Below are 59,920 nucleotides of genomic sequence, written 5' to 3'. Positions count from 1 at the left end.
AAGCCCTGGCAGAAACTCAAAGCAGGAACCAGGAGGCAGGAGCTGAAGCAGGACTCAGAGCAGCATTCTGCTTACTGGATTGGCCCTCACAGATTACTTAGATCACTTTCTTGTACCACTCAGACCAGGAGCCCAGGAGCAGCACCACCAGAATGGGCTATGTCTTTCTCTATCAACCAGCAATTACAACAATGCATATGGGCATTTCTGTCAGTTGAGGTTTCTCTTCCCACTTGACGCTAGCCGTGTCAAGTTGATGAAAAAAAAAACTAACCAGGGCAGATGGCTATTTTCTGCTACTTCACTGGGCTGCTATGCAACTATCACTCTTGATCGCTTGTTATAAGTCTCCAAAGTAACCATTGCCAACTTCAAAAAAGGAAAAGGAAGAAATTTCCCACCATAACTAAGGCTGACTGCAGCAGCAATCTGTAGAAATAAGCGTAAATGTCTAGGAGGCAATTTGATAGACGTGTCATATTCATTTAACCATGGCAATAGCTTTCAACCCTTGGAGCCAGGAGCATCTCTGGCAAAAAGGTCTTTGTTCTGACTTACAAGGCCAAACATGAGTTCTCTCCTGTGCAGCAGGACTTAAATCTCACTAAAAAGCAGTTAGCCACACCCATCACAGCTGGCCACATTCATCACAGTTGGCCACATCTATCACAGATGGCCACGCTCATCACAGTTAGCCACACCCATCACAGTTGGCCACATTCATCACAGTTGGCCACATCTATCACAGCTGGCCATGCTCATCACAATTAACCACACCCATCACAGTTGACCATACCCATCACAGTTGGCCATACCCATCAGAGTTGGCCACACCTATCACAGTTGGCCACACCCATCACAGTTGGCCACACCCATCACAGTTGGCCACACCCATCACAGTTAGCCACACCCATCACAGTTGGCCACACCCATCACAGTTGGCCATACCCATCACAGTTGGCCACACCCCTATCACAGTTGGCCATACCCATCACAGTTGGCCACACCCACCACAGTTGGCCACACCTATCACAGTTAGCCATACCCATCACAGTTGGCCACATTTATCACAGTTGACCACACCTATCACAGCTGGCCACACTCATCACAGTTAGCCATACCCATCACAGTTGGCCACACTCATCACAGTTGGCCACACCTATCACAGCTGGCCACACTCATCACAGTTGGCCACACCCATCACAGTTAGCCACACCCATCACAGTTGACCATACCCATCACAGTTGGCCATACCCATCACAGTTGGCCATACCCATCACAGTTGGCCATATCCAGTTGGCCATCACAGTTGGCCACACAGTTGGCCACACCCATCACAGTTGGCCACACCTATCACAGTTGCCACACCCATCACAGTTGGCCATACCCATCACAGTTGGCCGCGCCTATCTCAGTGAGCCATACCCATCACAGTTGGCCACACCCACCACAGTTGGCCACACCCATCATAGTTGGCCACACCCATCACAGTTGGCCACACCTATCACAGTTAGCCATACTCATCATAGTTAGCCACACTCATCACAGTTGGCCACACCTATCACAGTTGACCACGCTTATCACAGTTGACCACACCCACCACAGTTGGCCACACCCATCACAGTTGGCCACACCCATCACAGCTGGCTACACCCATCACAATTGGCCACACCCATCACAGCTGGCCACACTTATCACAGTTAGCCACACTCATCACAGTTAGCCACACTCATCACAGTTGGCCACATAGCACCACAGCCACATCTTATCTGGCATTTTGATGATGTAGCACACAGGGTCAAATAACAGCAGGACTGTCAACAATTCTCCCCTGGTATAGGATAACACCTTGCAGTACTGAAAAAAGACATGGGGCAGGGAGTAAGTTTCCAGACCAACCCCAGACACATTTCTCTCTGTCCACAGCCAATGTATATGATGTCTTCAGCAACAAGAACTCGCCATCTACTTCTGGCATACCACCAACAGCAGTGGCAATAACATTTACGGTTTAAGGGGCCTCAGGGGCTTCATAGCCAACAACTTATAGGGTGGTAATCCACCTCTGGTATGAAGATTCTATTCAGTAACCCTATGGCTTCTGGCTATGCCTCTTCCACCCACACAGTGTCTTCACATAAGCTCTTTAATTGCTGTTTTTTTACTGTTCTTCCAGATGCCTTTCCAAATCTGTAAGATACTCAAGGTTTAGCATTATATAATAAAACTTTTTATAGAGGATAGACAGCCTCTCTGAAGGCCTACCACCATCTGCTCCAAGCAAGCGCCAATTGGTCTTGAGAGTCAGCAGCCAAGGGCACAGTTAAAATAAAAAGTTAGTAAGCTCCAGTGCCATGTGAAAGACGCCCGCACTGATACCAGTCAATGAGGAGTAGGGCTGGGTACAGCAGTACCATAGCTGTCTTAGTCTGTGTTCTATGGCTGTGAAGAGACACCACGACCAAGGCAACTCTTATAAAAGAAGCATGTAATTGGGGCGTGCTTACAGTTTCAGAGGTTCAGTCCATTATCATCATGGTGGGAAAGCAGAAAGACATGATACTGGACAAGCAGCTGAGAGTTCTACATCTGGATCCACAGGCAACAGGAAGAGAGAGACGGGGCATGGCTTGGGCTTTTGAAACCCCAAAGACTGACCCCAGTCCAACAAGTCCACACCTGCTCCAATAGGGCCACACCTCCTAACCCTTCCCTGATGACTACCCATTCAATACATAAGCCTATGGGGAGCCATTCTTATTCAAACCACCACAATAATTGACCATAGCTTTCTCCACGTAGTTCCATCTCCTCACCCTGAAGCCCTGCGGTTGGGCTACTTTTCATCCACCTGCATCCAGTGAGCTGAGCATGGCTGGCTTACACTGCTTGGCCCAGCCCAGAGCCAGGGTACACAAGGCCATGTTCTCTCTATCACTGGTGCTGGCTCCCCACACTGCCAGGTCCTCGATGCTACTTCTCCACCAACCACATTTGGTTCCTGAACAGACTGAACAAAACTTCACCCCGGTATACTTTCTTGCAGTGGAGAAACAAACACAGTGTGACCAGGGGAGTAAGTGTAAATCCCTAGGACAAGATTAATACTTTTATACATAGTGTTCTTCTACTAGCTACCTCCCATGAAAATTCATTTTTAATTAATTAATTAATTAAATTTTATAAATGTTTTGTCTGCATGCATGTCTGCACCACATACCTACATCATACCCAAAGAAGCCAGAAGATGGCATTGGCTGCCTTGGGAGTGGTGCTAAAGAGGTTGTGAGCTGCCATGTGGGTGCTGGGGTTGAATACAGGCCTCTAGAAGAACAGCCAGTACGCTTACCTGTTGAGCCATCTCTCCAGGCTCAGTTGATACCACACACACACACACACACACACACACACACACCTTTGGTGAAGTTTTGCTCAATGTGTAACGTCTGCCACACCCCCATACCCAGAGGCTCCCCTGGGTAGTATTTAACTTTCTGTCATTCCCATCCCCCTTCCCAGGCTGAAAAAACATTATCACATTTTTCTTTCAAGTAAGCTGGGCAGCTCCATTGTCTGTTTTCCCCCTTTTGCTCCTATTCTCTGGGTGACTTTGCCTTATAAATTCAACTTATATGTGTTTGAATTGTTCAGATCTGTCCACATCTCTTCTGCATTGTAGAGAGATAGAATTCCACTGTGGAGCTCAGCAAAGTGGCTGAAGCCCGCAGTCCTAAGATTCCTGCTGATTTAACTTTTCTCTGGCTCTGTGAACTAGAGTCAAATACCATGTCCTCTGTACCAAGTCCTTGGTGATGCCTGCCTTCCATTTGGTGCCTTCCAGACTGTGATATTTATAGAGATCTCCACTAACACTAACCCCATGTGTCTCTAGTGGCTAATAAGAACCAGTCCATCAAAGACTAATCTCAGATAACTCAGCCACTGCCTAGAGGAGGATGGGTATTGTATTACTCAGTTTCCCTGCCTCCACAGCGCTCAGACTGATCTCATTCACCCCAAACAGCTCAGACGTATCATCGTCTCTGATCACCATAGCTTCCCACACTAGGCCACTATGAAGGTCCTCGTCCGAATGTTGAACAGTAAGCAGTCTCCTCCTCTGAGCTAAAGATCGGACCTACAAGGTAGCTTCTTCCATCACTTCAATTTCGCTCCCCCACCCACACCCCGACTGTCTGATGCTTCCCGTGAATTTCAAATTTGGGGATTCCAGGAAGGGCTATTTAGCATAAACCTAAATTGGATCATCTTTTCCTTGCACCCTACCATCTGTAAGATACAGCAAGGCACCACCACCACCTCATAACCCCTCTCCTTCTCTTTTCTTCCAAGTAAGTAGTTATTGAGAATGATAGCATCCTTATCTCATTTGTTCTCAATTCCTCTATGTCTATATGTCTCTGTCTGTCTATGTCTATATCTCCATATCACCACTATAGATATAGATATAGATATAGACATAGATATAGATATAGATATAGATATAGATATAGATAAAGATATAGATATAGATTATACATGTGTGTGTATCTGTATGTGCTGGAGATAAAGTTATGTGCTGAAGTGTGTGTGTGTGTGTGTGTGTGTGTGTGTGTGTGTGTGTGTGTGTGTGTGTGTGTGTGAATATTTCTATTTGAAGGAAATAGCTACACAATACCTTGGGATGAGTCGATCCTAAGGAGGCAATTACTTCGTGTACCAAGAAGTGAACAGAGACCTGGAAATCTGACCGACTGCTAAGTGAGGAAAACAGTGAATGAGTCTGGGGAAGCCAGAGAGGTTTAGTGTGATTCTCACACAGGCCTGTCCCATTGTCCACCCATCCCTGATATCCCTGCCTGATATCAGCCATGGGATAAAGACAACACAGATGAACCAAGGACATTATGTTAAGTGAAAGAAGCATCTGATTTCATTCTGCTTGTGTGAGATATAATCAAACTACTGGGCTTCCAGAAGCTGGATGGAGTGAGCAATGAAGTTACTGCCTTAACACGGAGTTTTAGTTTGTTGTTGGCGGTGGTGGTGAAGGTGGTGGTAGTGATGGTGGTGGTGGTAGTGGTGATGGTGGAGGTGGTGGTGATGGTGATGGAGGTGGTAGGGGTAAAAGGGTGGAGTTGGCAGGGGAGTGATGGTGGTCATGGTAGAGGTGTGGTGGCAGCGATGGTGTTAGTGGTAGAAGTGGTGGAGATGATGGTGGATCGAGGTGGGAGTAGAAGTGGTGGAGCAGGATGGGGGAGTGGTAGCATCTGTGGTTTTTCAAGACACAGTTTCCCTGTGTATTTTGGCTGTCCTAGAACTCACTCTGTAAACCAGGCTGTCCTCAAACTCAGAGATCTGCCTGCCTGTGCCTCCCAAGTGCTGGGATTAAAGGCATGCACTACCTCGATTGACTCAGAGTTTTAGTTTTATAAGACAAATCCGTTCTGTGCATGGATGGCCGTGAGGTGATAGCACAGCACGAATGTGCCTAGCACTGCTGTGTGAGACACCTGACAAATGGCTAAGACGGTCATGTCATGTGCATGACTACACTTCAGAAAAGCCATGCCTGTAATCCTAGCTGCTCAGGACATTGAAGAGAAAGAAGAGAGGGTTCAAGGCTAGCCTGGGCTACAGAGTAAGTTTGCTGAGGCCAGACTGAAGCATAGTGAGGCTCTGTCTGAAAACAAAAAGTTGGAGAAAGGCAAGCTGGAGATAAAGTTACCTGTCAGAGCACTTGCTTAGCATGCATGAGTCCCAGGTTCGATCTCTGGCACTTTCAAAGTTGTAAGTGACTGTATCGGTGGCCCAAGAGTGTGATAGCTAATAGTGTAAGCTCTGAAATCAGAATGCTCATGTTACTGGTCTAACCTCAGGTCAGGTTCTTTTTTTTTTTTTTTTTTTTTTTTTGGTTTCTTTTTTTTTTTGAGCTGGGGACCGACCCAGGGCCTTTGCCTCCTGAGGTAAGCGCTCTACCACTGAGCTAAATCCCAGCCCCCTCAGGTCAGGTTCTTAACCTGTTTTAATGTTTTCCTTGTCTATATCCACAGCACGAAGCTAAGACTATTAAGTAAATAAAGAATGTCTTGTAGAGACATGTGAATGTTAAATGAATTAGTACAATCGGAATAGTGTCTATCACATGGAAATATACTTTCCAAGAACAATTGTCTCAGGGTTTCTATTGCTATGAAGAAAGACCACGACCGTGGCAGCCCTTATGAAGAAAAATATTTAACTAGGGTTAGTTTACAGTTCAGAGGCTACATTCATTATCATCACAGTGGGAAGCATGGTGGGACACAGGTAGACATGGTGATGGAGAAGGAGCTGAGAGTTCTACATATGAATCAGCAGGCAGCAGCAAGAGAGACATGGTGGGCCTGGCTTGAGCATCTAAAACCAAAACACCCACCCCCAGTGACACACTTCCTACATAAGGCCACACCTCCCTATGAGCTTACGGGGAACATTTTCATTCAAACCACCACAGTTATTACTGAAAAAGTGTTTCATACAATATAATTGATTATGTTCTTCTTTCCTCAACCTTCTTCCAGATCCCCTGACCTCTCTAGACACCCTGTCCCAACTTTTCTCTCTCTCTCTCTCTCTCTCTCTCTCTCTGTGTGTGTGTGTGTGTGTGTCTGTCTGTCTGTCTGTCTGTCTCTGTCTCTGTCTTTCTCTCCACACACAAATCAAAATAAGCAAAAAAAACAAAAAACAAAAAAACAAAAATGTCAAAACAAAAATAAAAAGGTAACCCCTAGAAAACAGTGGAGGTTGTTTTGTGTTGGTCAACTATTCCTGGGCATGAGGCCTGCCCTAGATTAAGGTTTATATACCCAGTGACACTCCATTGTAAAAACCTGATGTCCTCTTTGCCAATGAATATCAATTGCAAATAGCTCCTTGGTTAGGAGTGGGACCCCTGTCTACTTCCTGGGACTCCATCTAGCCCGATGATGTGCAGATCTTGTATGTGTTGCCACAGTCTCTGTGAATTCACATATGCATCGGTCCTGCTGTGTCTGGAGGACACTGCTTCCTTGGAATCACCCATCACCTCTGACTCTTCTGTGATACTTCTGTGATCAGGGCACTGATCTGAGTCCCAGCGTAGTGTGGTCACTGAGGTCACCAGAGTACAACGTGTTTCTGTGGAACAGTCATTGACACAAAGGTACAGAGTTGGGCTAGGAAAAAAGGTTGAAAGGGATGATGGGAAAGAACTAGGGGATTCTGGGTCTGCACCAAGAGGCCAGCTCCCTAGGAAATGGAGGTGAGGTCATGAGTCGATTCCCAAAAGCCCAGCTGAACTGTAGGATAACAACAGAAGGTAAGTCAGAAGGGACAGCTGGGGTCAGACTAGTCTAACGTTCTTAAGCTATTCAAATAGGTTAAATATTGACTCAAGTTATGACCCATAAAAGGTGTGCACTCTACTCTAAGTGGCCAAAGGTTAACTATCTGAAGAATGGAAATAAGGTCTTTTAACTCCAAAACAATAAAGGAAGGAATAGATTTAAAAAAAAAAAATCTAGCAATCTCAAAACAAGGAGGAAAAACATAGAAGAAAGAGAGGGTCTGTTGTTAAGTTAAAAAAGCAGTTAGAAAAATTATCAATAACCGTAATAAATATTAAATTCACCAGCTGATAAGGGGAGGGTCAGCTTGGAAGGAAGGGTGTATAATTAATCTAGAATGTCCCCTGTAGGATGATGTCATACAGGTGAAGGCAGGTACAAGATAGAACGAAGCCTGTCATTGGACAAGAAGGAAGGATGGGCGGGAAAAAAGTTTTAGAAAGAGGAGAACGGGCTGGAGAGATGGCTCAGCGGTTAAGAGCACTGACTGCTCTTCCAGAGGTCCTGAGTTCAAACCCCAGCAACCACATGGTGGCTCACAACCATCTGTAATGAGATCAGATGCCCTCTTCTGGTGTGTCTGAGGACACCTACAGTGTACTTATATATAATAAATAAACAAATCTTAAAAAAAAAAAAAGAAAGAAAGAAAGAGGAGAACACTGGAGAGACAGAGAGAGAGAGAGGGAGAGAGAGAGAGAGGACCAGGAGAACATGGCGGCGGATGTTAAGATTCCTCTCCACACGTTTACAGGTTGTTATGAATATTCTTAAGGAATGGATGTGTACAGGGCTTTGTGTGTCTAGATGAGCAAGTTATATATTATCAATTGGATCAGAGGTTACTGTGTTGTGTGTTCTTTCGTGTGGCGATTTAAGTTCAAGAGAGTGTGTGGTGGCTGGAGACACTGGGCCACCATGGAATTGGGATGTGTATGTCTGGCATGGTGGCAACCTGCCTTGGGAACTAGATGGGTGGAGAGATTGTTGCCAGGCTCAGGGAGAATCCATTGGCAGTGTGATGTGGGATGGAGCAGAGCGGGTGAGAGGCTTTGCTGACTGAGATGAAGATATCTACCAGATGTCTTGGGGCACTGCAGTGCTGGACCTAGTGCAGGGTAAAAGACAATATTTTTTATAATTTTACAGAAACAGTCCCCCACATGTTCCTGTGTTGCAGACTTGGGTCCTGGTCCCGTGGTGCTTTGGGGAGGTCCTGGGATGCCTAGGACGTGGAGTCTAGGAGAAGGAAGTTAGGTCACTGAGGCAGGTCCATGAGGTGGACATGGAACCCTCCACCTTTGAGAATGTAGTCCCCATTGGATCCCAATTAATCCCCCGCAGGAAGGAGTTTGTATGAAGGAACAAGTCCAGTCTTCGAATCTCATCATGTGACCTCTCCCTTTGCACATAGCTGCTCCACTTCCTGATTCTTGACACTTTGTGAGGAAACCAGTTGTCCCTGGATCAAGCACTGGCATTTTGCTGTTGACTAATCAGAAGTAAACTGTACCTCTTTCTTTTATAAAATATCCAACCTTGAGTGTTTTTTTTATTTTAACACTAAATGGGACCCATATGGTAGAAGGAGAGAACTGACTCTCACAAATTGTCCTCTGACTTCCACACATAAATACAATTGTATGTGTACATGCGACACATGCGCGTGTATGCGCACACGCACACACATACACACACACACACACACTTTTAATTTTTTAATAAAAATAATGAGAATGTGGGTAGAAGGTACTATTACAGATACAATAACTGTATTAGTAAGTTTTCTGTCACTATGTTACAATGCCTGAGATAACTTACCAAGAGAAAAGAAGGTTTGGGCTCACAATTTTGAAAATCCCAGTATATGATCAGTTGTTTGCTTTGGTCCTATGGTAAGGCAGCATGTAAGGGTAGAAACACATAGCAGAGAAAGAAGCAGAGGGTGCCAAGGTACCTTAATCCCCTTAATCTCTAATTCCTTAATGACCCAAAAGATCTCAGACTAGCATCATCTGGTTGCACTTCTGTAGAAGGTCATGTTAATGAGAGAAGCCATATGTATCAGGGGAGGCTGATATTTGGAAGAAGAATAACGAGGCTAAGAAAGAATGAGTCAGCAGGATAGCATCAGAAAAAGAAAATAGCAGCACTGGGGCCCGAGCTATGGCGCTCAGCTAGACTGGAAAGGTATGAGCCAAAGAATGATGTCATTGGCTCCCTGATAGACATTCAAAAGTAATCTGCACACAATGGTATTCACCATTTTAGTGCACACTTCTGCCAGTGTTGACAAACATGTCCAGGCTGCACACCAGCCACCACAGTGGCTTCACCCCCTTGGAAAGTCAATGACAATCCTTCCCCTACCCATGGCCCATGGCAATCACTACCACATCATCCATCTGTCCCTGTTGAGGTTAGAGAGATGGAGCTGTGTAACAGATGATGCTTAACCTTCATTGTCAGCCACGAGACCATGAGAACAAGTCTCTGGGGCTGTCTCTGACTGGTTATCTGCATTAGGTCCCCGGAGGAGGGAAGCGCATCATTCCATGGGTTGGGGTCCAGGACTAAAAGAAAGGAGAAAGGAAAGCTGGACAGAAGCATCATCACACTCTGCGGCTGACTGTGGATGCAGTGTGGCCAGCTCCTGCCTCCATGCCTTCCCTGACCCAGTCGACTGTGTCCCCTAGAACTGTAAGCCAAGATGCCCTTCCTTTCTTCAGTTGCTTTTGTTGGGTGTATGGTCCCACCAATGAGTAAGTGACTGATACAGCACCTTTGTAAGACTTTAGTTTTTAGGCAAGTTTTAGATTCACTGATAAATTGAGCAGAGGGTAAAGTGATTTCCCATACATTCCCTACACACACACAGAGCCTCCCTAGCAATCCCCATCCCTCACCAGAGAGAGACTGTGGTCACAGCCGATAAAGCAGAAACCCTTTTAAAGTCTGAATTCCTTCTCTTAGCTTTATGTTTCTGAGATCTTCCCTTGTTGGTCCCTGGAACTGTTAATCATTGAGGGGTAGTGAGTGTAGGCATCTGTGACAGTGTGTTTACCCAGTGCTGACTTGCCCCTCTGCCCCATCACCCAGAGGTCCGTGTTCTGGAAACTTTGTCCCTGTTGTTGTAGTGTTGGGATGTAAAAGAACTTCTGTTGGGCCTCATGGGAGGTAATTAGGCCATGAAGGCTCCATCCTCATGAATAGATTAATGCTATTGCTTGGGAGTGCCTCAAGAGTGGGTTGTTCTAGCTGCTCCCCAGAAGCATCTCCTTACACAGTGTGGGTCTCTTCAGCACCTACTTTCAGACCAGTGTAATGCCATCTGTCAGGAGGCCCTGGCTATAACTCACTACTAGTGTCATGCTCTTCAACCTGCAGAACTGTGAGCTAAATAAACTCTTTTCTTTATATAGCATTTAGCGTCTGGTGTTTTGTTATAGGAACACAAGACAATATATCACATCTCCTTACCAGTCTAAAGACAATTATGTTATCTCTTGCTTTGGACGATAACAAACTAAAATGTCTAAAAATATCTCAGAATGAGTTTTTTATAAAAATACACACTTTCATGGCTTTCTTCCAACAAGAATAGAGTGATGGGAAGGAATGGGTCTACTTCACCCGCTGAAGCTATGGAAACTCTGGGGGAAAACACCTCCAACATCTTTAACACACAAGAGATGAGTCAACCCAAGTCAGTGGAGTTTGAGAGCAGGGAAACAGAGGAAGGGAGCTTTATAATTGAATAAAAGAACCGCTGTCTTAATTACTTTTCCATTGCTGTGACAAAATACCATGACTAAGGCAATTTATAGAAAAAAGGCATTTAATGGGGGCTTACAGTTTCTAAGGGTGAGTCTGAGGCCATCATGGAGGGAGCATGGCAGTAGGCAGGCAGGCATATCACTGGAGCAGTAGCTGGATCCAAAAACCAGATGACTGGGAATGGCTTGGGCTTTGGAAACTTCAAAGCCCATTCGAGTGACACACCGCCTCTAATGAGGCCACACTTCCTAACCCTGCCCAAACAGCTCCATCAGCCAGAGACCAAGTGTTCAAACATAGGAGCCTATGGAAGCCACTCTCATTTAAACTGCTACGGAGATAGAGCGAGAACATCATGGAAGCCAAAGCAGAAACAATTCAGTGGAAAGAGAGCTCCACAGATCTATAAAAGATCACCTCCAGTCCTCGACTACCTGTAAAAGCACGCCTGAAGGTGAGAAAACCAACCTGAGAAGCCAGCTCAGCCTTCTGTGCCTTGACTCCCTCACTTCCCTCATCTGCAACGTAGGGATAGATATCTAATGGATGGATAGATAGGTAGATAGATAGATAGATAGATAGATAGATACATACATACATACATACATACATACATACATACATACATAGATACATAGATACATAGATAGATACATAGATACATAGATAGATACATAGATACATAGATAGATACATAGATAGATAGATAGATAGATAGATAGATAGATACATAGATAGATAGATAGATAGATAGATAGATAGATAGATAGATAGATAGATACATAGATAGATACATAGATAGATACATAGATAGATAGATAGATAGATAGATAGATAGATAGATAGATACATAGATACATAGATACATAGATAGATACATAGATAGATACATAGATAGATACATAGATAGATACATAGATAGATACATAGATAGATACATAGATAGATGGATAGATATAAATATCCTATAGATATTTATTTCATAAGAATCCCATAAGGTTTACATGAGTCATCATATCTGAAACAAGTTCAGATTGGAGAGGATTAAGAGGCGCTGTCTCTGGAGATGTCATGGGACCAGGAGGAGTTTGTCTCTGTTGTCCACAACTAGAACAGCAAGATTTGGGCATTCCTAGGAACAAGGGAGAATGTGGAAAAGCTGTTTCCTGAGCCATTACTGTAGGATTAGTAAAGCCAAAGAAAGCTAAAGCCATATGGATTTTTTATATAGAGCTGAGGGGATTTGTTAAGGGGGGGAGGGGTGTCTAAGGAATGAGGGAAAAATGCCATGTCATGATAGAGTTGGATATTTTATCCTAGATGAATGGGTGAGCGGGGAACACCGGGGTGGACACCTCAGAATGAGGTTAAGACCATGAGTTTGGTTTTGGACAACTCTCATAACTGCATCAGCCAATGTGTTACTTAACATGGATCATTCCTCCCCCAGCTCTGCCTCAGACAGCTGGCAGCCCCCCCAACCAGGGGCAAGAGGTGCAAGGTCAGCCACTGCCTCGCTATTGCTTGCCTCCCTCCTGGCTGGCTTGGCCTCAATGGGACCTTATCTTCAGGCTCCTCAGGGACAGTAACAGAGCTATCGCCTGGCTCTGAAATTCGTTATTTATATGGCAATAGTTTGAAGTTTTTGAAATGCTTCATACGCATGCCCTTATACATGATCTCACAGGACCCTCATGAAACAGACATAACTCCTCCCTCTTTGCAGCCAAGGACCTGGGGCACAGAGAGCTCCGATGGCTCATCAGGGACATTTCCCTGAAGGTTGATTGTATAACTAAAGGAGGACTCAGAACGTCGGGGACGTCAATCCATGGTTAACTGCTCTCTTCCTCTTAGCCCCTTGGAAAGGAAGAAACATCATGGCAGCATGGCATGGTGGTCAAGCTGCTCACCTTATGACCAGGAAGAGAGGGAAGAGAAAAAGTATGCCCTTCAAGGACACATCCCCAGTGGTCTGCCTCCCCTAGGACCCACCTTCTGGTTTCCTCCCAATAATTCCATCAAACCCATTAAAGGATTGATACACTGAGGAAATCAGACCCTCGCAATCCAGACACTTCACAAGAGCCCAGCTCTGAACACTGCACTTGGCATATGAATTTAAGGCGATATTTTATATTTAAGCCATAACAATGATTATGATGGTCTAACTTTTAGGTGGGGGTGAGGATTGAATCTGCCCTTGCACATACTAGACAAGTGCTCTCATGATGGTTAATCTTCTCTGTGTGTACATACGTGTGTGTGTGTGTGTGTGTGTGTGTGTGTGTGTGTGTGTGTGTGTGTGTGTGTACACATGTGGAGACCAAAGAAAAGAATCAAGTGTTGATCCAGCTTCTGGTTGGTTGGTTGGTTGGTTGGTTGGTTGGTTGGTTGGTTGGTTTGTGGGTTTTTTTTCCTAAGCAGGGTCTCTCATTGATTGCCAGGTAGGCAAGACTGGCTGGCCAGTGAGTCCTGGGAATCCTCCTGTCTCTGATTCCTCAGTGCAGAGATTATTAGAGTACTCCACCACACCTTTTTCGTTGATGAATATTCTGGGGTTCTAACTTGGGTCCTATGCTTCTAAGATCCATGTGTTAGCAACATCCCTTCTTCAGGTTCTCCACCCCCAAGTTTAGCATTTGTATTCTTCATATGGGTGCTTTCCAGTGGCCCCAGAGTTTCTAGGGTCATCAGCACACGTAGCATAAGGGCCAAGTTTCCAAAGAATTAAAACAACACGAATGTCTTTGGCTACGTTAGAACCCCCACCACATTTGATATGCACTAGCTCACCTGAGCAGGTAACGTTTTCAACACAAGTGCTAAACTTGCCAGCTGGAGGGCAGGAGATGAAGCTGGAGTTCAACTCCCAGGCAACCCCAAAACAAAAGGCCCGCATCCCAGATTATTACAAAATAATTTTTTTTATTTCATCCAAAGCGAAGCCAAATCCAATCCTACAATGCAAAATGTGTAGTAGAGGCAAGACAACCTAATTGCATTCAACCTGTGCTTAAACACAAGTGCTGGGCGTGTGCCTGTCGGTGCCTCCTGGGGACACTGTGGACCTGAGGCTCCCACAGCCCATCACTGTATTGTTTGACCTATAAAGTTAGATAGGAAGACTGACTATGGGTACTGTTATCCAAGCCAGAGGAATAAACCATGCATAAGATAGTCAAAAGCACTGCACATCCAGTGGGAGATGGGCGAGCAAGGACTCCAACCTGGGACAAAATAAAATGCAGCAAGCTAGAGGATTCCCCCACAAGTCCCTCCATTGGGCATCCTTCCTCCAACCCCCCCCCAAGGGCAGTTGTCTGTCATCCTGACGTGGAATCACCCAGTTGAATCCAGGAGCACAGCTGTTCGTCTCTGTCTCTTACCCTCCTTCATTCTCCAGTTCAGGTTACTGAAGATGCACAGCCCCACCCCCAGCCCCTGCATCCCACATCACCCCCTTGCATGCACAGCCCACCCTCCTCAGTCACAGCTCTGCACCTGCAGACTGACTAGGCGCACCCTACGAGATCCCACACACCACCAGCACTCCGCACAAGGGCACCCTCACCTCCCACCAGCTGGAGGACGCTCTTGCCTCCCTAGCTCCACAGAAACTGGTCGGTCAGACGTGTGGAGTTCTGCCCCCTGTCTGTCATTCTCCTGGGCCCTCTGGCACTGCAGGTTGATTCCAGTGGCCTTCTGCTCAGTTTCTACACTGAGGGATCTGGGCCCTCGAATGCAGAAGTTTATATGGAGGTCAAGGATAAGGGACTTGTGCTTTGTCTTTGGTCTCACGGACGTCAATGCCACACAACTGCATGGGTCCAGGTTTTCCAAAGTCACCTGTAGAAGAGGTTCTGTTGCCCACTGGCACAGGGAACACCCTGAGATTGCTAGTGAAGACTCGCCTGCAAGAGGGTCTGCCTAGAGAAATGGCTTTGCGAATATACATCCCACTGCAATGCATGGCAATGTCTGCTCAGGCATGTCGCTAGCACTTTGTTAAGAGGGCTGAGACTTGTGCTCTTAACCCCTGTGCATTGAACACCAGTATTGTCGCAGGCATTGGGGCGACGACAATATAAAAACACTGCCCCCGTCACCTCAGGCACCTCCATCAAAACACAAGTACCACGGACAAAGATGCTTTAAGCGTCTGAGTCACAATGCCTATGGTTGCAAAAGGAAGAAGAGGGCTGAGGCGTATGCATGTTGCATGTACGCATCCAGAGATGAGGACAGGAGTAGACGTGGAACGTTCTCTCCAGTTATTAACCTTGTTTCCCAATGCATTTCCAAGACAGGCGAAAAACAAACAAAGAAAAAAAAGAAAAAGAAAAGAGAACATCACCAAGCCTCACTGCAGTCCTGTGAGGTAGGTATCATTTCACCCTTTGGGGAGATGGGAGAAGCTGCAAGGGCTGCCTCTAAGCTGACAGTGAACAGGAAGATGGGAAGGGGGAGTCCCTCCCTCTCTCCTGCTGTATGCTGTTGGCTTCCTCTCAGGAAAGCAAGAAGAACCCACAGTACCTCGCCTCTTCCAGTGTTGGGGAAGAAAGCAGTTTTGCATGAAGGCAGCTGGAAGTTTCCTGAATAGCCAGAGGCTCTGGTGCCGTGTTTGTCCTCAGAGCCAGGTTACTCTAAGCAGGGTGTGCGCTCACACCTGCCATCCCAGCACTATGGCAACGGAGACAGGAGATCGGGAGTTCAAGGCCAGTTTTGGCTACACAGGGAGTTGGAGGCCTGCCTGGGCTACATGAGACTATGCTCAAATAAATATATAAAAAGCAGGAGATGGGCAATTTTTGCCCAGCTCACAGTCGGTTCTGGGTAAGGAAGAATGGGAGGAGAGGAGGCAACCCCAAGAGCCCCTCGGCTTGGGCAACAGACACTAGTCATAGCCACAGGTACCTACAGATCTTTAGTTCTTTAGTCTCCCCCAACTTCTACTTTGGGGAGCCTTCAGCTACTCCTGGGCAAAGCCTTTAGCAGTCCTTACAACCTCTGAAAAGAGAAGTAGTCTCCATTTTCTGACAAATGGAGGATATCAGAAATCTGATGAGAAAGAGGGAGTTTGGGTACCCTTATTATCACATCTCATACGTCACAGGAACCCGCACGATCAAATCCATCTGAAGGCCCCACATCAAATGCCATCCTATCTCTATGTCAGCGACGAGAAAGAGGGTGCCCCTTGGGTGTCACCAAGGCTGCCACCAGCCACGGAGCCGTTGTTTACACAACGCCAACTTCATGGTCTCCTCTCTGACCTTGGGTTAGGGAGCTGGGGAGCCCCACCAGTGTCACACCACACTGTGCAATTAACCAGGGAGTGTGAGCCGAAGGAAAGGGCCTCAGAATCGGGACTCAGGGAACTAAGGCACAATCTAGCCCCACACTCAAGGGGTGTGCAAACCGGCTCTGCAAGAAGTAAAGAGAAGAGAAAGCCTCGGGCTGAACGAGGAGTTGCCCCTTCTCATCCGGAAACAAGGGTCCCTGAGGCAAATGTAGACCCAGAGCTGGGGTGGGCAGTCCTGGGAGCAGGGGAAGGCCAGGCATGCTGGAGGGACACAGGAGGAGCAAAGGTATGGGATGGGAAGTCCTAGGAAACCATCGCTCAGGTAACGTGGCAATGCCAGCCGTTTCAAGAGAAGGGAGGACGTGTGGAAAACTGAGCTCTGGAAGTGTCAGGGTGGCATGGTCCTGCCGTGCCAAGTACAAGGGCTGTCAGTCTTGTAGGGCTGGGGTAGACATTCCAAAGGCTGGGAGGTCGAGGCCTTGCTCTCCCACCTCTGAAACTCAAAGAGCAAAGCCAGAAAAGATGCATATAGCACCCTGGAGCTGCAGGAAGGATGGCGGCTGCCCCTCCCCACAAGCCTCCCCAGCAGCTGCAGCCCAGAGAGCAAAGAGCTAGGTAGGCTGGGACACTTGAAGGCCAGGGCAGCCAGCCCTAGCTGGAGGGTCTATAAATTCAGAGCGGGAGGCTGGTCAGGGAGCCAGGACAGTGTGGGCAGGGTGGAGGGGAGAGAAGTCCCCTCTAAAGGAACTTCCAGAAGCCTGATATTCTTCAAAGCCCAGCTTGCCTCTCACGACTGGCCCCACCCCACCCCCGGAAGACTCAATCCCAGAGTCCTAGTGCATTTCCAGCTTCTGAAGGGGTCACCCTCTTCCCATGTCCAAACCCCAGCTTTGGGAGCAGCCCTCGCTGATCACCTCGATTTCCTGGTGAAAGATCAGAAGGAAAACTGAGGAAAAAGCAAGGCTTCACAGAGGTGAAAGTCTAGGAGACCCCATGTATCCAGGAGCTGGAACCAAACCTTCCACACCACTCCAGCCCCTCCCTTCCCTGTCTCCAATCTCCTGTGGGCTTCCTCCCCCAGTCAACCCTTGTCCCCAGGAAGCCCCGGCTGGGGAGGGAATGGCAGCTGGGCAGGACCACATCCTTCGTGCTCAGAAAGAACAGTTTGGGCCAAGCAGCACACATCTCAGACAGGACTCGGCATCAATATCACCATCAGCAAGTGAGGCTCCCTGCCCTGCTTGGCCCCGAGCAGGGCCTCACACTTTTGTGGGTGGCTTCTCTTCTGCCTTGGAGCCAGGCAGCCCGTTCTCTGTGTTGTCATTCCCAGAGGAACTCACGAGACACTCCTTCCTGGAGGGGGTGGAGGGTGAGAGGAACAAGAGAGATGAAGGAGTGGGTGCATGGTTCCCTGTACCCTCTCCCTGGCCTTTTCTGTTCTGTTCTGTTCCAGAGACAGCCCGCCTCGTCACCTGTCTTGCCTAGAACATGACTTTCTAAAGTCTTTTCCCTTCTGATACCTTTCTCTTGCTCTGGCCTTCTAAGATTCTGCACCCGTTGCTTTTAAAGACAGCCTGACACTGTCCCAGAAAATTCTGGGCCCGGGCTCATACGCTCTTTACCTGCCCACCTTCCTCCTCCTTCTAGTGAGGAAATAGACGGAACCCAGGGCCTCACACACGCTAGGCGAGTGCTCTGTCACTCAGTTACATCCCTACGCCTGCAGTTATAACCAAATTTATCATAGGACTTCTGAGGAAGTCATGTCACCCTTTCGGGTTTTAGTTTAGTTTCATTTAGACTTGGCTTTTGAAACAGGGCCTCACAGTGTAGACGAGGCTGGCCTTCAACTCAAGGGAGTCCTTCTAAGCGTGACTCTCGACCACTGGGATTGCAAGCACGAACCGCCATGCTTGACTGTCAGACATTGTTTCTGCCTCTCCCAACTGAATTCTCAGGATTTCTCCTCTCCCTAAAAGAGTCTAGAGTTTCTATACGTGAAATAGAAGTGAAAACAAATAGGCCTCCCAAATCTGATGGTAGGTTTTAGGGCAGGTGGTACAAATGGGAAAAGAAGTTAATGGGATGGGGAAGGGGGGGACAGCCTGATGAGGAAGATCAGGGAGAGAGAGGTTGGGAGACAGCTAGGAGATGGTGCAAGGGCTGTAGGGATATCAAAGGCCAGCGGTGGCATCAGAAGACATTGGAGAAAGAAGAGGCAGAGAGGACACTGCAGGCTGGCAGGGGTTAATGGATGTGGAGTGAGGGCCACCACATGGGAGTGAAGGCGAGTTAACTCACTTCTTCTCTCTGGTCTTCTTCAGGATGAAGGTGATGAGCTTCTTCAGCAACAGGATGCAGACGAGAAGTCCGATGACCCCGCCTACCACAGCCAGGATGATGAGCGTCACTGTGTTGTCCACTTCTTCCACTAGGGGAGGGACAAGACAGGGAGGGAAGAACTGTGCAAAGCCATGGCACAAGGTGCAAAACCAGCAGCCCTGCCTCTGGACCATGACCTTCCCGGGTCAACCGAGACCGAAAAGGCTATGGCGTCTATTCCTTTCGCCCCTCCCAATAGACTCACACGCAAGTTGGGGAATAAATCAGGGTGAGACCCACAGCTCCCAGCTTTGAGCCATAGGCTCACTCCTCAGCTAGCCTCCCTGCTTCCTCTCCCATTGCCTCCAGACAACCTGCTCTGTCACCCTTCCCAGCAAGGTTGTCCCTGGCCATTCTATAAACCCTCCTGCCTCCCCCTGTTGCTTTGACTCCTACATACATCATTGCTCTTTCCTTAATTGTGTTGACCCCTCAGCTAGCGAAGCTCCCATCCTGACCACACTGGTTCCTCAGCACCCTGGGCCACCATGTAAACGGGCGGCTGAAGCACTCTATAAATGGACAAGAGCTACCTGGGGTGCGGGTGGGGGGTTGAACCCTCCTGGCTCCCCCAGGGGCCACCATGTAAATGGATGGTTGAAGCACTCTATAAATGGACAAGAGCCCTCTGGAGCCAAGGGGGGGGGTGTCACTGAGCCAACTCAGAGCCTGGCACCCACAAATACTCTGCCAGCATTGGGTCCCTTTCCCTTTTCCTCCTACAAAGGGCAGGCATGGAGGAGCAGAGAGCAGGAATCTAAACAGAAAAAAAGAGGTGGCATCCTTTGCAGTTCTAACACCAGGCTCAGGCTCTAATAAACACTGCCTGGATAGCCTATGGTTCTGCCCTTGAAATAACCCAAATTCAACCCCTGCCGTTCCATCTCCAGGGGCCCCTTGATGTGGTTATTGGGGTGGGACATGCAGAAGGCATCATGTTCCAGGATCCCCAGTTGCAAGGAGCCCAACCTCACTTCTCACCTACGTATCCCTCTTTACTTCCCTGACCCACCACGTCCATGGAGTCTGGTATGTCCTTATCCAGCACCTTCAATACTGGCCCACCTATAATCAATTCCACAGGTGGGGAAGGGCCACACCTCATTCTATCTCTTTAGAAAGCATCTGCTATTCATTTGGGGCTATCCATCTGCTTGTCTCACTCTAAACTACACACTCCTCAAAAACAACCCAAAACTCTATGTCCCAGTCACAGCATCCTTTACTACAAGACCTGACAGTCGTCCAACACTTGCTAACCCAGTACACAAAACCAGCAAGAGTCCATCCACACGGAGAGAGTCTAATGATGCTGAAGACTCCCAGCCAACCCCCCCTCCCTGCCCTTCACAGCCACCCTGACTGAAGGCAGCCAGACATCCATTTTATGTACTAGGAAATCGAGGCTCAAAGATCCTCAGTGCTATCCCCAAGCCTTTCCGTAGCTGAATTTTCCTAGCTTCCAGATGCAACTCCAGTAACTCTTGCAATCGTAAAGAGAAAATTGTCAGCGTGGCTCATTTTGTAGTTTCAATGCCACGCTGTCAGGCACCCCAAGTTCTTCCTACCCTACCACCCTCACCCCTGTGCCCACCACATACATTTATCAACCACTTGGAGGAAGATCGTAGCAGAGTTGTTTAAGTCCTTCTCCTTGGGGTTCCTCACGAAGCAGGTGTATCTGCCCGTGTCACTGAACTCCAGGTCACTCAAGAGGATGGAGATGTTATTCATTTTCTCCTTAGTGGAGCCCTCTAGGGTGATGCGGTCATCATCCTTCACTCTCACCTTAGGGTCAGACTTATCGTTCTTCACGATCCCGTCGATGAGCTGGGGCAGGGAAAGACCAGAGTAGTCAAGCTTCATAGCACCCTTCGGTGGGCACCACCCAGGACCATGTATGTGCCCAGAAAGAGCCTTCCTCTTCCTCTGCTCTGTCTGACGGTGTCTACAGCTCTGCCTGACCTGAATTCCGCCTGTTTCAAACTAAACCTGTACTCTTTCCTTCAGGACTCCCTTGGAACACACCCCACCAGCTGCTGTTTTCCTAAAAGCCTTTTTGATTTTGCACAGTGCCTCTGCAAATACACACACACACACGCGGCTTCTTTCCCCTGATCGTTAAGCTTGGGATATCCAAGTTGCAGGTTTCTCTCAAGAAAAGACAACAAAGACTAGCCAAGCTTTCCAACAGACCCCAAATTCTGGCATCACCACCAGAATCATCCTCCTGCCTGGACTCGATAGAAGGAGTAACAAAAGGTGGGTTCTTGGGATCATCTTTAGCCCTCAGAAGGGACCGAAGTCTGGGCCTGAATGCATCCATGGGCAAGGGCCGGACAGTGGGGAGGACATGAGCGCCCCACTTACAATCCTGGATGTTTCGCTGTTATTGTAGGACCACCTGAAGTAGAGGTTCTCAAAGCCATAACAGCTGGAGAAGGTGCAGGGTAGCAGGATCGCTGAGCCGTTGATAGCGTAGATGGTGGTGGCCTTTCCCACAGATACCTCCAACGACAGGTACATGGGGAGCAGGAAGAGACCTGTACAAAGGACAAGGCCTCCCTTAATAAAGTCCCCATAAAGCTCAGGAAGAGCACCCTCAGCCAAGAAGAGGAGTTTTGTCAGCTAAAGAGGCCTTTGACATCTTCAGGACGGAAGGTGGTTCTCAATCTACACGGCCTGGACCGTGCATTTCAATATCCACTTGGCCTGAATAGAACTGAATTCTGAGCCTTAGTGGCCCGTGTGGTACTCAAAATGACCACGAGGGGACACCCCAACCCAAGAAAAGAAAGGGCCTAGTGGTTTGTGGTTTTTCTGTTTTGTTTTGTTTTGTTTTTCTTCCCACCCCACCCCCGCCCCACAGGAACTTGCAACTCCACCCAACTCCACCCCTCCACCTGGGTCGGGGGCAGCACCGATAGGAGCCAGGGAAGTACTAGAACTCCCCGTTTCACCTGCACCCAAGGGACTTCCCTAGGTGGGGGCACACCCCTGGTGATGTTTGAGAGTTTCAAGTAGGAGCCAGAGCTTCATCTGGCGGAAAGGCGCGATCGCCGCAGTCCCTGCCAGGGAGCTAGGGGCAGAGGCACCTTAGGGCTGGACTTGTCTGACTAGTGAGTACAGCGTCTCCGACTACCCAAGGGGATCCCGAGGAGAGAAGGATGACTACCCGGCCCTCTAGAATGGAACCGTGGCCGCGACCTCGGGGGAAAAACAGACTGCTAGCATCGAGGACTCAGGAAAGAGCAGAGCGCAGCTCTCTGCAGAGGCCATTTGTATCAAGAGAGGGCTCGCTGCAGGATGCGGGACCTAGGGGTAGCGTACTCTCCGGATTCGGTGAAACGCAGTCTCCTCATCGCCCTGCACCCACTCTCCACACCCTATCCCAGAAATCACAGTGACACCCCCCACGGTCCCCTCAACCCCCTCCACAGGACAGCCCTCTGCCCCGCCCCTCCACAGGACATCCCTCCGCCCCCAACCCCCCATTCTTTACACAGAGCATCCCTCTGCCTCCGGAGGCGTTGCCTTCCGTAAGTCCTCCTCCTAAGCGCTCTTACAGAATCTAGCCCTCCTCTTTCCTGCACATTCCTCAGGGAAACTGCATTGCCTCAAGGTCGTTCCATACTGAAGGAGATGCACACTGAACTCATACCTTTCTTTGCCAGTAGGGGAAATGAGCACTCACTCCCATCTTAATTCTCAGGAAAGTCCTTTGTTGTCTAACTTAATTCCCTCGTGCTGCATCATAAATCCGTTTCTTTTTGTTTTGCCCACAAAGAGGTAATGACCATGTTACTAAGTGACAGACAAGGTTCTCTAAAGAGTAGTGCTGGTGGCCCAGCTGCTGCTCTCAAGGGTCCCTTCACTTTCCTGTGTCTCCTTTGCTTCTGGTCCCTACACACACACACACACACACACACACACACACACACACACACACGGTCAGAAATTGCATTCTATGACTCAGGAACCCTGCCCTATGGTCTACCCAGCCCTCTGGAATGGAACCATGGCCGCGACCTCGGGGGACACGGACTGCTAGCATCGAGGACTCAGAAGAGTGATGACTATAGGCAGATACTGTGCCTGTTGATGAAGAATTTACTGTGTGCCTGGCGCCTTTCAGCTTCCTGCTACCCCATCATATCTAAGATTGTAGACCATGCGAGAGACATGCGAGAGAGGGAGCTGAGCCTAGAGAAGTCAGCAATTCCCTTAAGGTCAAAGAGAAAGACAGAAACCCCTCCTCCCATGCTGAAATAGGTGCATTTGCCCTCTGTGGCTCCGGCTCTTACTAGATTGCCTCAAATTTGCAACTCTGTCTCTCTGTCTCTCTGTCTCTGTCTGTCTCTGTCTGTCTCTGTCTCTCTGTCTCTGTCTCTGTCTCTGTCTCTTTCTCTCTGTCTCTGTCTCTCTGTCTCTGTCTCTGTCTCTCTGTCTCTGTCTCTCTGTCTCTCTGTCTCTATCTCTCTGTCTGTCTCGCTCTGTGTGTGTGTGTGTGTGTGTGTGTGAGTGTGTGTGTGTAACTATTGCAGTGGTTTTCCATGCTGAGGGACATTAGAATCAACTGGGGACAGATCTCAGCAAGTGTGGGTCAGCCCTGGAACTATGTGAGTCTTCAGAACTGGCCTCTCCCTGTAGCTCCCAGGGAACAGTGTGGGTGCAGACCACAATTTAAGAGTGACTTGCTATAGGGCTCCCACACAATCACACCCCCCCCACTCCTAATAGGTGCACTTTTTATCCTTTTATAGACGATAATGTCGAGGCTCAGAGAGGTAAATGGTTTTCCTTCAGTCACACAGCAAATGGCCTCTATGGAGCTCAGTACTTACTGTATGATAACATGGATATATTTAATAGACTATGACCGTTCCATCTGTAACCCATAAAGCTGTTATTCCTCTTATCGCCAATAAACACCTCAAAGAAATAAAGATGTAAAGACCACACCCAAGAAGTAAGTGGGCAGCACTCAGAAATAGATCTGCTTTCCATTCAATCAAGAGCCATTCTGATGGGGGTCAGTGCTCCCTGGAGTTCCTGGTTCTTTTTTATCTCTGCTGTCCTCTACCCCACCCCTGAGGTCTAGGAACAGTCACGTGTCCACTGCCCAGCCTAGAGCCAACCGTAGAGGATGGGAGCCTGAAGCTTTGCTTTCCCTGCCTCCCAACAACCTCCTAAGCCCAGAACCAGGATACGGAGCAGAAGACAGGGATGCACAGAAGAAAGGCAGCTTCTTCTGGGCAGCAGAGCTGGCTCAGTGAGTCACACTGATTGCTACGTCAGTGTGAGGATCCGGGTTCAAATTCCCGGCACCCATGTAAAAGCCAGTGTGTAACATAAGGCATCGGTAACTTCCAGTGCTAGCACGGGGAGATGGGTGACGAAGGCAGGAGGATTCCTGGAAGCTTGTGAGCTGACAAGTCTGGTGGATGAGGCAGGCAAACAACAGAAAGATGCTGTCTCAAAGGACGTGGAAGGCAAGGACCGGGGTGAAGTCTGATCTCTATGTACACATTGCTGCATGCCCTCATCCACACAGGAAAACATAGACACACCTCTACGGTTACAAAGAAAAGAAACAAAGAAGCTCTAAGCTGGATGTGGTGGCTCACACCTGGAATCCCAGAAATCAGTCGTCGGGATAGCTGCAGCAGCCTTGAGACCAGCTTCTGCTGCGGTAAGAGACTCTGTCTCAAACAGAAAAGGAAGGGGGGAGGGAGCAAGCTCCCTGTTGATTCCTCTGAGCTTAGCGTCTGGACCCAGGAACTAAGGTCCTGATGAAGATGGGGGAGGGGGACTCATCTCCAGAGGCCAAATTCCTCATTCCCAACTCCAGCTCAAATCAGTGATTCCAGAGCACAGAAGCGCATCACAGGGGGAGATGACAATTGTTTGCTTTTGAGACAGGATCATACGGGCCAGACTAGAACTTGTCACGCAAGCAAGGGTGACCTTGAACTTCTCACCCTCCAACTCCACCTCCTGGGGTGCTGGGATTACAAGGCTGTGTCTCTGTGCCTGGCTTGAGGAAGTGCCTTTGATGGCTTTAAATAGACAGAAGCGGAGAAGAGCCTGACGGAAAGTTCAGAAGGAAGAACGCTATTTCTTTAAGTTCTGGCTCACCGCTCAGTACGCATTTCTGCTTGATGCGGGTGACTTAGCTCTGTCTAGCACGATGAGGACTCTCGGTGGAGCACTGGCGTGTCCTCAAGAGCCTGGAGGAGATGAAGCAAACCGGCAGCAATGGTTTTCACAGTCATCCCTGCCCAAGTGGAAACCTGGGAGATAGTAGAGGAGCCTGGGTGCTTCTGCAACACACAACCCACCTGGCCAGGCATGGAGAAGGCCTTCTAGCTGTCTGGGAGGATGAGCTCGGGAGGGAGGAACATGGGCCGTGATCACCAACAAACCCCTGCAAGGCTACTTCAGCAGGTTGGCCAAAGCTGGGACCGACTGCTCAGCAGGTCCCAGTCTGCCTACTGACCTTGACAAAGTCAGAGGTGCCACCTCCTGCAAGCGCATCCCCAGAGCAGCGCAGGGATAGCTAGATGCTCTCCCACCTCCCAAGCTTGGTGGGAAGCCAAAACGTGAGGTTCTATAAAACACATGAAGGACTTCAGTGAGAGTACATCCCTGGGGAGAGGATATTGTTTCAAAGAGGTGAGGGGGACAGGGCTGTCCCCATACCAGCATTCGATATAACCAGGGCGCCATTAGTTTCTCTTAAAGACTACTGTGTCGGCCAGCACTGTCTCCCGGCTACTCACGCATTGATTTACTACTCCTTCACCCTCTACCACATCTTGGATTATTTCCATGTGGCTATTTCCCTAAGTAAAGGACTTTCTTGCTCTGCCCAAAAGTTACCTCTTTAGAATGCCAGCATGGGTGTTGGGTCTGTCTGTGAGTTGGTCTCCCTCTGGCACTGTGGGATCCATGAAGTCTCCTCTGTCAGAGTCCTGTGGAGTTCCACCCCCAGCCTCACAGCCTGACTTTTCCTAAGTCCTTTAGCCACTCTCAGCAGCCATCATCAGAAGTCCCTAGCTCCCGCCACCCTGCTGGGACTTTGTCCAGGGAGAAAGACAGACAGGTCAGGATTCACAAGTTGTACCAAAGCTTTTGAAGAGTATTTAGGACTTCCGAGATGACCCGGTAAGGAAAGTGTTTGCTAGCAAACGTTGAGTTCAGTTCCCAGAAGCCTTGTGAAAAAATGGATATGGTGGTGTGGCTTTGTAATTCCAGAACTGAGAAGCCAGAGACCGGAGTACGCCTTGGACTCACTAGTCAGTCAGTCTCATCTACTCATGAGGAAGCTCCGGGTCAAATGACACCCCTTGTCTCACCTGAGGAATAACAACCAGGGTCAACTTCTGGCCTCTACACACATACCTGCACACACATGTACACACACACACACACACACACACACACACACACACACACAGCATTCTGCACATGGCTATACTATTAAATATTCACGCCAGCCGGAATCCGACGGCTACTACCATCCATTTCAAGGTCAATCCCAGGCTGGAAACATTCCATCATCTTTCCCATAGCCAGGGATCGGTCACACCCAGGCAGGGCAGGGGGCCCTAGGAGAGCAGAATGGTGCCTGCTCTAAGTTTAGCTCCAAGGACTTGCGGGGCATGTGGAGCAGAAGCTCGGCTGAGACTCTCTGGCCCCAGGGAGGAAGAAGGATGGCTCAGAGCTAGAGCTCGGAGGAAGAAAGTGGGCCGAGGGCATGGAGAGAAGGACCCCTCCTGGGAGAGAGGCCTCCGGGGCCTGGAGAAACAGGGCTGGGCCAGGCAAGGCTCCTGGGTCCTATGGCAAAGGAAAGATTTCTGCTCCCTCACCCTAGGCAACCTGCCTGCCTGCTTCCTGCCCACCCCCATGAGCTTTGCCAGGATAGAAGCATGCCTCTGGGACAGCACTGGATCAGTGAAACCAGCTTTACAAACAAGTCCAAACAGTGGGTCTGTTCCTCTCTTTAGAGGCCACTGGGGAGTGGTGTTGCCCACCAAATGCATGGAGCCCTCCAAGGAGTAGTCACAGGGCAAGGTGATCCCATTAGGAGGTAGACAGTCAGAAGGGCTTAGAGTCCCAGCCTTGCCTGTTCCCACAAGCCTGCCTTCTGAAGGTCCAAGAATTAATCATCTTTTCCAGGTGCAGACTGGCCCCTACTCTTCCTCCTCTCTTCTCCAGGATCTCCTGGTTTAGCCTTTCTGGTTTCTTCCTCTGAGTGGGACTCAACACCCTCTCCTTAATTGTGCGCTCATTAAGCAAGCCCTTAATAAATACACACCAGGAGAGAGAGGGTTGTGCAACACAGCACCCTCACAAGTGATAATTAAACACAGATCATGGCAATTAAGCAAATCAGGGAGCAAGGAAGGGGTGGGCAGAGCAACATACTATCAGTTACATACCCAGGAAAAAACTGGAACCCACGGAAACCTCGGTTGCAGCACTGTGTGGCCTTGCAAGCCACTTCTCGGGTTGAGGCTACGTTGTTTGTGTTTTCAAAAACAAAACAAGACAAAAACCACTGGGGTCTCAGTCTATGAAACTGAGTTGATGCAGAGAGAGGACTTCAGGGACGCCATGTCGCCAACCGGGAAGCAAAGCTCTGACCACTGCTCACACCCACCCATAGCCATCCACGCCGTGTTCCAGGGCCTCATTCATTCCCAAGCCCTAAACACTAGCCCCGCTGGCCTTCCCTCTCACCAGATGGCCTGGATTCTGTCCCACTTGTCCATCAGCTGGGCATGCACTCTTAGGCAGGTTACCATCCCTCTCTGGGCTACACATTCCTCGCCTTTTGGAACGCTCCTCACTGTGGAGCCTATCCATACTCTGCCCTATTCATACCTATTCATATCCTGCCCTATCCATACCTATTCATACCCTACCCTATTCACACCATAGCTCTGCCCTACTCTCCACTCACCCCACCCCACCCAAAGCCCTGGACCGAAAGCCCTCTTGGTTGTCCACAGAAGCTTGGTTCCATGGGTATTCCAGTAGTGCAAGGCCTAGCGCTTCCTTGGCCAAGCAAGCACGGGGATAAGGCAACCCATGACGTGCAGCGGCTGGTTTGATGACTGGAGTTTCGGTGCTTCTGAGACCCCCCTCACCCCTCCCGTGGCCACAGCAGAACCCTGGGATGATCCAAGTGTGAACTCCAGTAGAATGGCACTGTACCCATTCCACAAAGTAGAGCCTTGAGCTTTCAAGAGTCACCATGAAACCTGTACAACATCTATATGGTATGGGACGAAACGTCAGCGTCTGATAGCTGGCCTCAAGGAGAGATGGGTAAAGCAGAGCTCGGGACCAAAGAGAATACTGTCCCTCAACTCCTGACAGATACCCATAGGACAGATCTGCACATGATTTCCAAGTGTAAGAGCGGCAGTGGCTTCCCTTAAGAGTCCAATGTCCCTTGCTTCCAGAACAAATACCTCCACCGTGTGCCTGACCCAGTGGGGGCTGGGTGGGTTATGCTGTCAAACACCAAACTTGACTTACATAAACAGGAAGAGGTACAGGTGCCAGAGATGGAGTCAGCTTACATTGGAAGTCAGGCTGTGTGGAAGATTGCATTCCGGTCTGGACTAATAAATACCATTGCCTAATCTCTTGGAGTTTGACACTCAAAACCATCATGTGAATATTAATAGACAGCCATAAGGATCTATAGCCTTTGTGTCCTCTGGGCCTGACTCCTCTCTCTCCCTTCCAGCCGTCCCCAAAATGAAGAGTCAATATCAGGTCAAAGAGGTCTTCCCCGAAAGAAACCTTTTACAGGAAGAGGCACAAGGACCTTCTGAAAAGGTGGCTTTTGAATGGTCCTCTGGGTCCTTCTAAGCCCTTGTAGCATTTGAAAGAGCGGCAGGGACACCAGGGAAGAAAGAAGGTGGGAGAGCCTGGCAAAGTGTCCGGAGAGAGACCCTCATCCCTCATTGGTGCATTCCTTGCTACCAGGGAAGCAAGTTAACAGCTCTAGGCAAGAGTAGCAGACACCACTACACCTGCAAACTCCCTGGAACCCCCACACTCAAGGCAGTAGACACACACACACACACACACACACACACACACACACACACACACACACACACACACACACACACCAGCATGCCTTAACTCGGGTCTCGGAGGATTCCCCCGCTGCAGCTCCAACACCTGGCTCCAAAAGGCATCAAAGGGAGCAAGAAACTCATTGCCAGGGTGGATGGGGGTGGGGGTGGGGGAATGCACAGGGTTCCCAGGGAGCATAGTCTCAAAGCTAAGGGTCCAGCAGGAAGACCGACATCCCAATCATTTGGTGCTACCTTGTCTAAGGCACCTCTCTTCGCCTCCTTCAGGATGGGGTGGGGTTAAGAAAGAGGCGAGAGAAAAAGACAAAGCTGGGGCTATCTTACCCAAAAGCCCAATGCCCAGCCATCTCGCCTGAGTATTGCCTCGGTTCCCAGCCCGGGACATGGTCCTGTTCTCTCCGGAGCGCTCCGGGGGCTTGGATAGGATAGTGTGCACAGCCCGGCTCTCAGCCCGAGGTCGGCTGTGGGCCCCGCAACTGCCAGGGGAGCTCCGCGCCGCGGGTCGGGGCTCCGGAAAGTTAGCGGCTAGAGAGCGAGACGAGGGGGAGGAAAAAGAGGGGGAGGCGCGCCCGCCTGCCTCTTGGAGCCCGCTGCAGGAGCCCGGGCTGGAGGGGAGGAGGAGGAGCCGGAGCTGAAGGGAGGACGCCTGGGCGAGCGGCACTGCGATGCGCCTCTGCTCTGGAAGCGCTCCAGCCGCAGGAGGGGCGGCGTCCCCGCTGGTTTCGCACAGTGCCCGTCGCGCCGCGGATCAGGACCGTAGGGTCCAGCCTGGGCAGCCCTCTCCCTCTCCAGGCGAACGGGGATGCTGCGGCTTGGCACTGCAGGGCCAGCCCGCAGCCGCCCGCATCATCCCAAGCCGAGCTGCCAATTAGGAGAAGAGTTCACGGGGGAGTAGAGGTGGAGCTTTTAGGTTTGTTGGAAGGCTGTTTTGTTCGGCTCAGAGAACACGAGTAAGGAAGGGCAGCGGCTGCCTCTCCGGGGACCGCCGGGAGGACATCCGCAGCGAGCGCTGCCGCAGCCGGTGGGCGTGTGCTGGCTTGCCTGCTGCGGACGACCGGTACAGCCCTGAACCCACACCCGTCGCCTCCCGCCGCGCCGCTCATTCGCTCTGCGGATGGCTTTTAGGCCGTGGCAAACCGAGTTTCTCTTGCAAAGTGCTCCTGCACGCCGCCCACCAACCCATTTATGCACAGACTCTTTGCATGTTAGAGAGTTGAGGAACAGACAGTTGGAGACAGCGTGCTTTCCCCACAACGAGGAGCAGCGGGGGTGGGGAGGCAACCCTAAACACCAGGGACGTCTCCCTCAAGACCATTAGTCAACTACCCAAGCTACCTTCCAGGACAAATCCTCCTCGCTATCTGGAGAGCAGTTAAACCTTGAAAATACACCCTCCACTTCACCACCCCCGCCACCCATCTTCTAACCTGGAGCCCCTGGTAGGTTTCATTGGAGATCCTTGAGGTTGTATACAGAATGTTAACTGTCTGCGGGGAGAACCTTGTTTTCTGTTGGTTGTCATGGTAGTTGAACTGCTCTGGTGCCCTGTGTTTGCTGCTGGAGAACTCTAACTAAGCACACAACTTTCTGGAGAAGTTTCTGATGTCTGCTGGATGGTGACCCTATGATACTTAACCTCCTGGGGTCATGCAAAATAGCGTCTTTCTCAACCCTAGGCAACAGGGGGATAGCCCTGGGCTCCTACTTTTAGAGGACCTCATGCTAGCCCATGAGTCCAGGGGGACCACAACACGGAACGCACCTCCTCTGAGTGAGCTCTAAACGGTTCTGGAGACCCAAGAACCTAGTTTCCCTTCGGGATTGCTGAGTTGGGCTCCTCTCCAGTCTTTCCTCTGAAACGAGTGTACCACGGGCCTAAGAAGTGGCACTGTGTGGATAAGTTTGATGAGTGGGTGGGTGGCTCCTGAGAGGAGCCCCTGTTGCTGCAGGACCAGCCGCAGAGGCAAGATGACTGGGAAAAGTCTGAAAAAAAAAATCCCATTTGGACCTGATCTTCTAGGCCATCAAGAAAAAGCAGTCAAAGGCAGAAGATGGGAGACAAACTTTATTTAATGATCCTGATTTGCTGCTGCTGCTGTTCTGAGACAGGATTTTTCTGTGTGGCCCTGTAGGCCGGGCTGGCCTGGAACTCAGAGATCTACAGGCCTCTTCTTCCCAAGTGCTGGGATGAAAGGTGCTGTCCACCATGCCTATCTGATTAGCCCGATTGGTAACCTACATTGAGACTCGTGTGCCCTTTGCACTTGTATCTTGCCCCCCCGGTCTCTCCAACATTAGAACTAGAACTGGATGTAAAGACTCAAAGAGATAAACTTATGTTAACACACTTGACAGAGCTGGGCACACAGGCTGAACACACAACACATCTGGGTTCAAAGAAGCCTGGGGCCCTGGAGGCGAAACCACATCCAGGAGAGGTTTGACCTTTGGGAGGGCCTTCCACTATGCAAGCAAGGCCAGGCATCCACACTGCCTGTGTTATTTTTACAGCAGGGTCATGTTTCTCTGAGCACTAGGCTGAGGTGAGAGGAGGTGAGCCAAAGGGAAAGAAAGTGACCCCTGCCCGGAAAACAAGGAGGGAGGGGGACTAGAACTCCAGAGATATCTTTAGACCCTAGTGGCAGAGGGAGGTGACCAATTCCCCTGAGTGCCCTACCCCCACATCTTCTAATCTCTTGCTGTTCCCTGAATTCTTTAGCTGAGAGAGGACCCATACTGTGCCCTCACACCTCCCAAACACACACAGATAAATATGTGGGCCAGGGATGAAGTATGTATGGGCCAAGGTCACAGACAGAGTCAAGGGTAAATCTAGGATTGGTGCCTCTCTGATGTCTGGTTTCTACGCCTCCCACTCCTAGCTGTTCTCTGAACACTAGCAGGGCCCCCAGCTGGGCAGAACAAGGACTTGGGGAACACTAGGCAGGAGTGGGCTGAGAAGCTCTTACATTCCTAGAGCACAGCCCTCTCAGAAACCTCAGAAAGCCACTGCAGTAACAGAGCTAGGAGGGTCTTCCTGAGGAGGCCAAGGGGCAGGGTGGGGAAGGTCCCACTCCTCCTCCCCACTCTTAGGAAACTCTAAAAAAGTCCCACCAGATAGACTCTTCTTTCCTCTCAGAGACCTCTAGTCAGGGGAGAGCAAACGAAATGAACATTTCCTTCCAGGGACACGGGTATCTGGAGGGACAGGCCAGTAGTGTCCCTGGCAATACCGATTCCTGGGAATGGGTGACACACACAGGTCTGGGTGGTTTGGCTCAGAACTCCCTTGAAGTTTGCAGGGCCATTGAGACAGGGTGCACCAGAGCCGATGGGCTGTCAATCATCCATTCCTCAGGCTGGCAGAGGCAGCCCAGGCTTAAGCAGAAAGAGCTGCTTCCTTGGGAATTCAGGTAGGTTAGCTCCTAAACTCTATCTGGCCAGACTCAGCAGAAAGCCCACTTCCCTAAGCCTCCTAAGGGGCTAGAACAGTTAGGGATGTGAGGGGGCCTCCTATTTTTGGAACAGGGAAACATCCAGAGGCGTCACCTAAAGGAGTCAGGATCACAGTAATGAAGGCCTCTCAGGGGTTCTGACACCAGAAGACACTCACTAGCTCCATAGGATCACCTTCTACAGGTGACTCTGCCAGCAGATGGAAGACCTCCCCTATCAGTTCCCAGCCGGTGGGCCAGGACCCTGTGTGAGAGAAAAGGGGGCCAAGAGTAGGATGAGGTCCCAGAGCTTTTTTGAGAGGCATTCTTCCTAAGGTGCAGGAACCTGGCAGGGTATCTCCTCTCTGTCTTGCTCCCCCATTGTCCTTGTCTTCTGCCTTCCTCTCCCAGGCCTCCTCCCCCAGAAGCCCTCACACTCTTCCCAGGACACTGCAGGTACTGCAGGCACTTAAGCATAGTGCCACTGACTGTGGGTTCTGCAGGGAGCTGGTCCTACACTCTCTCACCTTATGGCTTCCTTCAGACCTTGGATCCCTACCAGGAGCTGCATCTGCATCCTGCCTATCCTGGGGCCCCCCCTCCGCTTGTAAGCAGGGTCCCCATCTCAGACAGAGCAACTACAAGCACAGGATTCTCTGCATTTTAAAGTTAAAAGCTCACAAGTTCTTCTGCCATTCGGGTGGAGGCTTAAGCTGATGCTGTCCGGGCCAATGTTTGGGATCCTCTTTCTGTAGTATCTGAATGTGCTCACATCTTCTCCTTGGCTCAGTTTGGCTGCCTCACTCAGCCACCGTCTTAGCATCCACAGAAGTTTGGCAGGTGCTGAGAGAGTTAACAAGACAGCATGCACCAAACCAACCCGCAGGCAGGCACGTGGCTGAACAGTCCAGCAAAGGATGCTGCGTGGCCATCTCAGTGCAACCGGGGCTCCCAGGACACTAGTGAGTTGGTATAAAGCTAAACTCTCTCTAACCCTTCCTCTTGAGGAGAGCTCTCTTTCTTCTTACCTGCCTTCACTTCCTAGGAGCTCAGAGTATAGGCAGGTAAGCAGTCCCTCCCTCCAACCCCTCCCCCTTTTTCCTTTCTTCAGGTTCTATCCAAACATCCTTTCAAGCAAGGGGGGATGGGGAGCCCCAGACAGATGAGCTCATTGGAAGGAGGAGGGTAGAGGGAGGAGGGAGCCAAACCATCCCGAGCGGAGACATGCTGGCCGGACAGTCCCAAGCTGGAGAGAGGTGTGTGGCCACTCCTAGAAGCAGCTCAGAGATGGGTGAGTCCTGGGCCTCTTTCTTGGGGACCACACTGGGGTGGGGACTGAAGCCCCTAGGCAGAATCTTAGCTACCCTAACCAGCAACCCAGACCTATGTTGAACTGCTTCCTGGGTCACCAAGTACCCTGCCCTCTTATCAGTGGAAGATCAGGGGTCACGAGGCATGGGAGCTGGATGCTTTAGGAAGTTTTGTAATACATTGCAGTTGTTGTCCATTATGAGACTGTCATATCAGCTAAGTGGCCACATGTGCTCCTAGAAACCGGGACTCTATCCTGCCCCTCAAATGGGCATCTGATACAAAGATACAAAGTTGTGTCGAGTACCAGGGAAGATACTAAATATCCTAATCCTGTTCTCTCCACAACATTTTAGTTGGGGCTGGGGGGTTGGGGAGAGAACAGCTAGGAGAGGAAGCATGCAAGAGGAGGAGAGTGGATAGAGTGAAGAGGAGGAAAAAGGAAGAGGGGAAGTGGAAAGGAAACATTGAGTGGGGGTGGGGGGACCTTCCCTGGGGTGGAGTGCAGCTTCAGGAAATAAGAGTGTGACTTGAGGAATCAGGGATTGGGAGAGTTCTGGCCATGTGGATAAGGACTCACGGGCACAGTGGTGACAGGAGAAGCTAGAGGCGGAGAGGGAAGAAGGTGGCCAGCAGAGGCCGCCACCTACACAGAGAAGCGGGGAGGCAGAGCGCCAGGTCCAAATGGGACACTAGAGGCCTCTGGGAAAGCTTTGCCTCTGCTCCCTTTGACCCCTACGTCACCCATGAGCATTTTGGAGTTGGCCCAACTCAACCTTTCCTCCACCTGCCTCTAAGTCTTGGCACCTCAGCGAGCCAGTTCACTGTCCTTATGCTATAAAGTGATGGTTTCCGGCTTCATGCAGCCCTGGCCCTTTTATCAGCTCTGCAGTTTCCCAGCCGCACCCCCTTGTCTGTACATATGCTGACTACAGCAGAAATAAGAAAGGAACCAACCCTTTGGGGCCTGTCTTTATGATTAGCTAGACTGACCTAGAGTACCTAGCCCAGTGCCAGACACAGCAGGTACTTAATAAATAGTGGCTGCTCTTATAGGTCTAGCCAGCTGTCATTCAAACCCATTGAGGTGGGACATGAAAGCTATCCCTATTCCTACCAACGGGGCAAGCCCCAGTGGAAAGTATACTATGAGACAGTCAGGGCAGGAATGTGACAGACTGGCAAAGCTAAGTAAGAGAGGTAAGGAAAGAAACACCCCTGGGGGAAGGGTGAGGACTCTCATCGTTTATGTTTAGTCTTATCTGTAAAGACAGGAGAATCCACAGCTCTGGCAGGCAGGCCAAAAGAGGCAAGTTAGACTTGGCTCGATCTTTGGAAAGAAAACTCCACAGAAGCACCTGGCTTCAAATTTCTCACCGTCTTCCAGCTATTTTCTCATTCTATCTAGGGGCGTGACAACACTGTCACCCCCACCCTTCTGAATTATGAAAAGAAGATGTCAGTAAGGAGTGGAAACAGGGCTGGTGGGCTGGCTCAGTGTTTGCCCATGGTAAGCCTGACAATCTGAGTTCAAGCCCCCAAACCCGTACGGTGGAAGGAGAGAAATGACTCCTGTGGGTTGTCCTCTGACCTACACACACACACACACACACACACACACACACACACACACACTAAATAAGTAAATGAATATTTAAAAAAATGAGGTACAGAGGTACAGAGAAGGCCTGGGGAAGATCATGGCTGAATAGAAAGATGAAGGGATTAGCGATGCCCTTATGTATCTCCAAGCAATCAAGGGTTAATCCTGCTTCTAGGGTTGTCCTAAAGTGAGGGCTGGGAGCCGTTGTCAGTAGTCTTAAAGGTTATCTAAAGGTACTAGCCTCACTTGAATCTTCTTGGCAACACCTCCAAAGCTGTGCTTGAATACCTTCGGGGATGGAGGTCTCATTACCTTGGGAAACTCATCGCCTGCACGGCTGACCTCCACCGGATCAATAGCCGCCTCTGTCAGCCAGTCCTAGTGTTTCGCCTTGGGCAGAATGAGACCAGTCTGATCTGTGTGGCCACAGCCTTCCCCTCACACAGCCTTCCCCGCTAGGTTTGCCAACAGCTGGGATGCACACTTCCCTTCCCGGCTAAGCTAACCATCTTCCTCTGCCCTTGTGTCCATGTAGAGAGGGGGTGGGGAACCTCTCAGTCTGCTGGGATAAATTAAGAAACAGAGGCTGCTGGGGTTGAGATAAATGTGACTTTGCTGGGACTAGAAGGGATGCCCCCTTCCACAGAATCCCAAGTAGCCAAGGTCAGTGTCCAGGCTCTGTTAGGTTCCCTTCCCCATAGCATTGCCTGGACTTTCAAGGTCATTATTGCCAGAGGAAGGAAAACACTATCACCAGGCCAACTCGGTCCCCACTTCTCAGGTTCTCTGTTCTCCCTCCACCTGCAGCCTTTCCCCTCCATCTCAGTCTGGAGTCTTTTCTGTCCTATGGGAGAATGGGGCCCTTGGCTGATTCCTCTATATGCCGTGTGACAGTTCAAGATATGGGTCCCAGCTGGACACCCTGCTCCTGGGTCTTGGAACTCTCATCCTCTGGTGGGAGTCTCTCCTCAGAGGTGGCTGGCACCTTGGATATGAGAAATGACTAGAACTTTGGGAGATTCAGAGCGAGGCTCTGTAAGGGGGAGGGCAAGCCACCAGGGCTCTCTGGAAGAGTTCCTGTAGTGGTCCCAGCAACAGGGACCTTTCTGAGCCCCTAGGTAACAGTGGCGAAGGCCAAGAGGCACAATGGGAACTTGTCCATCTGTCATACAGCTAGGTGCCCAGTGTGCACTGATCAGGCCCTGCCCTGGGTTCCTCTCACCTAAGTGTGTGGATGCTACCCTTCCCCTGCAAGACGGGCAGGAGAGCCATAACCCACAAAGAGCAGGCATACAAGCCAATAAAAGGCCGGCTGGGCTGGTGAGCACGCCCACAGAAACAGTAAAGTGGGTTCTGGACATGGACATCAGGTCAGCCTGGGGAAGAAAGACCAGGGCTCTGACCCTGCCGTCAGCCAACCCCATGACTTCCCTTCTCTGAACTTCTGCTTTGGAAACTAGCCTTTAAGGAAGCATGAACCTCTTCTACACCAACATAGGCCACTAGAAAGGGACAAGGCAAGAGCTGGGCTATCATGGGCTGTTGTGGTGAGGTATTCTAAGCCCAGAACTAGATGGGGATGCAGAAAGGAGAGAAAGGCAGGGTTTTTTGCTCACTCCAAGACCTCCTCTATTCTTGATTCAACATTCAGCTGTAAGCCAATTCTGGTCCTCTGTTTCCCCTTAATGACAATGAGGAGACCTGGCTGTGTATTCAGTGGGACCCTCCCATCTCTGAGGTTGTAAATATCTACTTGCTGCATTCCCGTGGTCAAGATTCCTATCCCACAGGTGGCTATCAGGACAGTAAAGGAACGGCTTGGTTTGGTCTTCTCCGCCTGTCTGAGGAACTCAGGAAGCCAGTGACCTGACCAATCAGAGCACGAAGTAGGATGAGGAAAGCCAGTGACCTGACCAATCAGAGCAGGAAGTAGGATGAGGGAAGTCTGTGACCTGACCAATCAGAGCAGGATGTAGGATGAGGAAAGTCTGTGACCTGACCAAGCAGAGCAGGAAGTAGGATGAGGAACGTCTTTTCCCACAAGGCAACTTGAGCGACAAACAAAACTGTCCCATCCAAACCCAGACATCAAACTAGGATAAATACCACCTTCTAGAATCACCACCTTCTAGAAGCCAGGTACAGTCTGACCCTTCCACGCATTCTTAGGGGGTAAAAAGGAGACTACTGGTGACATGACAGGGTGTCAGGGGCCTGTGTCCACCTCTTCTACTCAGGTTCTTGCCTTGGTTTTTCTCTTGAGAAAAGACACGCTCTCTGATATCCTGCCTTCAGAAGGACTCATGTCTCCATTCCCTGTCCCAGGGAATAGGAACCCCTCTAAATGAAAGTCCTCTGGCTCTGTTAATGCCTCCTTCCTGGTGTCTCCGTTCGGTAACACCTGTGGTCATCACGAGCATCAGGTTTACTAATCCTGACCAATAACCACCAGGCCACCAGAGGACAGGCAGAAATATGAGAGAAAAATGACATGCTACTTATACATTTTCCTGGACATTCAGAAAGTTTAAGCCTCTAGACAGTGGAGACCCCAAACAGAAAGTTGGCCTTGGTCTTGAACACGGTTTAAACATTGTGTGTGTGTGTGTGTGTGTGTGTGTGTGTGTGTGTGTGTGTGTGTGTGTGTTTATATGCAGTTGGTTTTCTCCTTCTAGCCTGAGTCCCAGGGATGGAACCCAAGTTGTTGGGTTTTGTGACAAAGCGATCTAGCCACCGAGCCACCTCACTGGTCCTTGAATGTCTTAAGGCTGATTCAACACCAGGCATACAGGACACAGTGGTACACAGGCAGATGAGACGGGGCAGCCTGACCTCCCACCAGCCTCCCTCCCCACCGAAGCTGCACAGGGGCAGTCTGATCAGCTGTCATCCTCTCTTTCCACAAACAGCAGGCGTGAGAGCTGTCTGCCCAGTCAGGCACTGGTAAGAACCCAGGAGCAGGAAGGACGGCCCATCTGTCTGTGGAAAGTACATCCTCAGAGCAGTCGGCCTTGGTTGCTAAAGGCTCATCTTCATCCCAAGAGTAACCGGAAGTCTCTCCGGAAGTGGGAGCTCACTGTCTCCCGGTGCTCACCGTGGAGGGCGGCGGAGTCCTCCTGGGGATCGGGATAGGTAGACCTCATTCTTCCTTGCCAGGCAAGTGCTTTGAGGCCTTCACACCCCGCAGTGTGCATGGCATCGTGGAGAATGAGCATCAGGGCTTCCCATCAGCAAAGCCTTCCCCTTCCCCTACCCCAGTCTGCACCCTGGGAAGAAAGCCACACGCGAGAGATGTTCCGGGGGGAGACAGTGTGTTTATTGCAGCCAACAGACCCAAGCAATCCGACAAACTGCTAAAGAAATCCAGCCTGCTCCCAGCAGCCAGGTCACAGAAGGCCATTTGTTTAAGCTTCTCTCCCCTCCCAACCACCAAACAGGACGTAGAACCTGCACATGAGTGAGCCCTTGCTATGCAGCTGGGTTCTCCCCCTGAAAAACCATACAGAACGTTGCCTAAGGAACCTTTGGTACTCGGAAACACTGAGAAGTGATTACACCCTCCCCCACAGTGTAACTTTTGGGGTGGGTATAGTGAGATGTTTTATATGTATGTATAATATATCTCTACCTATATAGAAAGGCTATGTACAGTCGCATCAGCAAGCTTCAATAAAGGAAGACGTCAGCAAGAGGCACAGCAAGGCTGTCTATTCTTAAGACATATGTAGGAAAAAAAAAGTTTTCTTAATTTGTCACCCGTTCCAACTGCACCAAGCCATTCCTATGGCCTGGGACTAACATCTTTGGACCTGGTCGGTATTTCTACCTGCCTACCTGCTTAACCTGATCTTATAGGTAGGTAGCAGCCCAACTTTCCCAAGGAGACTCACAGGCAACCACGGACCCAATCAGCTTTTCCATTTGATAAAGCAGGACTACCTGATGAGCCCATAGCTGGAGGGGGCAGACAACTCTCTTCCAAAGCCAGTTCCAAGGCACCGCAAGGCATTTTCAGTCCTGAAATATTGTGCTTTGTTCTCCTGAGCTGAATCCCGCGGGTTAGCCTGCCAATCTTTCTTTGCAGTGGCCCTTAATTAGGAGGCAGATAGGACATGAGGAGGGGGATCTGGGAGAGCAGGAGAGGCAGGAGAGACGGGGAGCACAGTGGTGGGAGCACATAGCCAAGAGCAGAGCTCGGAGCCCACACTGCAGCAAGAGAGCAGTTCGCTGGCGTAAGCTAAGAAGCAAGCTTGAGCAACGGCTCCTGTAGTTACATCTCACAGTTTCCCACCCCACCTCACAGAAGCCTGGTTTTGTTCCCAACCTCAAGCCCAGAGGCCCTCACGTAGGGTTTAAGAAAGTGCGCATGGGGGCAAGTACCTGGGGCAGAATGGCTCCTGACCCAGCCCATGAGATCCAGAGACAGGCGTTGCTTTCCCTGGACCCCATTCTTTCAGGACAGAAAAGAAAGAGACCCCTAGAAACTTTACCTCTTTAAGAGGCCACTTATTAGTACGACCCTCTGGGGGAATCTCCCAAGTAACCACTCCCCCCAAAATGTTAGGAGACTTTGCAAAAGCCAAGTCCCTTGTCTGTGCACCGTGAAAGAAGACGGCACATGCCAGGTGATGAAAACTGGCTGCTCCAAGCTACCAAACACCACCACCCTTGGATTCAGCTGGCTTGAGGAGCCCATGACCCATCTCTCTACCCCTAGTGGGCTTGCTGGAAGGATAGGCAGTATCCACCTGCTCCAGGCACCCTGGTGGTTTCGCCCACTCCCATTGGCAGTGTGTTCTCTGGCAGTTAGGTTCTGAGCCAAAGAGTTTAGAACTTCCAGAAGGGTTAGATTCACCTTACCCAGGAGTCCTCTGGCTGCTTACCCATCCCCTACTTCATGCCCAACCTACATGACCTCTGTACACTCTCTAACAGTACCTTCCCCCTCCCCTTGCAGCCTTACTTTCCCAAACCCCCAAATCAAAAGTCTTATCCTCCTGACCTCTTGTGGAAGCAGTGGCTATGGAGGTGGAAGTAGATGCATAAAAAAAGAAAGAGAGAAAGAAAGAAAAGAAAAGAAAAGGAAAGAAAGGAAGAAAAATTTAATCTTGGTCCTACAGTGCAGATTTGGCAGTCCCTGACTCTGTTATGGCTTTGTATGCACCCCTGGCACCCAGCACAGTGCCTGGAGTACAGCATAAACTCGGTAAATGGTTGTTGGGTTGAAATGAATTAAGCTGAACCTTCCATCTGCTGTCATTGTCTCTTTGAGTGGCTATCTGATAAGCAGAGGCAAGTATTGGTCCCTGAGACTGTCTTGGTCTTGTCTCTACCACACTCTTTCCCTACCCTGAACAGCTAACTTACCCTGAGCTTGTGGGGGCTGAGTTTCTGGAAGGGGAGCAGGGCTAGACGGACCCCACCGCTACCATGTACGAACACCTCCTAGGCTCGAGGTTCTCCCACCAGGAAGCTCTGTTTGTTCTAACCGGGGACCAGGGAGCCAGATCATGGGCAATACTTTTAGCTTCTGTCGGTCACTTGGAACTTCATTCTGCAGGAGGCTCTGTGCCAGTTCTCTGAGCGTGTCCTAACACGGTGCTCTCCGATTAGCCATTTCTGCCCTGCCTTTCTCCCATTTCTGGACTTAACAAGTCCCTTATAATGATAGTAAAATGGCAGTGAAAGTTGTTTTCCCACAGGAGCGACTTTCTCCCCTATAAAGGGAGCTCTGGGGGTGGGGGAGGGGCAGAGCTCACAGGCTCCTCCAGAATGCTCTCATATTACATGCTCTCCAGCCTTCTCTTCCTTCTTGCCAAAAGCCAGACAGAACCCCTGCCAAGGGCAACTAGAAACCCCCAAACTAAAGCCCTGCAGGAAGTTGCCCATACACACACACACACACACACACACACACAAAAAACACACCCCATTCTGAGGTTTGGCAGCTGCTGGCTGAAACCAAGGTAATCATCTTGTTGGAGAAGGCAGCCACATGTACGCAGTGAAGCCCGTACCCCTCAGGCCCTCACAGGTCTCTTAAGGAGCATCCCTAGGGTAGCATATGATCTTACCTGATGCCGCTTTTCCAGTAGCGCTCTTGCCAGCATCCCCAAGGGAGCAGTAGCCAACAGTAAACCAGGGCCTCTCTGGGAGTGGCTAGTGATAGAAATGAGGCCAGAACAGAGTTCTCTGGGCCAAGGCTCTGCCCAGAAATGCCTCAGCCCTATCTTTCCTTGAGTGCCCTGGAAATGCACAGTCATCCCTTTAAATAATACTTTCACAAATGGTAGGACCCCACCTTCATCCCCAGCTGATGGCTGTTCCGGGCTAGGAGTAGCCAGAGGAATACAGCAAAGCCATCATCATCACGAGTCATTCCCATGGTGCCTCTGATCAGCACAGAATCCCCCACCACACACACTGCCATTCCCACAGTTTAAACCACCACAAGACCAAACCCTAGACAAGACGGGCAGACGGCCTCTTCTCCCACTGCCCTCCCTCCCCAATCCTGTCTTTGGGACCACACAGGTCTTTCTTCCTCAAAGACTGACAGGCTAGAGCCCTCTCTGTTCTCCCTGGGACTCGCGCGTATCTCAGATACCAAGGCAGTTTTCAGATGAAGGGGAGGGAGGTCGTCCTTGGTATGGGGGTGGGGGCATTGGAAGGGAGGCCCCAGGTCGATCCTGGGGTCCTATTCAAGAGAAGCACACCAAGTGAGAGCAGGCAGGGTCACACTGTACAGGGCAGAGAGTGAGAGAAGACGGGACACAGGGAGGGGCTTCAGGGCAAGCTTCCGGTTACTTGGCACCATCTTCCGCGTTGCCCTCTCCATCCGTCTTGCCTTCCTCTTCGGTCTTCAGGTCATCCGTGCTCAGCTTCTGCTCTTTTTTCCTCCTCACACATTTGACCACCATCAGCACCAAGATGACCACAGCCAGGAAACCCCCCACTGAGGCACCCACGATGACTGCCACCGTGGAGTCCCGCTCTGGGGGCACTGAGGGGGGGGAGAGGAAACAGAATCATAGAGCTGGGAAGGAAATTCCCTCTCTAGCCCTTGCTCTCCAAAATAGGAGGGGACACGGTTTGACTCTTCTCCATTAACAAGGCATTAATCAAAGTCAAAGCAACCTAGATCACTGCCCCACCATGCCTCCTCCAAAAGCCTCTCCAACCCCCACCCCCCCACCAGAATATTTAAAATCACGGACATTAAAATCAGACTCAAATCTAATTCTACAAGTTAGGAATTGTGATCTTAAGAAATGTATTCTCTTGAACCTCAGTTTCCCCATCCATACAATGGGCACAGTTAAGGTTTTAATCGTGATTGACTCGTTCCCTCAAGAGGGAAGGCACGGATGTCTTCCTCCAGTGCAAGCAGCCGAAGATGAGATGGGAGTCACAGCCTCCTTGAAGTGCCCTGAGCTAATCTGTGAAGAAGGGTCAGGGTCTCACAGCAGCCCAGTCACTCTTACCTTCTAGAAGGACCTGCAGGTAGATCTTGCCGTGGCCACGGTGGCGGTCTGGAGGGTTGGTGATGTAGCAGTTGTAAATGCCTTCGTCTTCTAGCTGCACGTTCTTTAGAGTCACTGACACATCGTACTTACTGGGGTTCCCCGAGAACTCTACTCGGTCTCCAAACCGCTCCAGCTTCAGGTTGATGATCTTCATTCGAAACTGGAGGAACTGGGAGGGGAGGGGCGGATAGTATGAGCGCTGAGTGAACAAGAGGCTGTGAGGATCGTGGGGACACACCCTCTGCCCGTGCAATTAAGTCCTGGAAGGGCCATCCAGTTGTAGTGACATCATGCCCTCCGTATCAGACAGCCCACCCAGAGTCCTCTTGGGGCATGGGAATGGTGGGCTTCATGCTTTGGGGCTTTTGCTTCCCGCACTGCCTCCTCCACCAGGACTTACCATCTCCTCTGAGCAATTGCTACACTCCTGGTAAGTCCAGTTCAGAGAGAACTGCTTGTGGTTCACGGTATAGCAGGAGTTGAAGGTACAGGGCAGGCGGGTATCAGACCCATTGAGGACACTAAGAGTGGTGGGGACTGTGACTTCCATGCTCCGCCCCGAGGGCACTGCGGATAGAACCACAACCTGATGAGGATGCTTGGTGGAGGGTTGCAACCCTTCTAGAGCCAATGGGGAACAGATGGAGAGAGGCAGAGAGCAGTTAGAGGGCAACAGGCTGGGCTCCTTACGGCTGTTAGGAAGGCAAAGCCCATGAGAGATACCAGATGTGGTCCTTAGGAGGGGAAGGGGAACAGAACAGGTATAGAACAGACCCATCAAATTGTCTACCAGGCCAGGGACAGCCAAACGGATTCATCTTGTTCTAAGTTCACTGTGGGCAGACCCTGTATTTGCCTCTACTTACCTCAGTGCCGTTTCCCTGACAAGGGCTTCACTGGGCTTGCCTCAGTTTCCCCTTCTCCACCCACTTCAGATGATTTTTGCTGTGCCAAAGCCCCTCAGGGGGAAGCCTCAGTGTCCACGCAGGGCAGACGGCTAATGCTGGGTGAGCCTGGGAAGGCCTCACTCTCTCTTGGCCCAGCACAAGTCACTGATGATCCCCAGGCTCACATAGACAAAAAAGAGAGCAGACAGGGAGAAAAAGGTGTCCCATAAGGAGAGGTTCATTCTGAGGACTTGCTGATCAGCCTACATGGTTGGTCTCCCCTTTGGGAAATGTTGACCTGGAAACCGTATGGTGAAAAGCTGGTTCAGGTTGGCAGGTGGCAGGGTGGGAACAGAAATCTCTCTGAAGTACTATATGGCATGTACTGTCACCATGTGAAAACACTCCACAGGTACATTCGGGGCTGCCTCAGACTAGCCCAGACCTTAATTCCAAGACCGTCTGCCAAAACTGTTAAAACTTCATTCTAAAAAATTAGCTTAGTAAGAACAGGGCAGGGGGCATAGGTCGGGCAGAGCAGTGGCTCATGTCAAAACCTTGGCAGTGGCAGTCAGTGTCATTCACAAATTCGTTTTCATTATTTTGTGATATGGGACACGTTTGCTTCTTTGTTTGTTTGGTTGGTTTGGTTTGGTTTTTACTGCATTTAGCCTTGGGGTGTTGGGTGGGGTGGGGGTATCTGGCTGTCCTTCTCTGGTAGCCCAAGCTATCTTGGAACTAGCTATGCAGCTAAGAATGACCTTGAACTTCTGACCTGCCTACTTCCACTTCCAGAGTTCTGGGATTACAAGGGTGCCCCACTCCCTCCAGTTTATTCACTGCTGGGGATCAAATGCAAGACACTCTACCAACAGAACCACATCCTCATTCGTTCACCCTACTAAATATATGTAAATTATCTACTGTGTTGCCTTTAGACCTGGGTCCTGGGAGTTGTCACTAGTATGAGGCACAGTCATTGTGTTGTGGGGCTTGTATTCTGGTGAGGGGACATAAAGGGACAAGAACAAAAATAAGAATGTGGCGGTCTGGAGAACTACATGATACGGGCTATAAGGATACATTATGGCAGAGGGGAGTTTAAGGGTGGCCAGGGGACAAGGCTCTGGAGAATGACATGCAGGCAGCATCTAACTCAGGAGAAAGAATGAGCCATTTCGGGATATCAAGAGTCACATTCCTATGGCTGGGTTGACCTTCACACGCCTGAGAAAGAACAAGACAGGGCATGGTTCAGACCTGAGGTCAGAGTTGGGCAAGGCCCAGGCCAAGCAGCAGAACATGGGAGTTGGGATGATTTCGGGGAGTTTAAGGGTGGGGTGTGGTCGATGGGGCTCCAGCTGAAGGAAGATCACAGCTACTGATATGGGCAGAAACATGCCTTCCCCCCCCCCATTCCGCTTAGGTTCGGCCCCAGCTGTCCCCGGTTAACTATGAGAAGTATGCGCTGTCTCCTTCACCTTCCCGTGCCTCAGCCTCCGCCTCCAGAGAACCTCCTTCATGGCACTGTCACTGGGTAGTCACAGTGACTAAAGTAAGTGCTGGGTGTTCAGCAAATGACAGCTGCTATTAACTGCAGTCTCCTAAACTTCTGCTTTGGGGACAGAAAGAGCTAAGAGGTGAGGTGGGGCCATCTCTAGGCCTGAGGGTACCTCAGGACTGGACTTACCCCAGATCTACCTAAGGAGGCAGGCCGCAGGGATCTCGGTTTTTCCCACAAACCTGCTGGCCCCACCTTCAGAAGCGGAGGTACAGCCTCCTGCAAGCAGAGAAGCTAAACCTGCCCGGAGCACCCTTCTGCTCAGCACATCCTTGCTAAGGGCCTGCAGAGCTCATAGTCCATGGACAGGCGGGACCACTGGCCTGGGAATCCCCCACCAAACCCCTGGATGGCGGCAGGCCTATGAGTCACCGATGACTTGAGCACTCAAATGCTCGCAGGGGGAAATGCCAGCTGGGAAGCTGATGGGGCTCCTCCCAAGAGGAACAAAGCCCAGCTCTCAGCCCTTGCACTTTCATATCGAGTCTAAAAGTACCTGGCACGGTGCCAGGCGAGGAGGAGGTGTGCAGAAAATATTAACACCACCCCCACACTGCAGAGGCTGAGAAACCCAAGGAAAAGAACCGATGGAGGCTTGTCCTCAGTTTACCTTCTATGCCGAGCACTCCAACCTCTTCAACCCTTTCCTTGAAAGGGCTTCCCCCTTCCCAGGGCCACCCCTCCCCACAAAGATGCTCTGTGAAACTAGCTGCTCTGTGAAGTCCACCCTTCTCCGCCTGTCCCACCCTGCAGTTGAACTTGAATATCAGCTCACATCTCCTTCCGGCCCCATCTCATCTAGAAGGAGCCAGCTACCTCAGGTGGCAGAGTTGCAGGGAGGGGGGGGCATTTTCAGGCTAATGGCAGGGGACAGAGAAAGGTGCAATGCGGGTTCCCCCTGCATGTGCTCTGCGAGAGGAGCCAGATGGGATTTGTGTGCCCTCTAGTGGTCACAAGATGTCAACCATCCAGTCCCATCTGCCAGGAACAAAGTAGGGAGGGGGCCCAAAGTAAAGAAGGCCAGAGCTAGGAGGACCTCCGGGGCTGTAGAGTTAGTGCCATCCTTTTTCCTGTGAGGAAAGAGGGGTTATGAGTACACTAAGAGAACAGGGACCCGCTGGTCCGCGATTCAGCCCCAGACCTCATGAGAATCCCAGGCCTGAACCTCTCTCAGCAGTTTAGACGCTCACTAAGTTCAGGGAAGCATTGGTCAAGGCCAGAGCCAAGAGTTTGATCCTTGGTGCTTCTGGAAAGCAGATGGAGCCAGGCCCAGGGTCGGACCTTCCATCATAACTGCCCGTAGTGCTACCAGCACCTTGTATTTGCTACCTTGAATTCCAAGGCTACCTCGCTGAGGACACAACCGATTTCCGACTAAGTGGAGCACAAAGGAATCAAGGGACCAACCCAACTTCACAGCCAGGGCTCAATGAAGCTAGTGAATCCATGCCACCTGACTCCTGACAGGGCTGAGGTGAGGACATTGGGGTGGGGGGGTGGGGTTACTGTCTGTCCAAGGTGTCCTAATATGACTGTGGCAGCTCCTGCCGTCCCCCCTTCCCCCTACTTCCCACCCCCCCACCACCACAGGATCCTCAGCAGACAGTGGTCTGCTAAGGAACTCCACCATCGACTTTCCCAAAGTCCTATTTGGTACCAGGTCTGAGGTCTAAGTCTGCTGATTTCCAACTCATAGGAAGGAGATACTAGAGTACAGCAACCTGGGATTGGACAGAGCTGGGTCCTGTAGGCCCTGGCCATCCATTCTCCCAGGTCCTTCATGCAGAGACCCCGCCCTGGACTTATCTGCCAAACACTCTCTACAAACACTCCTCCTTCCAGTCCTAAAGCAATCTATACACTTGTCTTATTCTTGAAGGAAAAAAGATTTTTAAAAAAGGGAGAGAGAGGGGTTGGGGATTTAGCTCAGTGGTAGAGCGCTTGCCTAGCAAGCACAACGCCCTGAGTTCGGTCCCCAGCTCCGAGAAAAAAAAAAGAAAAAAGAAAAAAGGGAGGGAGAAGAGGAGGAGGGAGGAGAAACTGTCCTCAGACAGCTCCTGCTGCCAAGGGAAACGTGATATCTAACCCCACCTGCTCTCCCTCCGTTCCTCTTGCCCACATCTCCTCCCCAGGCAGCTAGAACCAAGCTGTATCCGTGTTCCCTACCTCCAAGACCCCAGTGGCCTCCCGCTGCTTCTAGGGCGGAGTTCTGGCACCTGGGTGGGGCTCCCAGATGGCCTTTCCCATCTGGGGCCCAGCTGCACAGCACAGGCTCATCTCCGGCCAGACCCCACCCCTGCATAGGACTCTAGTGATTCCAGGGCTCGGAGTCTCCTCTTGCCTCCCCTCCACCAGGCCTTGTTCAGGCTTTTGCTTTAGGTTGGATGTTTGTTCACCCCCCTCCCTGGAGTTCTTCCACATAAACCCCAAGCCCCACTCATAAGGCCCAACTTGGGTGACATCGTCCCTAGTGTTTGGTCCTCTCCCAGCCAGGTTCCTGTTTCTTCCATTGACCTGGGGACCAAGTGGTAGAGTGTCCATGCCTAGGACTCTAGAGATCTTGATAACGACCTCGGGCAAGCTCTTTGGGTTCCTGTGCTGCAATGTCCTCATCTGTATCGCAGGGGACACTAACCCCTCTGAGGCCAATGAGACAATTAAACGACATGCTTTATGTGTAAAGCTTAGCACGGTCCCTGGCACACAGCTGTTAGCAAAAGGTGACCTCTAGCATTAGGGTGCCCAACGTTCTTAAAGCACATAAAATTCGGAGGTTGCTTGTGTATCTGTGTCTCTCCAGAGGCTCCGGTGAACTCCTTCTTATTCCCGTTGGTATCCCTGAGTCCGGAAAGGCATCTAGCACATAGTGAGTGCTCAATAAAATTTTGTTGCCAGGGGTAGGGGTAGGCAGGGAGGAGGCATTCTACTCCAAATCTAGGTCCTGCCCTCAGCGGCAGATTTGTAGAGTTGAACTGAAGCCCGCACGCTACTCTCTAAGTCCCCTCAAATATAGCCCAGACCTTGATGACCAGGCCAGTGGCTGAAGAACTGATGGTCCTGAGAAGCAGTCTGGAGCTGGTCGTGGGACTAGCTGTCTACTCTCTTACAGTCATCCCCCTGTCACCTGCTTCTGATTCACGGTCCCTCCTAATATCTGTGGTCTCCCTTGTGCTACTTCAGACATCCAAGTTCCACTGCCTAAGGCATGGACTGCCAGGGGCATGCCTCCTCACAGCTTCCAGAAGTTCTCACAGGCCAGTTGAAGTGTGCACTTCTTCCCATTACCCCTTGCAGTCCTCGAGCAGAGGCCACGCCATCCAAGGCGTCATCTCCCTTAAGCCAAGGTCGGCTGGGCCTTTTGCCAGGGCCCTGGCCTCATTCACTTAAATATGGCTGCCATAGACAGCCTCCATTTAGCACGAGGCTGTGGCCAGTGCCTGAGAGAAGATCTGTCCTCCACCTCTGCCTCTTTTTATTTATTTTTTTTTTAATTCAGATCCATCCCCACTCCCTCTTTTAGCCTGCATTTGAGACTCTTCACCAATTAATGCTAACAGAGCAGTACCACTTCCTGAATGTTGGGGGCAGTAGAACCCCATATTAAAATAATGTGCTAAGTCAGATACAGGGGAGTTCAAATCTCAGCTCCCTCATGCCAGTCACATGACCTGATTGGAAGAGTTACTTAGCCTCCCTGTGCCTCTGTTTCCACCCTAGAACACAAACGGAATCACAGTATCTGCCACAAGTAGCTGCTGAGAGAGAGAGGGCTTAATGAAATAAGCTGTGCCGGGGCTCGTGGGAAACACTCAGAAAGATCTGTCACTGTTGGCCCCTGCTGTGTGTCAGGTCACAAGCTCACCAAGCAAGAGACAGTCTCCAGTCACCCATGGGAGACGCGATACTCGGGGTAGGTAGCATCTTGCCCATGGTTATAAAGTAAAACAAAAAGGTAGCTTTAAACTTGGGTCCAGCTAGATCTTTATCTTACGGGTTACTGGGATTGCTTCCCGTCTCTGTTTATCCCTGCAGCCCAATACCCAGCATGAGAGTGAGGGGTGGTTGAGGGAGGGGATATACTACCCAGCATACGAAGAAAGAGCAGAGAGTGAGACAAAGAGACAGAGACAGACAGACAGAGACAGACAGACAGATTGAGAGAGTTTGTAATGGGGAATATTCCCACCTAGGATTCTTAGACTTGACCCTCAGGCACTGCAGAGGGAATTTTAAGAGCAGGACTAGAGCTGTCCATAAAGCAGGTTTAGAGCCAGCGTGGTGACACTTGTCTGTAAACACCCCCCCACCCCCCACCCCAGTCATTCAGAAAGAGAAAGAGACAGAGAACCACAGAAAGTTCGAGGCCAGCCGAGACCTTATGGGGTGGGAGCAGGGGAGCAGGCTTACCAACCTCCTAACGGACCTGCCTAGTGTGAGGTCTCTGGGTGTTCAGCTATGGAATTGGCCTTGGGACCATACTGCAGGGTGGTCGGCAAGGCTGGGCTGCACCACTGAGACGGGTTTTAAACAAACTTCATAGGTTCCACCACAGTTTGCTCCTCTTTCTGGATCCTGGCCACCTGACCTCATCCATTCCATCTGGCCCACGCCAGGGGTGCCTGCTCCATCAGCAGCTACACTGAGGGAAGCCTCTCCTCCCAACCCAGAGCCCGTCCTCAAGCCTGATACCCACCTCCTCCCACACACATCCCGACACATCACACATCGGTGGGACAGGCTCAACTTTCTGCCCCCAACTCTCCAGAACACTCTCTCCTTTAAAGCCACCAGACTCCAGGGAACAGGGCTCACAAAAAAAGAGACTTAAATAAACCAGCAACTCCTATGAGCTCTCATGGGAAGTGGCTGAGAATGAAAATATAATAGAAATAATAATAATAGTAATAATATAATGAAAAATCCCTGAAGAGACCACAGAGCAGCCTACCTCTGCCCCACCCCCACATGAGTCCACTTCAGGGAAATCCACAGGAAAAAAAAAAAACCTCCTGATAAAATTGATCATTTTCATCCCCAAGCAACACTCACCCCCATGTCAACGTTTCTGTGACCAAGAAGCCCAGCATCCGGCAGTCCCAGCTGTCCCAGGTCCCCAGCACGCCCCTTCCCAAGGACACAGAGGGAAGCGCTCGCACTCCTCCTTCCCTCCTGCCCCCTGCCCCCTCCTCTTTCAGCTGCTGCTGCACTTCTGACCCTTAGGAGCATGCAGATGTGGTTCTAACTTACCCAAAGAGAAAAACAGACTGAGCCCCGTGAGACTGAAGGCAGGGCGAGGTAGCCAGGCATCCCTGTGCATTTTCAGAGACTGTGATGTTAGGCGGGTGGGCTGTGGGAAAGGGTGATTGAGGGACCAAGGACCACAAGGGAGGAATGGTTAGATGCTAAAAAAGAAAATGCAGGGATGTACTTCAAAGACATATGCAACATTAAGGAAGCTTTATTTCCATCTCTCTAATATGGCCGACTTGTATGTGGCAGCTAAAAAGAGAGGGGGGTGGTGTGTAAGGGAAAGAGAGAAAAAAAAAGGGGATGGAGTAAATATTGTGGTTGGTGGATTTCAGAAAGGAGGTGGGAGGGCGTAAAAAAAGATATTCCTGGAAGAAATTAAGTTGCCAGAAAATTTAGCCTCTAAACTCAGAGCTCAATCAAATCTCGCCTTTCTACTGCATTTGAAATGATTTTTAGACTTTGAAAATTGTTAGAGAATTCTAGGTGAGGTGGCACATGCCTGCAATCCTAGCACTAGGGAAACCTGAACAGAACTGGTGTGAACTCAGCAGTTCAAAGCTAGCCTAGGCTTCAAAGCAAGACCCTTGCAAGAGAAGGGAGGGAGGGAGGGAGAAAAGGAGGGAGGGAGGCTAGGAGGGGGGAAAGGAAGGAGGGAGGGAGGTTAGGAGGGAGGGAAAGAAAGTAAAAAAGGAAGACTGTTGGAGCCATCCATTTAAACCCAAGGGCTGTAAGGAAGTCCTTTTTATCATTTAAATATGCACTAAAGGCCTATGAGTTGATTCAGTGGGGGAAGGTGCTCGCAGCCACTGCCAAGCCTGATGACAGGAATTTGATCCCCTGGAACACATCTGATCACCTGGTAGAAGGAGAGAACTGATCCCTGCAAGTTATGGGCTGACCTCAACACATGTGAGTGGCACCTTTGTGCTCACATGCCCCTCCCCCCCACACACACACACACAAGGTGGGGGGAGGGAGAGGATAGATAGATAGATAGATAGATAGATAGATAGATAGATAGATAGATGTAAACACACACCCAGGAAAGAGGCTGTTTGGGTTTTCAGCAGAGTGGACAGGAAGCTCTTGGGAAGTAATGATTTCCTCATTGCTCTAGCATTTCCACAGAAAACAGAACATGTCAAAGAAGGCTGACATACACATACCTAAGAGACTTTTACAAGAGAATTGATCACGAATCTTTGAGGGACCCTGATTCAAACAAATCAACAGGAAAGGAACAGGTTTTGAGACAAGGGGAGCGAGTGGGGAGTGAATGTGAACTGGACACTGATTGTATCAACAAATAATTAATGTTGCCAGGTGTCATAAAGATAGTGTCTGTGTTTTTAACACCCAGTGGGTAGCGTGGCTGATGGTCCCAGATAATCGGAGGTGCCTGGAGTGCATTTCCCTTGGCTTTGGCACATGTTTGAAGCTTACTTCAAAGGAGGGGAAAATAAAGGTCGTCACAAGTAGAAGAACTTGGGAGAGAAGTGGCCCTAAGCAAGGAGGAGAACAGAGCCAAGTACGGCAGATCCTTATACAGAAATCATAGTTAGCTCTGCACGTTATCTGTCCACAGTGGGGAATCACAGTTTGATCTTAACACTGACTGGGTCCAATGTACAGGATTCAAGCTCTTCGGAAGCTGCTGACCTCCCCCACCCCGCCCCTCTTATTCCACGTAGTTTATGACGGGGCAAGGAGACTCCAGGGGCCCCCCTGAAGTTGATGCAGTCTAAGAGCAGGCTATGAAGGAGCCTTCCACAGCACGGGGAAGAGCTAAGCATTCTGCGCAGTGCCCGGTGGAGACTTGAAATTCACTAACCAGGAGGCGATTGACTGGGTACCCAGGGATGCGGCTGGAGGGATGAATGTATTCAGAAGTTCAGCCCCATCTCTGAAAACTGCCCCAGCGGCTCAAGACCTAAAGCTAACTGGTGCTTCAAGGCAGGGCTGTGAGAAGACAGAAGGTGACAGGTCTTAATGGTGCACTGACCCTGTCCCCGGTGCCTCTGTCACTCCACCGGAGGGAGTTCCCATGGCCCCTGCACGGAGCCACAGTGCAGGAGTATAAATTTTAGGAGTATCCCCCAGTGTCCACCCCTATCACCCTAGGGTCCCGAGGCTTCTTTTACAGTTGTGTGCCCAGGGGGCTAGACCGGCACCACTCCGGACCTCCAGCTCTGCTCAGGCTCATTCAGCCAAGTCTGCAGCACCACCAACCAGCCGGCTACAGGCTACAGTCACTTTTCAGCCCTGATCGCTAGCAGAGATTTTTAGTTTGACGTGGCCGGCCTCCTTCTTTTTTCTTGATGCAGCCTATGGTGCCTTGTGAGGCTCAGAAACTGAAGGAAACTGCTTTGCTGTCTCACTTGACCTCATGCTATATCTCAAAGCTTCTATTTAAGTGTCAACGGAGGCAAAAACAAACAAACAAACAAAAAACCAATCCTCCATTCTTCGGCTTCTCCCTAGAATTTGGCTAAGAATCACTAAAGTACTCAGACTTCAAAGAGCCTTGGGCCAGCTCAGACTTCCAGGATCAAGGAAGAGTAGTAGCCAGGTCAGGGACCAGGAGATAGGGGCTATGTCAGACCCTCCCATAGCCCACTGGGGCCCCAGTAGTCATCTGTTGCAAGGGGACAAGCCTTCCCTAGGAGCCAATAGGAGTCCAGGAAGCAGAAACTCAGAGGTGTTTTGCAGACAGATGACACTATAATCAAAGATGGGCTTTTTTTGGAAGTGAAGCCCTGTGGTTTTGGCATTTCTGCCAGGTGCCATTTATCACTGAAGATTTTATTGGACAGCATTCAATTACCTACCCTGCTGGGAGAAGTCAACTTCGAAATAATCCAAACGAATCCTACAAGTGCATAGTCCAAGCTACAGGCTTTCACCGAGAAACCAATTTTTCAAAGTAGGATCTCCTTCTGTTCTCTATTGGTGCCACTTGGGAACTGGTTGGGAATGTAGAGTCACGGCCCTCATGCCAAGCTCAAGAAGTCAAGAGCGGCGTGTTTTACAAGACCCCTCTAGGAGACTCGTAAGTGTATTAAAGTTTTCAATTTGACAAGTTTGCAAGCAGCAATAAGAAGCCATGTTTGGGGGTTTGGCAAAAAGAGAATGTTGCATGAGAACAAGCTTCCATTCACTGCCATCCTCGGTGGATCTGTAGAGCACATGGCAACTTGTGGGGTACAAGGTAGGGATTCATTTTACTGACTCTCTCTTTTGCCCTATCCCTTCCCGAGCCAGTCCATATCACAGTTATTTTGGACCCAGTACAGCACGTGCTTCTCTGCCTTGGCAGTTTCTTAGGAATACCCTTCCTCTCCTGATTACTCAGTAAGCTCAGGGCCTCAGAAATCTACTCTAAAGCTGAAGGCATGGCTCAGTGGTAGAGCTTAGTATGTTCATGCCCTGAGTTCAATCCACAGGGCACATTCATCTACACACACACACACACACACACACACACACACACACACACACACAGGCACACACACAGAGTCACACACAGACACACAGTCACACACATCACACACAGTTACACACAGTCACACACAGACACACACACAGAGTCACACACAGACACACACATAGTCACACACACACAGTCACACACAGACACACACACACACACACACATCACACACACCACATCACATACACACACATTTACACACAGACACACACACAGTCACACACAGACACACAGTCACACACACAGTCACACACACAGTCACACACAGACACACACACACACACATACACACACACACACACACACACACACACCTGCTTCAAAGCCACCTACTCCTGATCTCTTAATTGCCTCTTCATTCTGTGCTCTTGTGACTCTGGACATAGTCACTCAGCACACTCAGGTACTCTAATTCCCCATTATCCACAGAAGATGCAGGCTAGGAGCCCCAGTGGATACCTGAGACAGTGGATAGAACCAACCACTTCTGTTCCTAGACAGAAAATCTGACAACAGAGCTAGTAAGTAATTAAGGAGCGGATAGCTCATAGGATGAGTCCACTGGACAAAGAAAAGGGGTACATGCCTAGCCTAACCTGGGAAGACCCAGGAAGGCACACGATTTCATCTTGCAACTCAGCTTCGAATGTATTAAATGGAAAGTTCCAGAAGTAAACAACTTATGCCTTCAGACCACAGCTGACCACCCCTAACTGAAACCAGGGAAAATAAAGAAGGATACTGTGGGACTACTGCGTCTATGTAACAGTCCTAGGTGCCAGACGCTAGGTGAAACTGGAGAGCCAGATATAAATAAGATACAGCTGCCTTTGAGAAAGCCCATTCTAGACAGGGAGATAAAGATGCGAAGCCACAGTCGAGCAGGAGTGCAGTCTGGTCTGCTACAGGTACAACAGCAACATTGTCACTGATATTGTTGCAGTCTCTGGGCTAACAGGGATATAGCTAGTGTGTATCCACACAACTGACTACCCCCCAGACTGTAGTGCTTTGAGTATGCCTTGGACGTCTGCTGATCCCTGTGTAGATGAGAATTAGTGGCTATCTATGAATATATTTAGGGAAAGTGTAGAGATTCCTCCAGACTGACTAACTTGCTAGGTTCCCGTGCAGGCTCCTCTACATCCTAGGCATTCTGTCAGAAAGACTCGATCCATATAGAATTAGAGACAAAGGGGGTCATGGGAAAAGACCTATGCATGCCCTCTGAGAGCTTCAGCTCTCTGAGAGAAGATGAAGCGTCACATGAATGAGAGGGCAAGATAAGAATCTGATTAATTAGGCATAAAGACATCTTGGAAGATTCGAGAACTGGGTCAGCCGGATGAGACTCAAGCAGAGCCTGGAAGGAATACGGATTTGGGCAGCAGAGGTGGCGGTGACAGTGAGTACAGCAGGCAGGAAGGCAAAAGGAAAGGGGCTTGGAAACAGAAGGGCAACCAAACACAGAGCATCCCTCTCTGCTTGTTTGGATTTTTTTAAAAAATAAGAGTGGCACGGTGTTTCAGCATGAAAAGACAAGAGAGGGCCAGAACCCAGAGAACACAAACACACATTCCGATGGGTCTTTCAAAGTTCCAGAACCTTCTGTTCCTAATTTGGAACAGGTACATAACCATTATTCTGAGCATTATGAGAAAGATCTTGGCTTTGTGAGAAAACACTAAGTTCCCTTAATTTTTTTTCCCTTTGTTGGAAGAAGAAAAGTACTGTGAGTCCGGTTTTACAGAAGTGGTCACGGATTGCCTGACCTCCCTTGAAGAAACTCCAACCACATCTGCAAACCAGCCAGCCAGCTCAGCAGTCCTGAGAAATGGGTTCTCTATGCTAGGAAGAAGGCTACTGCTCTGGGTTGGAATACAATGTACATAAAAGCTAAGGCTTTTTGGCTCTAAGAAACTGTCAGTGTCAGCATAATAACACACATGCATGCACACACACTTTTTTTTAAAAGAATATTTATTAAAAAAAAATAAAAGACTGCCTAGTATCCCATAAAAGGCCAAGAACCAGTTACTGAATGGCAAGAAACAGAATAATGACTCAAATTGGGCAAGCCAACTTGACAGGGTTAGAAGGCTCAACCCAGGCACAATTGCCTAAGCTACTTCATTTAGTCAGGGAAGGAAGAAAAAGCCTGGGCTGGAGAGGTGACTCACTGGATAAAGGCATTTGTTGCTAAGCCTGACAACCTGAGTCTCCTAGTTGCATTTCTGTTAACTTGACACAACTGGAGTCACCTAGGAACAGATGACCCCATTGAGGACTTGCCTCCGTCAGATGGGCTGTGGGCACTGTGGAACGTTTTCTAGATTAGTGATTGATACGGGAGGCCCCAGCCCTCTGCAGGCAGGGCCGCCCCTGGGCAGGTCGTCCTGGGTTGTACAGATAAGCAAACAGAACAAGCCAGTAAGCAGAGCTCCTCCATGACCTCGATTTCAGTTCCTGCTTCGAGCGAGGTTCTTGCACCGATTTCCTTGTATGATGGATGTGGCATGGGATGTGTGAGTCAAATAAACCCTTTCCTCCCCGAGTTGTTTTTGGTCATGGTGTTTATCACAGCAGCAGGAAACAGAGCAGGGCACCCAAGGACCCACGTAGCGGTAGGAAACCGATGGCTGCAAACTGCCCTCTGACCACTACAGATGTACAACATAAATTAAATAAATAAATAAGCCTCCACCTTTACTTAAGAAAGCCTCGATTTAGCATGGTTTGGCATACAGTGTTTTTCTACTTGGTGCTAATGTGAGCGCCATATGCATTCACTGGAAGCTGTGCTGCGAGTTCCAAGTTTGATCTTTTTCCCTGGCTAGTAACAAGGCGTAATGTCTCTCCCTCAGTGCTTAGCCATGGTAAGTCACCACAGCCAGCTGCACGATCACAACCCACTAGGGAGCTCCCAAGCCTCTACAGTGTAGTGCCGGTAAGCTGTGGTGGAGTACAAGTTAATGTGTTCGATGCATTTTTGAACTTACGATATTTTTACTTCATGATCTCTGCAATCCTTTCTAAGCCAAGAGAATTTACATGGGGGCAAACAGGCCCTGAAGCATACACACAATCTTTTAGGTATGAAAAAGTAGGAGGCTGGGCCAGGGCCTTAACACAGCCACTTAACTTCAAACCCTTCTTCCTACACTGTCTACCTCCATATTGCTGGATCAATAGTCTCTCTCTCTCTCTCTCTCTCTCTCTCTCTCTCTCTCTCTCTCTCTCTCTCTCTCTCTCTCTCTCTCCCCCCTGGAGAAGAAGGCCATGGGATAGCAAGCAAGGGGCCTTTCCCCCTGTGGTCTCCTGAAGTATTAGTATTTGATAGCTGAGGATCTACCTCAATTTTGAAATATAAAAGGAAGGTTTATGAGGAGCTAGGGATGGGAGAGAGATGTGGGTTTTCCCTTCTTCCTCAGTTCTAGCTGCCGAGCCCAGAATGGGAGGCAACTGGAATAAATCAAGTTCAAATGTGGACATATTGAAGCTTCTACATTATGCCCTCCAAGGACCAAGCTGCCACACCCATTCTTAAGCTTCTACCCTAATTAGTTTCAAACCCAGAACAATAGATGTGAGATCACCACCTGGCTGTATCCTGAAGGCCATACAGAAGGCCATTCTCCAACACGCACTGTTTAAGGAAGTAGAAATGGGCTCCTTAGCCCAAGCAAGAATTTAACTCAATAAGCCACAAGTGAAGTCTCCTCCTCTGTGAGTACCTCAGTTATGGAAAGCCCTAGACTCTGCTATGTCCTGGGTAAGATGTTGCCTCCAACATAATCTTTGTTTAGCATTAACAGATGTTTTTGGGCTGGAGAGATGGCTCAGCAGTTAAGAGCACTGACTGTTCTTCCTAAAGGTCCTGAGTTCAAATCCCAACAACCACATGGTGTGTCTGAAGACAGCTACAGTGTACTTATGTAGAATAAATAAATAAATCTTAAAAAAAAAAAGATGTTTTCTGCGGCTCCCAAAGAACAAAAGGTGACTCTTTTCCATGGTTCACCAAGAGCAGACAGAATAAACTTATAACAACTCTGTCATGTTTGGAGAGTTTGGGCAACCATTTAAAAATGTAGGCCGACTTGAGAATGAATCAGAAGGCAGAGATTCAAGCTCCCGTAGTGGGTTTAATCCCAGCGCTCCAGAGTGCTGAGGCAGAAAGACCATCCATGAGTTTTAAGTTAACCTGGGCTACAAAGCAATACCTTCTCTCCTTCATGTCCTGTTGTTGTTGTTGTTGTTGTTGCTGCTGCTGCTGCTGCTGCTGTATGTCCTCTTTTTTAATCTTAATTTTTTATTGTTTTAATTTTTGTTTTATGTCATGGGTGCTTTATGTGCATCACACGCTTGCCTGGTGCTCACAGAGATGGATAGTATCTGCTAGTGCTAGAGTGACAGATGGTTGGGAGCTGCCATGTGTTTAATGGGAATTGAATCCAGGTCCTCTGTAAGAACAGCCAGTGCTCGTAACCACCCAACTATCTCTCCAGCCTGAATCCTGAGGGTTTTCTTCTTTTTTAATAACTGAGTCCAACGAGTGCTGTCCCTATGCAACTGTTCACATTTGGCGTGCAGTCATCCACCGGAGTTATGAGTGGCCTATCAATCGCCACACTCCCCCTATAGCTCCTCGGCTAGAAGTGGGCTCTCACGGACTCCTCCCCAATGGTGCTGGAGTATTGGTTGAGTAGATCTCCTGCAGGTACCCACGGCTGCTGTGCAGCCTAGAGGACGGTTTGCAACACCTCTCCATCCCTCAGCTCTTCCTGCCCCCTCCAGCAATGTTCCCTGAGCCTCGGTGGCCTGGATATAGACATCCCACTTGGGGCTTAGCACTCAGCAACACTTATTTTCCAGGGCTTTGACCACTGAAGAATCTCTGTGTCAACTGTTGCACACTGCAAAAGGAAGCTTCTCTGGCCAAGGCTGACAGCAGCCCTCATCAATTAGTATAGACATAAACATTGGGAAAGTAGTTCACCACACAAGCGCTTACCAAAGCAATAGTAGAAGTCACTCCCAACCCCAGAACCTAGGACTTCCCCAGCTATAGACTCTTGGCCAGGATTACAGTATGATTTCCTTCCTGTGGAGCAGGGCTCAAATCCCACGAGAGAGTGGTTGGTTACCCCCATAAAGGTCATGTAACTGTTGTCCGAGAGGTTCTATGTATATAACGCATGGTCCAGCACCAGGTAAGACCATTTATGCCTCCCCCTTGATGGTCTCCATAGCACCCTCTGGTACTATTGAAAGCTACCCAACAAGGAAGATTTCCAGTTGGCTCCAGGCTGATTTTCTGTGTTTACCAAAGTGTATGGTGTCTTCAGCAACAGATCTTATCACTGAGTTATGGGCAACACTGTCTCAAACAAGCAAAAAAATCAGAGACCCGGGGACTAGGCCAGTGTATCTTAGTAACGGAGCCCTGGCATTGGTATAAACAAGACTCCACATGGGTTCCCAGTAAGCAAAAGGGAAGGAAGGACTGATAGAAGACTTTTATTGCCTCTGAACAGGCGATGAGGAGAAAGATACAGAGAATGAGGAAAAGTTTGTGACAGTTGAGGAAAGGTGATCAGAACTGGAGTCTCAGTTGACCCCTACGAGCCATAAGTCAACTTTAAGAAAAACAAGATTTTTTTTAAAGATTTATTTATTGTATGTGAGTACATTGTAGCTGTCTTCAGACACACCAGAAGAGGGCATCAGATCCCACTACAGATGGTTGTGAGCCACCATGTGGTTGCTGGGATTTGAACTCAGGACCTTTGGAGGGGCAGTCAGTGTTCTTAACCACTGAGCCATCTCTCCAGCCCAAAAAACAAGATTTTTAATATCTTGTTTTTATTTAACATTTTGAAACATTTATGTATATGGGTATT

General features: G+C 49.8%; 2 protein-coding genes across 2 annotated transcripts; both read right to left on the bottom strand.

The window, feature by feature from the left end:
• Window positions 1-17,471: 17,471 nt before the first annotated feature.
• Scn4b (sodium voltage-gated channel beta subunit 4) lies at window positions 17,472-29,812 on the bottom strand. Its single transcript, XM_032910583.1, has 5 exons — window positions 29,280-29,812; window positions 21,205-21,377; window positions 20,436-20,664; window positions 18,754-18,883; window positions 17,472-17,805 (listed from the first exon to the last, which is right to left on the bottom strand). Exons 1-5 carry the CDS (start codon window positions 29,338-29,340, stop codon window positions 17,712-17,714), a joined length of 687 nt encoding a protein of 228 aa, XP_032766474.1. The 5' UTR covers window positions 29,341-29,812; the 3' UTR covers window positions 17,472-17,711.
• An 8,785-nt stretch (window positions 29,813-38,597) lies between these two features.
• Window positions 38,598-50,779, bottom strand: Scn2b (sodium voltage-gated channel beta subunit 2). Its single transcript, XM_032909806.1, has 4 exons — window positions 50,525-50,779; window positions 43,230-43,396; window positions 42,788-42,998; window positions 38,598-42,306 (listed from the first exon to the last, which is right to left on the bottom strand). The coding sequence occupies exons 1-4, from the start codon at window positions 50,592-50,594 to the stop codon at window positions 42,107-42,109; spliced, it is 648 nt and encodes a 215-aa protein (XP_032765697.1). The 5' UTR covers window positions 50,595-50,779; the 3' UTR covers window positions 38,598-42,106.
• Window positions 50,780-59,920: the final 9,141 nt, after the last annotated feature.

The sequence above is a fragment of the Rattus rattus genome, chromosome 8, assembly GCF_011064425.1.
Source record: "Rattus rattus isolate New Zealand chromosome 8, Rrattus_CSIRO_v1, whole genome shotgun sequence".
Lineage (NCBI taxonomy): Eukaryota > Metazoa > Chordata > Mammalia > Rodentia > Muridae > Rattus > Rattus rattus.
Note: the sequence above shows the minus strand (reverse complement) of the source record. Positions and strands in the feature narration are given on the sequence as shown.

Coding starts and splice junctions, on each gene's coding strand:
- Scn4b (XM_032910583.1), bottom strand. CDS start 29,340: ATGTCCCGGGCTGGGAACCGAGGCAATACTCAGGCGAGATGGCTGGGC. Junction 21,378..29,279: donor GCTGGGCATTGGGCTTTTGG/GTAAGATAGCCC, acceptor TCCTTTGTACAG/GTCTCTTCCTGCTCCCCATG. Junction 17,806..18,753: donor AAGAAGACCAGAGAGAAGAA/GTGAGTTAACTC, acceptor CACCCCCTCCAG/GAAGGAGTGTCTCGTGAGTT.
- Scn2b (XM_032909806.1), bottom strand. CDS start 50,594: ATGCACAGGGATGCCTGGCTACCTCGCCCTGCCTTCAGTCTCACGGGG. Junction 42,999..43,229: donor GCAATTGCTCAGAGGAGATG/GTAAGTCCTGGT, acceptor CTCCCCTCCCAG/TTCCTCCAGTTTCGAATGAA. Junction 42,307..42,787: donor CCTGCAGGTCCTTCTAGAAG/GTAAGAGTGACT, acceptor CCCCCCCCTCAG/TGCCCCCAGAGCGGGACTCC.